Source organism: Quercus suber, unplaced genomic scaffold (genome assembly GCF_002906115.3).
Source record: "Quercus suber isolate HL8 unplaced genomic scaffold, Cork oak 2.0 scaffold_330, whole genome shotgun sequence".
Lineage (NCBI taxonomy): Eukaryota > Viridiplantae > Streptophyta > Magnoliopsida > Fagales > Fagaceae > Quercus > Quercus suber.
Window position 1 is genome coordinate 707,495 of NW_027069783.1, and position 72,089 is coordinate 779,583.

General features: G+C 36.0%; 2 protein-coding genes and 1 long non-coding RNA gene across 4 annotated transcripts; all 3 read left to right on the top strand.

Moving 5' to 3' along the window:
* The first annotated feature begins 7,116 nt into the window (after positions 1-7,116).
* On the top strand, positions 7,117-7,419 carry LOC111986732 (14-3-3-like protein A). The gene has a single exon (XM_065783161.1). The coding sequence runs from the start codon at positions 7,117-7,119 to the stop codon at positions 7,417-7,419; it is 303 nt and encodes a 100-aa protein (XP_065639233.1).
* A 615-nt stretch (positions 7,420-8,034) lies between these two features.
* Positions 8,035-22,784, top strand: LOC111986727 (CAAX prenyl protease 1 homolog). Its single transcript, XM_024018409.2, has 14 exons — positions 8,035-8,175; positions 9,372-9,519; positions 9,954-10,038; positions 10,122-10,217; positions 10,703-10,768; positions 10,950-11,048; positions 11,227-11,340; positions 11,444-11,554; positions 12,987-13,049; positions 18,891-18,983; positions 20,344-20,457; positions 21,144-21,215; positions 21,312-21,377; positions 22,472-22,784. Exons 1-14 carry the CDS (start codon positions 8,145-8,147, stop codon positions 22,586-22,588), a joined length of 1,275 nt encoding a protein of 424 aa, XP_023874177.1. The 5' UTR covers positions 8,035-8,144; the 3' UTR covers positions 22,589-22,784.
* A 12,142-nt stretch (positions 22,785-34,926) lies between these two features.
* LOC136071614 (uncharacterized) lies at positions 34,927-40,832 on the top strand. 2 transcript variants are annotated; one of them, XR_010632925.1, is made up of 5 exons: positions 34,927-35,167; positions 38,248-38,314; positions 39,184-39,305; positions 39,408-39,632; positions 40,617-40,832. It is a non-coding gene; the product is annotated as an uncharacterized LOC136071614 (long non-coding RNA). The 2 variants fall into 2 exon arrangements; XR_010632924.1 differs by lacking the exon at positions 40,617-40,832 and having other exon boundaries at positions 34,928-35,167; positions 39,408-39,802.
* The last annotated feature ends 31,257 nt before the right edge of the window (positions 40,833-72,089 follow it).

Genomic DNA, 72,089 nt, shown 5'->3' on the forward strand with positions numbered 1-72,089 from the left:
GCCCCATGGGCAGCAGCCTCACCTACACACAATTAGTGAACCTCTTCCCCCCATGGGCAATAAGGAAGAACGCGTCATCCAAAGTGAAAAGGCACATACCTAGATTTGATTCCGTTGTCATAAAGACTACGGAAACCAAGTCGAGTGATCATCGGGAAATCACACATGGCATAGAGTTAAAACAATATAAAGCTCACAGGTTACATGTATTTTCAAATACATAGTTTATATTCAGGTAGTTTTAGAAAAACCTTAAAAAACCAAAACTTCCACAAAGTTTGTAAGGTTTCCAAATTCATTCATTGTCAACAAGATTTTCTATTCCCAAATAATACAAGACAAGCACCTTTTAATTTTCCAATATATCATAAAATCCATGAATTCTTTATCAAAGATGTTCATATTTTCCATGTCAACAATTTATGCATTTCCCCATATGCATTACTAAATATGATGCACTTTTCATATATAATCATATATAGTAGGGTCACAACAATCCACTTTATAAGAAAACATAGTTCCACAAATAATTTTCCAAAATATGTGACTCAAAAATAACGTTTATGCAACATGGTTATTTTTCAAAAATCCCATTAAAAAGCTACTTAACTCGCAACCCACAAAAGCCTAATTTTTCAAACTCCAAAGGAAATTAGCTAGAACTTAAACAATACCAAGCAAACCTATCACGATAAGTATAAAGCTTGAAGTTGTGTCTAGCTATAATTTAGGAATTTCCAAATAAGCAATTAATTAGGCAAGCCTAGTATTTAACCTCACCAATAATGTATTTCACTTCCAAAGTTTCTTAACAAATTAATTACAAGGCATAGACTCCCATTATACTCATAAATCATTCAAGGTATTTTCTCTAACATCAAAACCTCAACACTTAATATGTAGTTCTCACAAGATTTATATAATATCATCAAGAGATTCATGACACCAAAATCATAATATTCTCCAAGACAAACAATTTGAATCTTTAACTAGCTCCAAATAATCAATAAAAATTATATTTACCATTTATTTCACATTAAAAAGCCAAAACCCCCAATTTTTCACCATTTAGATAGCCACCGTTAAAAATTATAAATCCACCAAGACAAAACTCATACATATAAACACTTGAATGTCACTTCTAAAGCTCATAAAATCACATGAGTATCATTATCAAAGTTTAGATAAAGAAAGTCTAAAGCAAAAGCATATAAACCCACCAAAAGATTAGGAGTCTTATCTTAAATCAAAAGAGATGAAGGTGCCTTAGAGGTTCCTAGAGAGTTTTCCAGTGATCTTGCTAGAAAAATGATGGTGAATATGGTGGTGAGGAGTGGTACTGGTGGGAGAGTGTGAGGGAGTGAGAGGTGTGTTTGTGTGTTATGTTGAGAGAAAAAGAAAAAGAAAAGAGAAGCAAAGGAATGATAGCTAGCCAAGAGGGTGAGGGATATTTAAGAGATGTGTGGTGGGGGATAGTGGGGTAGGTGGGAGCACTTGGGATCTAATAAAATAAGACCTTACTTCTTCTTCTTCTTCTTCTTCTTCTTCTACTTCTTTTTTATTTATTTATTTTAACTTGGGGTTTACTTTCTCCCTCTCTTATAAAAATTTCGTTCTTGAAATTTTACGTACCTTAATTCTGAAAAGGTTTGGGTATCTTGACAATATATTGTCCTCATGCTACCAAGATGCCTCTTTCACTAAATAATTCTTCCCAAGCACCTTTACCCAAGATATTGTTCTATTACGTAGCACTTGTTCTTTATGATCCAAAATCTCTAATGAAATTTTTTCATATGACAAATCATCTCTAATTTGAAGAGGCTCATAGTTCAATACATGCGTGTGAGAGACCTCGAAAGTAGTGCCTCTCAAAAAAGAGAGATTTTTGGAGTGTTTTTTAGGGCACCTCTCTTTTTGGGTAAGTGATATAGAGAGTCCGTTTGGATAGTACTTATTGTTGCTGAAAGTTGATAAAAACTGATTGTTGCTGAAAACACTGTAGCAAAATAATTTTTAAATGTGTAAATAGTATCGTGGGACCCACTTTTAATATTTTTTAATACATAAACAGTACATGAACAGTGCGTGAACAGTGCACGCACAGTACACGCACAGTGAATTTTGTCCCCCCAGTCAACAAGTGCGGCCAGAAGAAAAAAAAAAAAAAAAAAAAAAAAAAAAAAAAAGTAAAACGCAACTTAACTTTCAGCAGAAAAACCTGCTATCCAAACACAGTCAGAGTCCACCTTTATATATATATATATATATATATATAAAGAATAGAAAAAAATAAATACATGATTGAATTGTTCTTTTCATTGATTGAATAAAATTACATATTTAATAAACTTGAAAATTACAAAGCTTTGGGTCCTAGTTACAATCTACCAAAATAATTACATGGCTTGTTGTCCTAGTTACATTCTACCCAAAATAAAAAGTAAAGACAAGGCTTAGATCTACATAACCAAAGACCTAAATCTGGAGGCTGGGTTATGGAATGGGAAGGTGTTAGGCATCTATTCTGCCTAGACAAAGTCTGGTCTTCTAGACTCTTGTGACCAATGTACCTTTTTATGCATGTTATGAATGATATGTTGAACATGTGAAAAAAAAAAAAAAAGTAAATCGCACAAATTTATTTATGAATGAAGTCTTTTCTTTTGAAAAGAATCAAATCTGTTTTGGTAATGAAAAGAAATTTGATTTTGGTTTGTCAAAATGCCAAATTTGTTTTGTAGTATTTAGAAAAAAGTGGTTTTTGGAGATAAAAATGTTAGAATTAGTGCCCTTAAATCCTATTGTATGATGCTATGTATGATATTAAGTTTGACATTATGTATGACTTAATATTATGTTTAATAAATTTGTTTTATTATTATCTGAAATAATGGTAACATGAATATTCGGACATTATCACATAGTTCATGAGATGCATAGTATGTGATTTATGTGAAAAGTCACAGAAGATATAAATCACAAGTTCTTTGTAAACTCAGAATTATAGTTCGTAGTCGGTGATGAAATTGGGCTTTTCATCTGCGAAGACTATAACATATCGATCATGATGATTTGTCTTGATCATGGAAGTGGTGACTTCTGGTTGATGTGTTAATATGTTTTAAGAGTTAAGACATATTGAACTGGACCGCTGTGAGATTTATTATTCTCCTAAAGACTGTCAAATGAATAATAAATCTCACGACTTACATTTGCATGAACTCTTAATCCTAAGAGAATAATAGACCTGATCATAAGGTGTAGGTTGCTTTGATATATCAGGAGTGAGATTTAAAGTAACGATCAAAATCTCAGTATATTAGGCAGTCACATTTAGTGTTGATGGAACATATATTCTCAAGATGGAATTCATAGTCTCTTAACGGAGATATAAAGTATTCCCTTGAGATAAGTTTAATGAGTTTGTTATTCAGAGAGTTAGGCCTAACCACTTTAGTAAGACTAAAGTATATATTTATGGAATTGGATTTCATAAATATATAATGAATAACATTAAAGGATTAAACCGGGTACTCAAGGATTAAGATGTAGTAATATACAAAGTGGCAGTCTACATTAATGACTTTGTATTACTACGAATATTTTATGAAGGGGTTACATGTATAATAAAGTCATGAGATATAATTATAGATAAGACTTAGAGTGCAACTATATTTATATAATGATATTAAATATAGTTAATGGTAACTTTGGACTTGTCAAGAGTTGACAGAAAAGCCCAAGGCCCATTGGAGCTAGTATCTTATTATTCCCTTTTGGTCCCACTCCAAGCCACACACTTAAGCCCAATTGGTAAGGCTCAAAAGGCCAGCCCAATTAGATAAATTGGTTAGATACAAAGGGAAAAACGTTCATATTTTTCAGAGTGTGAAAAATAACATTGAAATGGTGTGCATGTGAGTTTTTTGTCACTCACTAGTCATCCCTTTGTTACCAATTGAGAGACCACACATTTTGGGCGTTAGTGGAATTGGAGTGAAGATTAAAAGTAGTCCCAAGTGCTTCAATCTTCGGTTTTGAAATTCACCGCTTTAAGGTACGATATCTTGTTCTCAAATTCTGAAATTTACTTAGTAAGTGTTATCAATATCGAATGAAGTAGATCCGTTTAAAACTTATTTTCCGCTGCACTCATCTCTAATTTTCATCAAAAAATTCATATTTGTTTTCACAAAGATCATGGTACATCTTTGTACTACCTAAATATATTGTATATGGGGAATAGTGCGCTTCCTCTAGAATCTCCTTTTTAATCAATGGATCATTTGGCACACAAAATCTACTCCCAAATCTCAAAACACTATCTTTAGAGATAGAAAATTCAGATTTCTTTCCACTATGCACATCGTCCATGATTTTCTTTAAATTAAGTCATTGGCCTGTGACGATTTAATTCTTTATCCAAAGTTGGTTGAACACTCAAACTAGCCATGTATGCTTTAGAATGGTTCATAACAACCTCAATTTCCATCCTTTCAAGATCAAGAATAATTTCCTTTTGAGTGGTTAGCAAAGCAGTTGAAAAACTTGAAGGTTTTTTACTAAGAGCATCAGTCACAACATTAGCCTTACCAAAATACCTCTAAAACCTAAAAAAATGACCAAAAAACCCCAAAACCTAAAAAATAACTAAAATACCCTCAAAACTTGAAAATGACCAAAATACCCCGAAACCTAAACAAATTGTTGAAACACCCCCAAAACCTAAAAATTACCAAATACCTCTGAAACCTAAAAAATTACCAAAATAGCCCCAAAATCTAAAAAATAATCGAAATAACTCCAAAACCAAAAAAAATGACCAAAATACCCCGAAACCTAAAAAAATTATCAAAATACTCCCGAATCCTTGAAAATTACCAAAATACTCTTGAAACCTAAAAATTACCAAAATACCTCTAAAACCTAGAAAATTACTGAAATAGGCCCAAAATCTAAAAATTACTGAAATACCCTTAAAACCTAAAAATGACAAAAATGCCCTTGTAATCTAAAAAATGACCAAAATAAATGATAAATGACATGTATATCACACACATATATATATATATATATATATCTCCATGGGGTGAAAAAATCCCCAATGTAAAGTAGAATGGGTGAAGCAGGATGAGCATTTTTTACCATCCTTAGTTATTAATTTGAATTTTAGGGGTTGTATTGCACATCATCAATTTTAAGGGTTTGTTTGATTGAGGTGATTATTGGGGAGAGAAAAGTGGGGAGAAAATGTTATGGGATAGTGTTTGGTTAAGGGGGAAAATATGAGAGAAAATAGTGGAGTTTCTTTTGTTTTGAAGTAAAATATATTTTGAAATTTTTTTCCCATTTCAGGTGTTTGTTTGCATGAAAATATAGTCAAATTTGTAAAATATTTTCCCTTGACTGTAAAATCCTTTATAAAAAGTTATAAAATGTTTTACATTTGAAAATTTGTTTAAACATTTTCCAAAAAAACATAGTGGCTTTTCCTCTCCTATTTTGTCGCTAGGTCACCAGTTTGGTGGCTACAGACATCGCTTTGTGAGTAGTGACAGTAGTCCAGTGTTGTTGACTCCACTCCATGACTGGTGATGGCGATTTGGTGTTCAGTGACTTCACTTCGCGACTTGTGCTGGTGGTCGTGACTCCACTCTAGCGACCAATGTTGGCAATTCAATGGTCGAAGATGCTACACCGACGACCAATGTCAGTGGTTTGGTGGCTAAAGATGCCGCATTGTAACTAGTGCTGAAGGTTCGGTAACTGAAGACATCATTTTGTTGACTGGTGGTGATCCAATTGTTGAACCTCCCGCACTAATGTCTTTGGTGTTGAGCTATCGGTTTTAGTGGTTTGCTTGAAAAAATTTACTTACCATACCAAATACCTAAAAATATTATTATTGAAAATATTTTACATGTAAAATATTTTCGTTATTTTACTTTAAAACAAAAGGAGTTATGAGAGTTTTCTCTCCAAGCTCACAATTTAGGGTGGTTTTAAAATCTCCCTAATTTGGGAAGAAAATTGAGGGGCTTAAAGAGAAATTACTCATCATCCCCATCTACTAAAAATTGTGTTTATAAATGGCTTTTGTTTTTATTTTTTAAAGATTTTTAAAAATTTTTTTTTTCTTATAAACTATTACTATTTTTTTTAATGTAATGAGTATATGACAGTAAATTTATTGGAACTACATTTTTTTTTTGGCGAAAATGCACTTTTGGTCCCTACATTTTGGACCTATTCTCAATTTGGTCCCTAAATTGATTTAGCTCCTAGGTCAATCCCTGATTTCAGAAAATCGTTTTTATTTTGGTCCCTGCCGTCACCCCAGTAACAGAAAATGTATACGTGGCAAACGGAATGCACTGTTTGCTGACTAGATGCTGATGTGGCTAATAAAATAATAATAAAAAACCACGTCAGCATGCCACGTCATCGTCTAATTTAAAAAAATTAATTTATCAATTTAAAAAAAAATTAAAAACATAAAAATACATAGTTTCAGATTTGAACGGGAATACACAAGAACTCAAGAACATGAACCCAGATCACAAGAACTCAAGAACACAAAATTCCTGGGCATTTAACATCTTTCCCAGAAAATTTCACCAAACACTGAAAAAATTCACATCTAAAAAGCCGATGCCTAAGATTTTTATCACAACATTTTCTTTCCACCTAAAACCAGAAATTTTATTATGAAACAATCACACACAAACCCAGCCAATTCGGCTCACAATAACAACAAACCCAACCAACCTCATAAATTTTCTTTGAACAATCATCAACATTTTCCCCAGAAAATCAAGATTTTCTTTCAAAACAAACACTAAAATAACTCACATTTAATAAACCAATGCTTAAAATACATACAAAATCCCTATCCTCCACCGAAACCTCCAACAAATCAAACCCATAAACCCAGAAAAATCATCAAATCCACATGAAAAAAGACAAACCCAGCAACAAGTGAACAGATCAGAAACCCACCGATCAAGCCACTTCAAGCCACCGATCCTGCAATCCGAAACCCACATGAACAGATCAGACCACCAATCAAAAACAATGGCAGTGACACCCTCGGCTAGCGAAGAGAACGTGTAGATGGCGAAGCTTTTCGAGCAAGCCCAGTGGTACGAGGAGATGGCGGAGTTCATGGAGAAGGTCTCGGCGGCAGTGGAGATCGAGGAGCTCACCGTCGAGGAGCGAAACCTTCTCTCCGTGGCGTACAAGAACAAGATCGGCGCAAGGCGAGCATCGTGGCGCATCATCTCCTCGATGGGGCAGAAGGAGGAGAGCCGTGGCAACGAGGACCACGTGTCCATGACGGAATCCTCAAGCTCCTTGACACCAGACTCATCCCTTCCGCCGCCACCGGCGACTCCAAGGTCTTCTACCTCAAGATGAAGGGCGAGTGAGCTCCGGCCATGGACAGTGGACAGTGAGAGATTCATCCATTGAGCGTGAAGAGAGTGAGAGAATTTGAGATTAGAGTCTTTCAGTGTAGGGATTTTTTTTTAAGTTGATGAAGTTAAAGAAAAATAAAAACAAAATTAAAAAAATTAAAAAGATAAAATGATTTCTAATTTTTTAAGAAATGATTTTTAAATTGATAAATTAATTTTTTTTAAATTAGACGATGACATGGCATGCTGAGGTGGTTTTTTTATTATTATTTTATTAGCCACATCAGCATCTAGTCAGCAAACAGTGCATTCCGTTTGCCACGTATACATTTTCTGTTACTGGGGTGACGGCAGGGACCAAAATAAAAACGATTTTCTGAAATCAGGGATTGACCTAGGAGCTAAATCAATTTAGGGACTAAATTGAGAATAGGTCCAAAATGTAGGGACCAAAAGTGCATTTTCGCTTTTTTTTTTTTTATAATCTCATTTAATTATTATTTAAAAAAAAAAATCTCTTCCGTACTCTTACTTTTTCATCATTTCTCATTTTCTATTCCATCATTTTCCATCCCGAACAAAGTCTAAAATGCCCACAAATGAGTCGGTTCCCAATCCCCTATATGTAGAGAGAGATGCACGCACCAAACACGGTACCGTAAAAGCGAAGCCTTCCTCGCCCTCACCCTCTCTCAGACTCTAAACCCTGAAGCTTAGAAGTCAGTCATGGCGTTTCCGTATATGGAAGCTGTCGTTGGTACTCTATCTCTCCTTCTCCATTTTCATGATCCTTTTTTCCGTTCTCTCTATACGTTTTACAATAATTCGTTCAATTAGGGATTTGATTTTAGGTTTTTAACTTATTAGTTGATTTTCAAGTCTTTCATTTGCTGTAGTTTATTAGTATTTGGTTTCTTTTAAATGTTCTCTGTGAAAATTATATGAACACAAATATGTTTCATTTTTCAGATATAATTTCAGAGGGTTTTTGTTGTTGTTGTTGACATTTATTTTGCAAACCCTTATTGTTTCAAATACTGGGCTTACTTGTATTGGGCAATCTCAGCTTGAGCCTTGGGGTGCTGAGAAAATGTATGTGAAGATGGTAAATTTGAATGTAATGGAGTGGTCAGTGGTTATTATTATTATTAATTTTTTATGCTAAAAATGGTGTGGTTATTATTTTAGATTTGGTAAATGGATAAGTTTTTGTGTGTTTTACCCAATGGGCACGGTCCAATACAACTACTGGGTGCATTGAGAGTGAGTTTTATATGATTTGTTGGCTGAAAAATTGAATAACTAGGATTCGAAGTTAATTTTCCTTTTTAGTCTCCAAGATTTTGTGGCAATTAATGATAATGAATGGTTTAAGAAAAGCAAGTTTAGAAGAAGTTCCAATATGTTAATGTTTTTGTGGCTTCTTTGACTATTAATGACAATTAGATAGATAATTAAAAACCTTGGGCATTTTTTTAGATACAATATAGAAATTATACTCTAGCCTCATCTAAGTGTATACTTGAACTCCGGCTTTTGCCCTTCCACCCCACAAAAACTTTGTACTTATGAAGTGACCATCATGCTAAGAGTGCGCGGTGGTAACCTTGGGCTTTTTGAAGATTGAAGGGTAGCACATTGATTGGACTTTGGAGTTATGAACTTGGATAAAGAGAGTTGGTTAAAGGCCATTTCATGGTGTAAGGTTTATCAGGCTGCAAGCTTGTTAGAGGTCACTGCCTTGAGATATGGGATGAATTGCGACTTTATGAGATTAATTATAGTTTTTACTATCATTTCTTTATCGATATTATTACTTTTTTTTCCCAGTTACATTGTAATTTGGTGGTTGTTTTTCATGTTTCTTTGGAATTGACCTCACCCCATTCCCCAGCATTAAGTGGTTAATTTTTTCTGTTAACTTTGGTCCCTTTTCTCTTAATGTTTTCTCAGGTTTCATGATATTAATGTATATCTTTGAAACTTATTTGGATAAGCGACAACATGCTGCCCTCAAACTGCCAACCCTCCCAAAAACTTTGGAAGGATTGATCAGCCAAGAGAAATTTGAGAAATCTCGAGCCTATAGTCTTGATAAAAGGTTTGTATTAATTCTCTAGATTGTTGTATGGTAGTATTCTATCATCAGGCTTCCATAGTTCCATTTGACATGCTTTTAGCATTAAATAATGATACCGTTCCTCTCTCCCTTATATGGAGTATGGACCATGTGGAAGGATCATAATAGTTGGATTTTTGAGGGGTTAGATTATAGAGCATACAGTTTTAAGTTAATTATTCCTTTCCGAGAGGCTGGATGATTGGAAGCAGGCTGTTCATAGTGCTTCATCTTCTACATCTTATGATTCTCCCGATTGTCTCAATTTCAAATTGTAATTATTTATGTGACTTTCTTGTACACTCCTTTTGTACTTGATTGTCTCATTTTGGTAATATATTTATGTTACTTCACTTAAAAAGACAAGAGACTATGCTGATATAGCTATTCCCCTAATGCAATATTTTTACTTTCAGCTACTTCCATTTTGTTCATGAGTTTGTGACCATACTGATGGACTCTGCAATTTTGTTCTATGGAGTTTTACCTTGGTTTTGGAAGGTGAGTTTTTATATTTTTGTGTTATTCTATGCGTCGGCCTTGCTGTGGTGTAATTATTGTATAACTTTTCATCGTGACTGCAGAAATCGGGGGAATTTGTGGTGCTAGTTGGCCTCAATGCAGAGAATGAGATACTACACACCCTTGCATTTTTGGCTGGTGTTACGATTTGGTCACAGGTGAGCTTCTCCCTACTCTAGAACATAGATGAGTACGTGACATTATTGTGGATTAAAAAACTCCACTTGAGTGTATGTATGTAGTGCATTTGAAAATGTCATGATATGTTTAGCTCTATTAAGCACAATCTGATGCTGAACAGATAAATATTATATTTTTAATTTACTTTTCTTGTGATCATGTTGCTAAATTATCTTAACATTTTTTTCATGGACCTTGATTTGGAAGGTCTATTATCATTTGTCTTTTACTAGAGAGACAGATCAGAAAAGTGGCGTGTAAGGTTTTTGCTGGTTGTGAACATTTCCAGAAATCGCCATCTACATGTCATGCTTCTTTATCATTTCGATATGGTTAATTAATTGTGGTGGCAGATGGATGACAAAGTCATGAGCTTCTATAAGTTGCACCACCATGAAGTTATGTGCTTTTACTATATTTCTGTCACTTGGTACTGATAGTTTGTTTTGGAATGGTTATGCAGATTACTGATTTGCCATTTTCTCTGTACTCAACTTTTGTGATCGAGGCCCGCCATGGTTTCAACAAAGTTTGTATTCTTTTCGTATCTCCTTATCGTTTTGTCTCTTGTTATTTCCTGGTTTCGTGATTCTGTATTTTGGAAATATTTTTCATTTTGCTGGTACTGGTATGAAACTTTTCTTTGTTTCATTTAGCCTTTTATGCCACTTCTTTTCCGCTTCCTAACATTATTATCATATATTTTACAGCAAACAATATGGTTATTCTTTAGGGACTTATTCAAAGGAATTTGCCTTGCTGTTATACTTGGCCCACCTATTGTTTCTGCTATCATTTTCATAGTACAAGTAAGTTCATGTGCCAATAACTAGTATTCAAAAACCACTAGTTATTTGAAAATTTTAGTAGCAGTTGATTAACTTGATTTGACTATTACTTGTTCTAGAATCTAGAGATCTTACAATAACCTCTGGTCTGTACATGCAATTCTGGCCTCGCTAAGGTGATTTTATCTGGTTTATGCAGAAAGGAGGTCCTTACCTAGCGATCTATCTTTGGGGATTTATGTTTGTTCTGTCCATCGTGATGATGACAGTCTACCCTATTCTGATAGCCCCATTATTCAACAAATTCACCCCTGTGAGTAATGCAGATTTTTGTCATTATCCGAACAAATCCAATCATTCCCATGTTATGTTTTGTTTGATGATCTTTGTTTCCTTGGCTATGCTACAACAAATAGCTCCCAGAAGGGGAGCTCAGGGACAAAATTGAAAAGCTTGCTTCCTCCCTCAAGTTTCCATTGAAGAAGTTGTTTGTTGTTGATGGATCCACAAGGTCAAGTCATAGCAATGTGAGATTCAAATCTTGTACATCTTTTGGGCCTTCACCTATATCTTTTGTTGCACTATATCTTTTATGTTTTATCACTTACTGATTAATGTAAATTTATAATATATGGATATTTTTCTTATAAATACTCTTTTCAGTAATATGTACTAGAGTTGCTTTTTCACTGGTCACCATTTATAAAATGCAATGTTTTCATACTTTTCATGTGTTTTAATCAACTACTGCGAAAAGGTTATATGTACATTTGGCAGAATGGGATCATTATTTTGTATGTGTGCTTCTTATTACCATTCATATATATATTTTTTCAATACTTGAATTAACTTGTTAAATTCCTTAGTGACTGGAATGAAAGTTGTGAAAAAAAAAAAAAAGACCAATGTAGTAAGGGTTGAAGGAACTGTGTATTGAGAATCTCTGGAGTTGAGTTGATCACAGTCAAGATCTGGAGACCAGGTGACATAAAGGAATATGCATATGATGGAGTTTCTCTATATTTTTTCTTGGAAATTATTCATGTTAGCTTAGTTGTTCAAGGTTTTTCCAATGTATATTTTTATAATGTGGAATGTTATATGGGGGCCATAAATGTTATTGTGCTTTTGGACTAGCTTTTTTATGTATCCTATTTAGCTTATTTGCTTACACACAAACCTTTAAAAGCTTCATTTTTTTTTTCTATGTACAACTGTACTTTTGCTTAAATAAGCAAAGAAGTAATTCCAAACCGTCTTTTGTCACCATAGGTAAATATATGGTTTAAGTATTTAGAGCTGCCACTTTGTTAAAAACTGTTGAAAGTTTGGACTGTATCTTAATTTGCACCTCCTAAGATTGAAAAACTCTCTTATGTATCTGTTGCATGCAATTGATGTCTCACAGCTGGTGGGGACCACACACCTGTGGACCCCACATAATGTGAGACATCCATGGCATGCAATAGATACATCATACATACGATATCACTTCCATACTATATTAGTTAGGCTGGACTAACACTGGGTGATGCCCTTCATGTATAAGAATCATTATGCAATCTACACCTGCAGGGCTGGAGACACTACTTTGATTGGGAAAATTGAAGTCCTGGGGCTTTTACCCTAAGATATTGCATGGTAGATCTCCTGAAACCCCACAGGACATAGGTTTAGTATAGTATAGTGGGAATATGGCTGAGATATTTACAGCAATCATGTAATATTGATGTTGTAATGGACATATAAAAAAAAACATTGATGTTGTAATGGTACATGGGCAGTTACATTTTTATTTTCTCAAGTTGTGACAACTTTTATAAGGATGGTGAATAAGATTATCTTGTTTACTTTTTGAATACACTTCTAATGCTCTTGTGTATGATTTTTGCCTTTTGTTTCCCCTGCTGAATGGTGATACATGCTGTTGGCTGATTTGTCTTATCAAACATGATGCAGGCCTATATGTATGGATTCTTCAAAAACAAGCGAATTGTTCTTTATGACACATTGATTCAGCAGGTATTTTGGTTGCTCCATGTCCTATGTGCTTCATTTATCCTTTTTGTCTTGAATTGCTAGTCTTTTGCTTTTAGAACTAGGCAATTTACAAATTTCTCTTTTAATATATACAAATTGCTAAAAGAATCCATTGCTTCTTGAACCAATCAGATGATCCACTTCTCTCTCTTCTTTCTTTGTTATTATTTCTTCATAAGTTTCTTCATTTCAAGTGGATGGAACCTTGCTTCTGTTTCTACTCTCTAGACATTAAACATATTTTCCAGTGATTTTATTTGATCACTGGCTGCCATGCTTTTATGATAAATTTACTATTCGAATTTGGTTTGGCTGCTATTTTCTAATCCTATGATCCTTTAGTAACCATACCTTATACTTCTGTCCTGGTGAAAGGAAGCACCATCACTTGCGCACACAAATGTACCATGGCTCTTAGATTTTTTTTTGATAAGTACCATGGCTCTTAGATGCATTCAGTGGTCTGTTCTCTTGCAAAATGTGGTTATTTATCAACATAATTTTTCTTCAGCTCTTTTTAATTATGAAATATCTAATTTAAATTGTGATTTTGCTATATTGTGCTTTCACAAATGGATTAAGTGAGATGCATAAATGTGATTATCTACTTGATTTCACGCGCGCGCGCACACACACCAACATATTCAGCAATGACTTTTGTTGATCTAACACTAAACTATCAACAAAAGCTTCTCTCTTTAAAACATATTATAGTAGGGAAAATTAGGAAACTAACGCCTCAGCTGCCATTCAATTATGATATCTTCATGGTGTGGATTAGGGGGAGAAACAAAGCTGGATTTTGTTTTGTTTTTCAATAGTTCGATTTTTGGCTTTGGTAAAAATGATACAAGTGGTTTCTTTGGAATTTCTGGGGGGGTTGTGATAGGGGGATCCTCTTTCTCCACTTCTTTTTGTTATTATTTACGGAGACTTTAAACAAAATGTTATCGAGGGCTTTGTTTTGGGTAATACTGTTGAGCCTTTCATGATTTCTCATCTTCTTTTTGTGGAATGAACTCAAATTGTATTTGGGTTTTGAGATGTATTCTACTATTCTACTATTTAGCTGTTTTAGCATTAAAGATCAATTTGGGTGAATCTAAGTTAGTGCATAGTGGTGAGGTGGTGGAATTAGCTGGAATTCTTGGATGCAGGAGTGTCATATTTTCCCTTGAAGTATCTGAGTTTACCCTTAGGTTCTCCTTTTAAGTCAAGGGCTATGTGGAATGTAGTAATCGAGAGGGTGCAAAAGAGAGTGGCAAGCTGGATGAAACTTTATTTATCATAAGGTGGAAGTCTTATATTAATTAAGAGTACGTTGTCGAGTCTCCCTCCATACTATTTATCATTGTTTTGGATGCTTGTTATTAAAGACAATAGATTGAAAAAAGCTCTAGAAAGACTTTTTATGGGGTGGTATTGATTTGGAATTTAAGTTTCATGTAATATATTGGCAGACAGATTACTAGTACATATCATAGGTATGGGGTTTGGAAGTTGCTGTTATTTAACCAGGCCTGCTTGGGAAGTAGTTATGGCATTTTGTGAAGGAGAGGGTGACAGATAAAAAGTCTGAGACTTAGGGGAGGGTGGTTTTTTTTTTATGTTGAGTACTTACGGTGTGAGCTTATGGGAACATATTAGAGGTGGATAACATTTTTCTAATTAGATTCAAAGTAGGAGAGGGAACTAGAACTTGATTCTAGCACAATCTTTGTTTTGGTGACACTTTGCTCAAGATACGTGTTTTGATTTCAACAAATAGAGATGCAGTAATGGTAGAATTTATGAATACTCTAATGATTATCTTCTTGAAACCCATTATTTAAGAGCGGTAAAAGACTGAGATAGAATCTTTGGGGGCAGAGAACTTCAATGCAATTCGTTTTCCTTCTGAACGTTTGGGGGCAGAGAACTTCACTCAGGATATGTATAATTTTTCTGATTTCATCTCTTTTAATGGGTTATTGGATATCCCTTTGGAGGGTGGTAGTTTCTCTTGGTCAAACTCTCTGTCTGGTTCTAGGATAGATCGCTTCCTCTTTTCTTCAAATTGGGAGGAGATCAAAAAAGGTTGGGTAGAGTTCTATCAGACCACTTTCCCATTTCTTTGGAGGGCGGGGATATTCGTAAGGGTCGTAGGCCTTTTCGTTTTGAAAACATGTGGTTGCAGGTGCATGACTTTGTGGAGGTGAAAAATTGGTGGGACTCATATCATTTTCTTGGAACTCCAAGTTACAGGTTTGCCATGAAATTGAAAGCTTTAAAGGGGGACTTAAAAAAGTGGAATGAAACCGAGTTTGGCAATGTCACCGTTAAGAGAATTAATCTATGGAATGATCTGAATGCCCTGGATGCTAAAGAGGAGAGGGTGTCTCTTTCTGATGATGAGAAGCGCGATAAAGAGAGAATTCGCTTGGAGATTGAGAGGATGGCATTGTTGGAGGAGATTAGTTGGAGACAAAAATTGAGGGTGCTATGGTTAAGGGAGGGGGACAGCAATACGAAATTCTTTCACCAGATAGCTAATTCTAATAGAAGGAGTAATAGTATTGGCAGTTTAATCTTTGGTGGAGTGTTGACATCAGATCAGGAAGTTATTGAAGAGGGTATTGTTCGGTTCTTTAAAAGTCTTTACTCGGAAGATAAGCACATTTGTCCTCATCCAGATGTGCTGAATTTTTCGAAGATTTTTGAGGATAAGGCTGGCTGGTTGGAAAGACCTTTTGAGGAAGCTGAGATTTTTGGAGTGGTCATGGATTTTGATGGTGATAAAGCTCCTAAACTTGATGGATTCCCTATGGTGTTTTTTCAGGCTTGTTGGGCCATTATCAAAATTGATCTGTTGGAGGTTTTTCAGTATTTTTTTTATAATGCTCAGTTTGAGAAAAGCTTGAATGCTACTTTCATCTCTTTAATTCCTAAAAATGCTGATGCAGTGGAGGTAAGGGATTTTCGGCCTATTAGTTTAATTGGAGGGGTGTACAAATTTATTGCTAAAGTTTTAGCTAACAGGTTGAAAATGGTGCTTGGTGATATTGTTCACGAATCTCAAAATGCTTTTGTCAAAGGAAGACAAATTTTAGATTCTATTCTTATTGCCAATGAATGCTTGGATAGTAGGCTAAAGTCAGGAGTTCCTGGGGTGTTGTGTAAGCTGGATGTAGAGAAGGGCTATGATCATGTGAATTGGGACTTTCTCATTTATATGTTGGATCGTTGTGGCTTTCATGAAAAATGGAGAAGATGGGTTTTCTTCTACATCTCTACTGTTAAATTCTCCATTCTCATTAATGGATCACCATGTGGTTTTTTTGATAGCTCTAGAGGTATAAGGCAAGGTGATCCATTGTCCCCGTTATTGTTTGTCATTGTTACGAATGCTTTTAGTAAAATGTTGGATAAGGCAGTGAGGGATAGGCTCATGTTTGGTTTTAGGGTGGGTCCTACAGGGAACTCTTTGCAGGTGTCCCATCTTCTCTTAGCCGATGATACCCTGGCCTTATGTGATGCTGATCTTGGTCAGATTCTGTTTCTCCGGCTGGTGCTGTTTTGGTTTGAAGTAGTTTCTGGGCTGAATATTAATATGGGCAAGTCTGAATTGGTCCCCGTGGGTGTGGTTCCTAATATAGTAGATATGGTGGATGTGCTAGGGTGCAAGCAAGGCTCCTTTCCAATGCAATATCTAGGTCTTCCTTTGGGTGCTAATGTCAGAGATAGATCTGTTTGGAATCCAATTATTGAGAAGGTGGAGAGGAGGTTCGCAGGTTGGAAACGTCTGTATCTCTCAAAAAGAGGTAAAGTTACTCTTATTAAGAGTATGTTGTCCAATCTTCCAACTTATTTTCTCTCTCTGTTTCCTATCCCAGTGGAGGTTGCAAACCGTATTGAGCAACTTCAACGAAATTTTCTCTGGAGTGGTATGGGGGATGTTAAAAACACTCACCTAGTGAAATGGGCCATGGTTTGCACTCCTCTTCATGCTGGAGGTTTAGCTATTAGAAGTCTGAGAACTTTTAATAAAGCCTTATTTGGTAAGTGGCTATGGAGATTTGGGAATGAGCGTCAGGCCTTGTGGAGGAGAGTGATAGGGGCAAAATATGGTTGTGAAGGGGGAGGTTGGTGCTCTCTTCCCATTATTGGCCCTCATGGTGTAAGCTTATGGAAGTCTATTAGTTGTGGTTGGCTATCTTTTGTTCGTCACATCCAATTTGAGGTTGGGACCGGTTTTACTGTTAGATTTTAGCAGGATATTTGGTGTGGGGAGCTTCTTTGTGTGTGCTCTACCCAAGATTTTTTTCGTTAAGTCAAAATAAGGAGGCCTCTGTGGCTGAGTTGATGAAGTTCCCAAATGGTGTTCTTTTTTGGGATCAAACTTTTAGAAGATACAATGAAGATTGGGATTTGGAATCCTTCTACAGTTTAATGTCTAGGATTTATGGAGCTTCTTTGAAAGGAGTTGGGGATGATAAGATGTGTTGGGAACCTGCTAGGGGTAAAGGTTTTACTGTTCGTTCCTATTACTAGGTGTTGACTAATAGTTTCGATCAGTCTTTCCCTTGGAAGACTGTTTGGAAGTCAAAAGTCCCCTCTAGAGTTGCTTTTTTTTGTGTGGACTGCAACTTTAGGGAATATTTTGACTATTGATAATCTTAGGAAAGGGCAGATTTTGATTTTGGATTGGTGTTGTATGTGTAAGAGAAATGGGGAATCTATTGACCACCTTTTCATCCATTGCTCTATTGCTTTTGATTTATGGTCTATGGTGTTTACTCTGTTTGGCATTCATTGGGTTATGCCGAAAACAGTGGTGGATCTGTTGGCTTGTTGGCAAGGAAAGTTGGGGAGGCATTGGAATTCGGCTATTTGGATGGCTGTGCCCCATTGTTTGATGTGGTGCATTTGGAGGGAGAGGAATAACCGACATTTTGAGGATTTAGAGAGATCAGTCGCAGATCTTAAACTCTTCTTCCTTAAAACTCTTCTGGATTGGGTTACAGTGTTTGGCTTTCGTTCTTTTTCTTCAGTCCGTGGTTTCATGGACTTTTGTACTTTATGCACTTGATCTATTTTTTTCCTTGATGTATACTTCCTGTATACGTAGGTGACACCCCTCTTCTTTTTTAATATATTCTTATTACTTATCAAAAAAAAAATATTTATATTTTCCTAAATCTACGAGAGGATGACGATAAGTTGATATGGTTGGTCTCTTTCAAAAAGTCATAGTTTTGAGGTTAAAAGCTATTAATAAGTTTTGAGATTGGGGGTGATAACTCTTTAATAAGTTTTGAGATTAGGGTTTAGTACCTCCTATATAATTAAATATGGTACTCCTATCATAGGGTAATTATTTTGATGAATATGGATTTTCATTGAAATTGTCTCCATGGTTTGGTGCCAACTCCAGCCAACCCCAAGTGTTGATTTCTAGTGGTTTTCCTTCACTTGGTGCTGATTCAAAGCAAGTCTAGGTGATGAGTCTTAGGTTCTATCCTTTATTGTCATTTTCATTTTTTTGTGTTGAATTGTTCTGGTACACATTATTCAACAGATTTAGCATTGACTTATATTGATCTTACGCGCTATACCATCAGCAAAACCTCCTCCTTGAAACAAATATTATAGAAAGGGAAAATAGGAAACTACACCCCAGCTGTCAATTAGTCAATCAATTATGATATCTGCATGGCATGTCTATTGTCTGCACTCTGTGCTTTATGCTTGCAGTGTCTTCCCTGTTCTAGTAACTATATTTAATGTTGTCTGGTTATATGTGAAAAGGTTACATCCACCTTTTTTTTTTTTTTTTGGTTTCAGTGCAAAAATGATGAGGAAATTGTAGCTGTTATTGCTCATGAGTTGGGGCATTGGAAACTTAACCATACGATGTACTCATTTATTGCTGTGCAGGTATGCTCTTATTTTTAGTTTTGTGAACTAAAATTTCAAAACCTGTTTTTATTGCTAGTTCCTAGCTCTCTGTAATCCAATACACATTATGGCATAGGGTAGTGCTGAGGTATTGAAGAGTCTGTAAGCTAGCATTACTTAAAAGAAAAAGGAACTTTGATTGTCAATCATTCAATTTTCACACAGGGGCCATAGTTCTTTTTGTTTGCCTGGTCTTGTTGTTTCTGGCTTTCTGTTTTGCACCCTTTTTTGGGGATCATTGTAACAGTTTTTACAAAACATAATCCGTTGTTTTTTCATGAGTGTTTATGAGGCTTGAATAATTTTTAGACTTATTTCTTCTTGATAATATGTTTATTTTATTCCTCACAATATTTAATTGTTATTTTTTGCTTATGCCTATTTCCTTTTGAAGTATTTTTTTTCCTTAACAGTCTTCCCTTGATATGATATTAGACCTTTGTTTGAGCCCATTTCTAGGAATCCATTTCTGAGATCTGAAATTGAGCCCTTGAAGCCATGATTTTAAAATAATACTGAGAATATGAGGTTTCCATGGGAAATTGGTGCCTTTTATTTTTATTTTTTTCCTAGTTGATACATAGGCTCCTTGCATTGCTTCAATTGTTAGGCATCATCTAGTTGTGGGACTGAAGAATTTGGAGTTATTGTCACTCTTTTTTGTTTACTTTTAACTTCTTTCCAAGTTTAGGTGTTGGTTGTGCCATATACTATATCCGCATACATTTTGGGTTAGGTATGGTGTAATTTTATTTTAGATTAATATATTGAGTCCCACTGTTAGATCACATGTTTTCTCCCTAACACTTCATCTTCTACCTCTCTGCATAAATAACTTTAAATTCTTATATGGGTGGTCCAAAATTTAGTCATTATCACACTTCTTATTCACTTTTAACCCATTTACAAATTTAGGCGCTAGTTCCCATACATAGCGCGCACACACATATATAGCCTAGTGGTAATGGCATCCTTTGTGGTGCCCCATGTCTGTGGTTCAAACCCCAACTACCCTCTCGCCCACTATTTACCTGTAAAAAATATATTTGACCAGCATGATATGGGAAAACATGTAAATGATGGATTTGATGATGCTTAGCCAATAAGGAGGTTCTGGGTAGTGTAACATTAACCAAAGGTTACACCAGGTGCAAATTGAAGATACCATTGCCCCATCCACAGACACTGAGATGCACACAAGCATTCACACAAAAACATGCATGTATTCTGAAATAATACTTTTCACTTTCTAAATAACTAATTACATTAAACTTTGTTACCTTGAGGAAGTCCTTTATCTCACATTGTCTGCTTTCTTTGTTGTTCTACTTTAATCCAGATTCTTACATTTCTGCAATTTGGAGGATATACCCTTGTAAGAAACTCAAGTGATTTGTTTCGAAGTTTTGGGTTTGATACACAGCCTGTGCTCATTGGTCTCATCATATTCCAGGTATTGATTTATGAAAACAATAGGTTGATTTGAAGACTGGCATGTGCCATTTGTGTAGTTTAATAATGAGTATGGGCTGTTGGCAGTTGCAACTTCTCTTCTATGCTGATAGCATGTTAAGTTATGGCACTTTCAGATCTACTACTTTGATCTTTATATATGAAATGTTTGCAATACATGTTTGTTATTGCTGCACCTCTATCCTTGATCAATGCATCATCATGACGTTTAAAGGATAGCAAGTAAATTTATGACTCTTTTTTTTTTTAACATTCCAATGAACTTTCTTATTGATATCCTTTTCTTACACTCTGGCATGTCTTTTGGCAGTGGACTCTTTTACCTTTAGAGTTGCATTTTTCTTTTTAAATAAATAAAATAATTGCAGGATGTTTTCAAATAGACTCGAGTACAAACCATGCTTGTTCTTGTGATTTACATGGTGAAAACAAAAGGGGTTTAGCATATAAATATTCATATTTAGTTATTCCAATTAGCTGGCTTGGAGTGATAACAGACCCAATGAGCTTATGTTATTTAAATTTTCTAGTTTCTAAATATACACCACCTTCTGCCCTTGCTTGAAGCTCATAATGAAATTGTAATGTCAAATATATATATATAGGTTTTGTTAGGAGAAAAATAAGCAGTATTAATCTATATTCAACTGGCTTTGTCGATTGCAGCACACGGTAATACCTCTCCAGCACCTAGTAAGCTTTGCCCTAAATCTTGTGAGCCGATCTTTTGAGTTTCAGGTGATCCATCTTTACTGTGCAGGCTACTTGGTAATTTTTTGCCTCTTCCTTCTCTCATTTGGAAATTAATCCTATTTATTGTATTTTGTTGTCTAGGCTGATGGCTTTGCTAAGAAGCTTGGTTATTCCTCTTCACTTCGAGCTGGTCTTGTGAAACTGCAGGTGCCATGTCTTCCCTCCCTTTTATCTGTCCTATATTTTTCCTGTTGCTCTGAAACAGCGGGGTTCTACCCCTATGATCATGAGATTACATTTTTGACAGTTAATTTGCAACTTTAATTCTAAATGATTTTTTTTTTTTGTACTATTAATTTTTTAATTGGTAAGTTATAGACACCTGGTGATTTTTGAACCTACCACCTCACCCTCCACCTTACTTTTACTAGAGGAGGTGCCCGCATTTGGGCAAGTGTGTTTGGTAGAGAGGAAAGTGATATGACGGTAGCAGGATGGAGAGAATCAGAATGATATATTGATATTTTCTCTTATTAGGTAGAGTAGACTAGTGGAAGGAAAAGAAAAAAAAAGGGTGATGGTTATTTTTTATTTGGTCCCACCATTTTTAATTTTTTCAAAATAAGAGGAAAAAAGTAGATAAAATGTGTGTATAGGTGGTTTGACAGTCTTATTTAAATTTCTTGAAAATAATTCAATACAAGGATATGATAGGGGAATTAAATACAAGATATGGTTTTTTATTCTCTTCACCTCTCTTTTCCTTCTACTAAAAACACTTAAAATAGAAAATATTATTCTCTAGTTTCCTTCATTCCATTCTCCTTATATTTTCTTTCCTCTTACGTTTTTTTTATCATTCGTGTCAAGACAAAACCATCATTGACTCCTAAAATTTAGACAAGATTGTTGTTGATTTCTTCAATTTTAGTTCTTGTCATGTCATCTATTTTTTCGTCTGGGTTTCTGAATTTCTGCTTAGTGACCACCACCCAGAAAATTTAGACAATAAGAATTGCATTTGTAAAATAAGAATTGCACTTCCTATTAGACAATGTATAGAATCTCTGCCATCAGATGTATATAAACCTCCGCGGTATTATTTTATATTTGGACTCCAAACAGTGGGGGTATTAAATATTCAGTTGACTGTCTGTGTCCATGCCAAGAATTGTCTATGAATTGAATTAGTCTTGTGTTACACTATTTTACCCTGTTGGGAAAAACCATTTGCATTATTTTTCCCCTTAAAAAAAAAAAAAGCTTTACTGATCACTGAATAGAGATATATTATGTTTCAGGAAGAAAATTTGTCAGCTATGAACACTGATCCTTGGTACTCGGCTTATCACTATTCACATCCTCCCCTTGTCGAAAGATTGGCTGCACTTGATGAACAAGATAAGAAAGAAGACTGATGTTGGAAACCTTTGAATCATAAGCACAGTACTTTGAGCTTTAAGAATTGTTACAGATTGCGTACTTATATTACAGGGACCTGGTGTTTAGTGATTGATGTTCTACTGGATGCTCCCTACCCTAAAGAAATTAGCTACCCCTTCCCCCCAAATCTTGAGGAACAACTATTTTTAGGATTCAAACCCCCACCCCCCCCCCCCCCCCCCCCCAACAAAAAAAAAACAAAAAAAAAGAGTTTCTGAGTTTTCATATATAGAAATTTGTTTGTTTGTTTGTTTGTTTGTTTTTTTTTAAAAGCTAAATGCTAATTTCTGTGTTCCTATTTCGAAATTTTAAGTATTTTATTCCTTTAAGAAGCTTTAAGTTAAATTAGGAAACGAAAGATGTAATCACACCCAACTCTTACCATATGAAAGTACCTTAAGTAAGGGTTTCAAAAAAGAAGTTAAAAAAAAAAATTACGTTAAATAGGTTGTTGTGAAATGGAAATATGGAATAATCTTTTGATGTCTGATTTATGGTCAACTAAAGCTTAGACCTCTAAAAAGGCTAGTAATATCTTAGGTTCCATTTTGGCATCTTAGGTTCATCTTGAGAAGTTTCTCAAAAAAATAAAAAAAATAAAAAAATAAAGTACATCTCGAGAATGGAGCTAATTTATATTTTTTGCCTTACTGGTATACATATGATGCCCGTTTCAAGTTTCAACTGGATCTCTGATATATATTTAGAAATATTTGTTGTCTTGCATTTGATCCACAAAAAAAAGGGGGGGGGGGGGGGTGGGAACAAAAAAATCTTGAATTTGTGTGTGGAATTCAAATGAATGCTAAAAAGAGAAGTGCATTGTTATGCTTGGCAAAATGGAGGGACAGGAAAGAGAAAGTAAAGGAAGGAGGAAGAACAAAGGAAACAAGAAAGGAAGTGATGTGATTTGGAGTGTTTGGTTCTCAAGGGAGGAAAGGAAAAAAATTTGAGATCCAATCCCTCACTCTCTTCTCTCTTATTTTTTGTTTTGTTTTTTTCCCTAATTTGGGAGGAAAGGAAATGGTCCGTGACTCATTTTCCTTACCTTCCTCTATTTCTTTCAACTAGACAAGGTATGTCTTTGTAATTTTTTGTTTCCCCTCAAATCAAACGCAGAAGATCTAAATTATTCGTAACCTACTTAGTACCTGTTATCGTGACCTTTCCCACCAAACTCAGTTTCTTCCATGTACCAAATGAAACCTAAAACAGTGATGCATTATTGCAAGAATCTCAAAAAAAAAAAAAAGGTGTAAAAAGGGGTATCCTCTGCTGATTTTAGCCAACTATTCTTAATCCACAAGCAAGCTAGTCTTGTCTAGTGACGTAATTCAAAGTGAATGGGAATGCTTAAAGCGCAATCCCATTTATAAAGTTCAATTCCAAATATCATTACCAATATACAATTGACAAGCAAGAGAGCAGAAACTTAGGTTTATCACGTCTCTCATAATTCACCCTGGTTGCCCCAATCTTTACGAAAGACCAACTGTCACATTAACATAATAAAACAACAAAATCTTTATAAAATTCCATAATCTATAATGGTCTCTGCCATTTCCTAGAAGGCTTTCCACTATTGGTGTTTTTTTTCTTAACCAAAAACTTTATGTTATCTTTTAACTTTTCTGGAATCTAAAATGCATTATTATTATTATATTATTATTATTATTATAAAAGTTAGCCATTTACAATTTAGCAACTTGCATTGCAACATGCACTAGCGAGTGACAGAGTTGCAAGCATTTTTAGAAAGTCAATTTTAGCAAATCGTCTTTCCCGTGATTACCCCCAAAGTGTTAAATGGGGTCCAAGTCCAACTTCAAGTAATCACGGGGTTCAATTCAATTCAATTCAACCAATCACCATGCTTTTGTTTTGGAACCTCCCTAGAAATTTCATTCTACGTATGAATTAGTTACTGTAACCCTTTGATATCAAGAATGTCTTGTGGTGTCCTACATAAATCTACACGTGTCTTATCTTCAAATGGTCATCTTTTGGTCCTACATTACCACCATAAACGTTAAAACTGGGTCCAAAGTCCAAACAATTTCGATCCGTCCGAACTCTGAGCTCAATATGTTTAGGACTACACACTTACACATAACTTAAAATGCATGATAAGTGATGGATTCGTATGCAAGTGATACAATTTGACAGAAATATTAATAGATGCCTTAAGGACATTATTTTAAAATTAAAAATCATTATTGAGCTGTGCTGTCTATGCAATTAATGCAGCACTTTAGTTTTGTGGGTCAAAGTGATTTGGTAGCCTTTTCTATAATCCCATAAACGTGTAATCCGTGTAATCCAATTATCCAATATCACAATTAATCATTTTTTAATAATAAAACACAATTAAAGAATTAATCATCAACATATATAAAACAAAACAAAAGTTCACATTACAAAAGGTCGAGCCACTGGGTCTTGCGGCCCAGTGGCATCATTTACCTGGTAAAAAAAAAAAAAAATTACAAAAAGTCGAGGGACACATCACTTAGGGTACACTTATCCTCAACTTAATTATATTATATATAAATTTCACTTTTTAAGCAATTTGAAGTTTTGGCCCCCAAATATTTTTTTAAGCATCTTTTTATAATATATGGACTACAACTTATATTATCTTATCCCAATTCCTAACTTTCTTGCGGATAAATAAAACATCAAAGTGACTTGGTTCTATCGTGATAATTAAAAAGTCAAAGAAATCCAATTTTTTCTTTTACATTGCGTTTAGGAGACTACGACAATATAGTTCTTTATTGTTTTTTATGCACTTCACATCTTTCACACCACAATACTACTCTTTCATAACAAGCTATGGTCAGAATAGATAACTTTCTTCCTAAATGCTCCATTAATTTTGTCCCAAAAACTTTTAATCTCCTTATCATTAAAATTTTAATTGATTTCAATTTGTTTAAGGTAAATAAAATTTCTTAATTCTTATTTATATTTGATTTCATTCAAAATGATGGAATGATTTCAATTTATTAATCTAAATTCATGATTGGTTAAATCTAATTTATTAAATCTAACAAATACTACTACGAATTAGGATGGTTTACGATTAATTTATAATAGAATTTAAGCATGTCCAAATTATATATTCTTTAAAAAAAGATGCTAGCAATTTAGAAAGTAAGAATATCTTTAGATTCTACGCGAAATTTTCAATTTCTAAAAAAAATGTTTAAAGAATCCCAAAGTACAAGGTTATTTATTTATTTATTTATTTTTATTTTAGATAATTGGTTGTTTATATTGAAAATATAGGTAAAATGTATTTAATATTTTTTAATAAATTTTGCATATATTTATTAAGTTTGATAAACCCCTTTTTTATACATCTATTATGCATTAAATATTCTGTTAAAGATAAAATATTCGATTTACATCTTAAACTTTGTTGATAGTTTTTTAATACTACTATATATGTATAATAATATATATATAGTATGTATAAAGAAAGAAATTATTATATTTTAATTAACTCCCAAAAAATAAATTATTGGATTTGCCACTAGGAAAAAACTCTAATCATTAATTGACAATAAAATAAGTTGTGCCAAAATTTGTCCCAAAAAAACCTTTTAAGATTATTAGAGTCACGCCCTACTTATCATTTTCCGTTGTACTTTTTTTCCCCTATTTATTTTCTTTTCCACTATTTTCTTAATAATAGCAAAGGGTATGGTTATATATATGAAAGGGTGTAGTTGCATGTTGCTAGATGTTTAACTCTAATTCTACTGCTCCTCCATATGTATTATGTAATAATGCAATATTATCAAAACAGGAAAAGAAAATTAACAATGTAACATTTCTTATCTATGAATTTCAATAAAATATATCAAAAAAATTATGCTCGTAATTTTTTTTATAAGATTATGCTCATAATTTTGATGTTACAAAATTAAATATGAAATGGGCTTATAATATATAATGTTATCTCCAAATATTTATATCGCCCTATCCATATCTAATTGATTTTTTTTTTTTTTTGATTGATATGGTCATACTTTTGACTATCTTGAAATTTTTGTATTATTACTGCCGCTTTCCAAATGTTATATGCTAAAGTTATTTTTCCTAAGAGCTTCCACCGTATCCTACGGCCACGTAATACTTTGATTCTCATGTGAGCCACTGGAACAGCTGAGGTAGGAACTTTAGATTTAACCTCCAGCAGCTTGGAACTTAGGCCATGTTTAGATTGCCTAATTCTCATCATCCATCACTCATTTTTAGTAAAATCCACTTTATTTGTGCTTGTTTGGCTTTATTTTAGTTTCTCACTTCCCATTACTCATAACTCAAAAAAGTGAGTGAGCTAGAGAAATGGAAAATGGAAACACAATCTCGTTGTTTCCGGATCATGAAATATGGGTGATGGTGGCAAACTTGTAATTAACTAAAGCCAAGTGAGTCCCAATCGAAGGTCAAGTCTCATCCCATGCAGAGCAAGTGCAGAGAACTTATTGGGTCCGTTTGGATAGCACTTATTGTTGCTGAAAGTTGATAAAAACTGATTGTTGCTGAAAATACTGTAGCAAAATAATTTTTAAATGTGTGAATAGTATTGTGGGACCCACTTTTAATATTTTTTAATGGTAAACAGTACATGAACAGTACGTAAACAGTGCACATACTGTTTATGCACAGTGATTTTTGTCTCCAATAGTCAACAAGTCCGGCTGAAAAAAAAAAAAAAAAAAAAAAAAAAAAAAACACAAAACGCAACTCTACAATGAGTGAGAAGAAGTGGTATCTAAACCCTCTCATTGTCACCGACGGTCACATGCACTATTCCAATTTCAGCTTTAATTGATTCACCTGATTCACTCTCATTTCCTCTCTTCAACTTTTGCTCGTACACCTGCTCTGCAATTGATTTTTGTGGGACCAATGAGTGACATAAGATGAGTGTTTGAATTGAAAAATCCACTGGGATATTCCACCCAAATGACCCACCAAGCAGAGTTATGAGTTTATTTGAGTTAGAGTTATAAGAATTAAGTTAGGAGTTTGAGTGATGGAGATTAGATTTAACCTATAGCAGCTTGGAACTTAAGAGGCTGTTTGGATGGGTATTTTCATGACTCAATTCTCAGTTTTCATAACTCAATTCTCAAAAATGGTGGGACCCATAGCAAAATACTCGTTTGCCTGCACCAATACTCTATTTCCATAACTCTGTTTCCAATACTCAATTCTCTACTTTTTGAGTTATGGGTCCGTTTGGATAGCACTTATTGTTGCTGAAAGTTACTAAAAACTGATTGTTGATGAAAACACTGTAGCAAAATAATTTTTAAATGTGTGAATAGTATTGTGGGACCCACTTTTAATATTAAATATTGCGTGAACAGTGCGTGAACAGTGCACGCACAGTGAATTTTGTCCCCCAAAGTCAAAAAAAACCGGCCAAAAAAAAAAAAAAAAAAAAAAAGAAGAAGAAACGTGAAATGGAAAACGTGCCGCAACTTACCGCGGAATCCAAACACAGGCTATGAGTTATGGAAACTGAAAACAACTTTTGGCTGTTTTCAGTTTTCAGTTTTCAATGGCAAACTTGTAAATAACATCACATAGCTGGGCCCACAGTCAGATTTTTGCTCCCTCTTTATCTTTTTTTTTTTTTTTTCTTTTTGTCTTTCACGTGTCTGGGTTTCACTGGGTTCTTCCTTCTTTCTTTTTTTTTTTTTTTTTTTCCACCTGGGTTCAACGCCCTGGGTTTCTTCCTTTTTTTTTTTTTTTTTTTTTTTTTTTTCTTTTTTTTTTTTTTTTCACACATGGGTTCACCGTCCCTACTCTTGCTTCTTTCTTTCTTTTTTTTTTTTTTTTTTTCCACCTGGGTTCAACGCCCTGGGTTTCTTCTTTTTTTTTTTTTTTTTTTTTTTTCACACATGGGTTCACCGTCCCTACTCTTGCTTCTTTCTTTTTTTTTTTTTTTTTTCCACCTGGGTTCAACGCCCTGGGTTTCTTCCTTTTTTTTTTTTTTTTTTTTTTTTTTTCACTGGGAACGGTGAATTTCCCAGTGAAAAAAAAAAAAAAAAAGCTGCAGTGGGTGACAGAGCTGGGGCCCACAAAATAGTGTGAAAAATGTTGAGTGATTGCATTTCAGTGATGTGCCAAACGGGTATTGAGTGATGGGTAATGGGTGATGAGTGATGAGTATTGAGTGATGAGTGATGAGTGATGAAATTGAGTGACGAAAATTGAGTGACCAAAAAAAAGCTGGCCAAACAGCCTCTAAGCTTTCAAGCTTTGGGTTATTTTGTTGATTTCATTTCGGCTACAGCTTATTATCTTTGCATGTGGAGGAGTGATTACTGNATCTTATGTTCCTTCATTTACATCTTTGAATATAATTTTGATATTTCTCTGTAGCCTTTACATCAAATATGTATTCTTTTAGTGTTAACATTATAAAAATCAGTTATGTTTATCTCCAAATTTCAGTTTCATTGTCGCGTTCTAATTCCGCCAGGACAAGCTTGGGTTTCCAGGCTTTGACCCCAGTGCTACCAGCCCAAATCAATTGAGATGGTTTTGGATGGTGGACCCACATACCAGCTAGATTACATCACATCATTGTCAACTTCAGAATCGGTGGTTCTGTAAAATGGACCCAATACCAGCTAATTTTGATTGTAGCTACTATGGTTCGCAGCTTCTTATTCACATGGCTTTTCTTGTCCCGGTTCGACCTGCAAGCTGGGCAGCAAAGGTCTAGACTGGGACTGGGGTCAAGGTTTTGCTTTTGTTTTTAGCTGATTCAAAAGATGGAACCAGTACAACTGTTAGTTCTCAAGGCTTTCACAACCACAAACAAACAGAGCAGGGAAGTGACACAAAAAGACGCTACCATAAAAACAGTTACGCAAAGCCCATTCGCTTTTTATACATGAACTCCCATGTTAAATGATCTATACAGACGGTCAAGCATATTGACAAAAAATATAAACCGAGTTTTTAACATTTTATTAGAAGGGTTGTGTTAAGGTGCAGCGCACGGTACCGTTAAGCACAATTTTTTTTTTTACTTTTTCCTGACAATTTTTGTCTTTTTTTTTTTTTTTTTCAATTTATGTCAATTTTTCAGTTTTGTAATACTAGTTGAGATTTTTTTTTTGACTTTTTCTGACAAATTTTTTTTTGTCTTTTCTGCACTTAACCAGAACCAAGCGTTGCTGGTTAACATTCTCCTTATTAGAATATGGTTCTGAGCTCCCAATTCGACCCTGGGTTATTCCTGTTCAGTGCGTACATACAAATTTGAGTCTCTTTCAACAACCAGTCCCAACTTCCAACTATTTTGTCTTCAAAATTGCCCAGAAAAAAGTTTCTGCAACGTCAGGATTGCATCATCTGACCTGGCCTTTACAAATTGAACAGTGCTATCCTAATCTTTAGTTTAGCCCTGCAGGCATGCATACTCACTTGACAACGTCTCAACAAAAAAAAAAAAAAAAAAAAAGGGTTCGGCAAATTAATCATATTCACCATCTATGATACTTTCTCAAAAGTCAAAACATCATGATTATTAATCTAACTAAACTCATACTCAATCCACGGAAAGGTACAAGTGCATTTTTCATGAAATTTGTGTGTAAAATAAAAATAGAATGCTTTACAACACTCTCTAAATAAAACCCAGCTTTTATTGATTTTTTTTTTTTTTTTTTTTTTTTGAGAATGAGCTTTTATTGATTGATTACAATGAACTGAGATAATAAATACAAACTCTGTAAACCAAAATATACAATCACCAAGAGGAAAAAAAGGAAATCAATTAGACACTAAAACAGGTGCTAATGAACTAAACTAATACGGTGCCGTTTCCATGAAGTAATTATTAAATGAATGGTGAATCGGTGCCGTATCTAGGAGGTTGGTGAGTTCTTCATTCTTTTTCAACAATATGTATTGAGAGAGAGAGGATTTTGTATATAAATTAATTACTTCTTAATTCTTTTTGATATGCTCGTTGTACCATTCAACTAAACTCTGGCCAAGAAGAATAGTTATTTTACGATGATTCTCAAATTTTTTGAGACATAGTGATTCAGCCTCTATGGCTTTTAAACGTATTAGCCCTTGTTGAGGCCCAACCTTCTTGCAAAATTTAAAAGCTTTATGAACACATTCTCCAAAGATATATTTGGTCATTTGAATCTTTGACTTCTTTCCTTCATGCCTCAGCGTGCTTCAACCCCTTTTTCAAGGCAAGTAGAAAAGCTTTTCACTCACTGGCATGAGATTGAAAGGCTTAGAAAGCATGATTGGAAGTAAAGATGGCAGTGGTTGGAGTATGTTTGGTAATGTTGTTCTAATAACGTTATTTAAATATTGTAAAAATATGTGTGGTTGAAAAAATTCAACAAAGATACATTTGGTCATTTGAATATTTGACTTCTTTCCGTCGTGCCTCAGCTTATGTGTTTCAACCCTTTTTCCAAGGCAAGTAGAAAAGCTTTTCACTCACGGCATCAAGTTTGAAAGGCTTAGAAAGCATGATTGGAAGTAAAGATGCAGTAGTTGGGTTATATTTGGTAATGTTGTTCTGATAACGTTATTTAAGTATTGTAAAAATACATGTGAGTAAAAAAGTATTGTAGAAATGCGTATTGTATTGTTTAAATAACGAAAATTGTTGTTTAAACAACGTTACCAAATAGGCCTTGAATCATTAACTTGCACTTCAATGAGCATAAGAATAGCTAAATCTAACGTCATTACCATAAATTTCCTCATAAAACAAATTGCCATCAATCTTCTACATCTTCTACCACTTTAGAGAAGTTAAGATCAATAATTAGGACTGTAAGATTAATGCCTTAGGTACAACTGACACATAAGAAACATTTGAAATAAAAAATTTAATATGTAAATGAATTTAAACTTCAAATAATTCTTTCTCAAAAAAAAAAGACTTCAAATAATTCTATTCAAATAAGCATTGTTTGGGAATGTTGAATTTTGGAAATTTGAGGAGTTTTACGTTGGTTGGCTTCTATTTTAAATAATGCCTTTTGGTTATGGTCACTAGGATTTATAATATTTTTTATGTTAACATTTTTATTTTCACAATAGTTGTTGAGTGCAAAGGTAAGAATGCTATTACATTCAAATGAACATGTGAGAAGGCAATATATACAATTATAGTTAAATTTAAAATAAACCTGATCTTTATATAAAAATTATTTAAAGACTAATCTAACAATTTATCTCATCTTTATCTATTTACCAAAACTAATAACAAAAATACAATTTTAAAATGAGAAAAAGACACGGAAAACAAAAAGGAGAAAGCACGTAACAGTTTCAAGCTAAATTGTTGGTTTTTTTTGGAAAGAGCTAGAAATTCATCAGCTTGAGCATCTCCAACAAACTCTTTAAAGCCATTTCCCTCTCTATCTTAGAAAGCAAACCCACAAAAATGAGCTTAGAGCATCCGCATCAGATGTGGCAAAAATTATGTCATTTTGTCACACTAAAACCCTACTTTATTATTTTACCACATTATTTTACAACATTCCATTTATCAGATGTTTTATACTACAATTCTATACATTAAAATAATATTTCCTACACATTAAAATAATATAAACAACCCAATAAAATAATATATCTAACCCAATAAATAACAACCACAACACTGCTACCGCCGCCACCGCCGTCGTAGCAGCCACAATCCATCGGAACAAATCAGAACAACAACAACAACAAACCAGAAACCTATCGGAACTCCCTGATCAACCCATCAGAACTCCCATCGGAAATCAACAAACAAACTTATAGCCCACCAAAACCTTGACCCACAATCGGAAATCAACAACCTCGACCCACAATGCCGCCGACCCAAAACCTTGACCCACAACCCATAGCCCACCAAAACCAAATCGGAAGCCCCACCACCACCTCAACCACAAACCCCAACAAACCCACTGCCTCCACACCCTCACCCACACCCACTTCCAAACCCAAAACCTTCATAATCCAAGTCAACCCAGATTCCAAACCCACCATCTTCATTGTCGTCATCGTCATTGCCTAGCCCATCCGAACCCACCCACCTCCGTCGGAACTGAACCCATCAAAACACAGCCAAAAAAAAAAGAAAAAAAAAAAAGAAAAACCATTGCTAGAGAGAAATCGGCGTCAGCGTCGGCGTGGAAGTGATCGTCGGCATCGGCGTTGGCGTTGGCGTGGGCATGGAAGAGCAGTGATGAGGATTGGGGTGAGAGAGAGAGGAGAGGATTGAGGTGAGAATGACGGAGAGAGAAGAGAGAGAGAGGAATAAAAAAAGAAATTTTTTTTTGCCACACGCGTTTCGTACCGTGGCAAATTTGTCACGGTACTGTTTCAATGTTGCAAAAAATATGGGATATGGCACATCTGATAAATGGGGTGAAATGGTGCTTGGTGTGCCAAATGTGCCAAATATTTAACATTTGGCACATATGGGACAGCTGATAAAGATGCTCTAACTGTCTCTCTAAAATGTAATAAAGGAAGATTAAACTAGGCATATAGTTGGTGGGAATTTGAAAAATATAGTAATACGAAATGAATGAAGGAAGATTAAAAATGAATAAAGAAAGATTAAAGAAAAAAATGAATAAATAATACTTAAATAGGATAAAGAAAGGATAAGAGATTGTTGGAAATTGTATCTGTAAACATGCAAAAGTAATTGCTTACTCTCCAAATTGTACAAAAATTTGAAGAGACTGTTGAAAATACTCTAGGTGAGACATTCTAGAAGAGATACCTCTTTAGTTGAAAACCAAGCTATATTACGAGCTCTCTATATATCAAAAGTAGCCAATGCAGCAAAGAAATAGAATCTCTCATCTGGAATAGGTCCATTTAACAAAATCTATTGGCTAGGTGATAAATTTTCACCAGACGTGATAAATTTTTTTTTTTTGGAAGAACATGAAGAACTCAGACGTGTTCTTCATTTTTCTTTCCCAACTAAGCTTGCCTAGAAAATTAAAAATTAAAAATTTTCTTTTCTTTTCTTGCATTTTCTTAGCAACCAAACCCATTAAATCACTCAGATTTACAAAATAAAAAGACAAGCCCATAAAAATTTACAAAACACAAGCATTCAACAAGATTTTCTTATGCTTTGAAACCAAACACAAAAAACACAAAACTCAAACCCAGATTTTCGACCTCCATGCACACCACAAACCCAGAAATCAACATCGGAATACAACATTACTACAAACCCAAAAATCAACATACACCACAAACCCACAAACCCAGATCAACAAAACTCACAACCCACAAACCCATCGTCGAAATACATATCTCCACCATGATCTACACCACTGAGCTGAGAGATAGAGAGATGAAAGAGCCATTTGGGTCTGAGTTTGAGCGGAGATGAGATTATGAGATTAGAGAGTTTGGGGTCATCTCGGCTTCACAACCATTGATTTGGGCTCCAATACCGAATTGGTGACTGGGGTTTCGTACAGCGGAGCCATATTGAATCGGCGACTATGGTGAGTTACCGAATTGGTGGACCTTCGCGATGGGTTTTCTTTCTTTGACAGCAGCGGCGCCCTTACTGAGTCTTGAACGAGTTCGACGGCAGTGACCTCATCACTGAGATTTGAGAGAGTTTGGGTCAGATTGGAGTTTGGCAGTCGGTGGAGATGAGATTTTGAGAAAGTTTGGGTCTGAGAGAGATTTCGTTGAGGGTGAAGAGAGAAAGAGAAAATTAGAGATAGAGAGAGTTTAGAGATGAGATTAAAAGAAAAAGAATTAAGGTTAAAGAAAATTTGATTTGATATGAGATTTGGGAAGCTTATTTTTGTGTTTGTGTTTGTTTTTTAATAAGATTTAAAAAAAAAAAAAAAAAACTGTTTTTCAATTAGATTTAAGTTTTGTTTTTTATTTTTTATTTTTGGTTTAAATTTTTTGACGTGGATTTTTATAAAAAATTAAATTGCTGACGTGGCATATAAAAATGCCAAATAATATTTTTTTATAATATTTTAATTGCCACGTCAGCTAATAGAGTGTTCCGTCTGTCACTTAGAACTTTGCTGTTAGGGCACTGACGGTAGGGACAAAAACGAGATGACTTTTTTGATTTTAGGGACTAAAAGCAGTGAAAATAAAATGTAGGGACTAAAATGGGAATCGTCTGAAAATGTAGGGACTAAAAGTGGCTTTTCGCCTAAATTTTAACTATAAAATAAGATAATTTTGGAAACTGGCTCTTCAACAGAGGGCAAGTTAGTACACAATATTTTAAATATTAATTTAACAAAATTTGGTCAATTGGATGTCAAGGGGGTAAGCGTTTTTTTCCTTTCAAGTTTGGGATGGAATGTCATTTCCCTATACCCCGAAGGAGGGGAGTGTAATTACCCCATATTTTTTGTGTATCTACAATTATCCGATTATTTAGAAATTTTTGTTAAATTGAAGAGACAAGTATGCTTTTCCTGGATTCCCTGGTGGCGTGGGATTCTCACATTCTCATGAGAAGTTTGGAGGCAACAATACAGGTTTCAATTCTATCCTTCACCTTTCATCCCTATATAGCTAGACAAAAGTTTCATGTTTGCTTTTTGAAATTTATCTTTCCTTGATTTCTTATAAAATAAAGTTTAGCTACAAAATTAGTTGTAGCCTAAGGGCTAAGATTATAACCTAACTCAATATCTTTTTTTTATTGAAGGTGACTTTAGACAAATCTACCATTGAATTACATTTCCATCATATATTCTCCAAAATTGTAAAATTTTTAGGAAATTAAAGATCAATACCTATATCATCAATAAATTGTTTATATTGCAAGTTTTTGTAATTTAAAATTATGCATAAAATATAATCTTATAAATCATATAGTAAATAATATCCGATTGACATAAAATTTGACATGTGTTTTAAGAGTGTAAAGAATTTGCAGTCTAACAGTTAGATTTTCAAAACATATAATAATATTAATGATATTAAGTAAGTTTGTAGGATTAAACTGCAAAAATTTTGTAACTAAATTTTGTCTATTCTTGTGGGGTTTGTGACATTTTATCCAATGGTGCTTATATTAAAGTGGCTTCAAAGGTTCCCAAGATAGAAATATATGGATTTTATATGGCTGGAGAGAGCCACGCCGGTTAATTTTCAACCATACCATTTGTTGACTTGATAAGGTGATTGGCAATGTTTTATTTGATGTTTTAGCATATACCCTAGGTCACTATATCCCTCATTTGGCTCAAATATATTGAATGAAAACAGGCGTATCAAAGAAGCGATTATTAATCTGAAAGGTATCTTGGTAAGAAATTTTTTTTTGGGGTAAGAAATTAATGTACAGAAACAGTACAATGAATTCTTTGGACTTTGGACTTAATTGGATTAATGGTCTATTTTATATTTTCAGCTGGGAAACCCAACTATTATGGATATGGCTAATGACATAATTCGTCAAATTGAGTACTGGTGGAGCCACGGATTAATGTTGAAATTAGGAATATTAATAGAGTCACACAACTCCTGCTAGTTAACGCCATTTGTTGATTACCTTTTTTTTTTTAAATAATTTTTTTATTGTTGTTGTTGTTGAGTATTGGTGGTGCTAAAAAGCCATATTGCTATTTTTAGCACCACCAATACTAAAAAGCATGTTAGAATGGTGGAGGAAAAGCCAAAAAATTTGGCTGTTGAGCTATAGTGCACAGCCAAAGATGCTGTGCACTTTAGCTAAAAAGGTTTTAAAAAAATTATTAAAAGTTATATTATTTTATTGTGGTGGTGGTGGTGGTGGTGGTGGTGGTGGTGGTGGTTATTTATTATAGTAGATATAGTATTTTATTGTGTTGTTTATATTATTTATTATGTTGAAAACTAAAATAAAACCACTGATGTTGGGTGTTTTGTAAAATAAGATGGTAAAATAGATAAAATAGTTTTTTGTGGTACCAAATTGCTAAATTTATGATTCCACCATGTGGATGCTCTAACTTACATGCCTCTCACATATGCTGGATTGCCAGGGACTTTCAACTTTCCATCCATAAGACTACCACCGAACTTGGTGGCCAATTGCACCTTCTCTCTCACCCCTCTCTTCAAAGCTTACAGTCCCATTATATAAAGGGAAATGTTAATCATCAAGTGAAACTATGTCTTTAGAAAAAGAGTGAGTTTTCTCTCTATGCAATATGGAACTCTGTGAAAACAACTAAACCCTATCAAATGAGGAGAGGTAGGAACTGATCCGAAGTAATAAAAAGATCAAAGAAACACATCATGTTGGCTCTAACTAGCATTCTAATGGATCTATGGGTGCTAATGGGGAGGGAATCGACCATCCGGTACCATCCTTCAAAGATAAGCTAGTGGGAGATATACCGAGTGCTTTCTCTCAAGCTTTAGACCTGTTGGAAAGAATGGGAGAGGACCTGGAGATAGAAATTGAAGGAAGAGGGATCCAATAGCTTAGAGAAGGCCTTGCAGCAGTAAAAATCCCTAAGGCCATAAAACAACGAATCCGAGCCTAATGGTTAAAGGCTCTGGTTGTGAAGGTGTATGGGAGGACTGTTGGTTTCAACTCTCTCAATGCAAAAATCCTTGCCTTATGGAAACCAATGGGAAGGATAGACTGCATTGACCTCGGTGGGAAGGATAGACTGAACAAAGCCTAGCATACCTTCTTCTTAATTTTTGAGTGTTATTATTTATTTATTGATTTTTAACAAAACACTAGCTCGGATATTTTGATTTCATATACCTATTTGTACACATGGATATCTTCCAGGAATGCAATTCTGCATCTATTTTGAGATATTATACATATGATGACTGTTTTTTGTGTTTGTTGTTTATTATAAAATTATTCCAGCAACTGAGCTGGATGTCTAAAAAGCCCTTGCTAATATTGCTGACTAGTAGTATTTGTATCATATAAAAAGTTTGAACTATAAATTGTGACCTCCTGTAATTAATGTGTGTGATTCGTTTTCTCTTCTTTTTCTTTTTCTCTTTTCTAAAAAAAATTTAAGAGCAGTGCTTTTATGAAGTACTTTCCTTGTACTAGACTAATTTCAATACACATACAATGAAGTAAAATAAAATTAAAGGGCAAATGCTTTTTTCATATTTCATTTTGGTCTTGTTATTTATCTTTTTGTTTGCTTAGACCTGTAAGTTTCTCGTGAAACATGGTGATTGGGCTTCTGGAAGATGAGTGAAACAATTAATTGGATCTCTTGCACTTGAATCTCAAACAAAGTTTGCACCAAGATTTGCTTTTCATTGGCCTTTCACAAACTTGTTACAATTTCCTTCCCTAAATTGATTTGCAGTAATTTCTTTTGAACTGCTGTGGAATTTTATTCTTACAATAGTCTCCGTCACATTTTATTTTGGTATGCAATGGGTGAATCTGTGTAGGTATGATAATGTTGTGAATTTTATCATACATTGCAAATATTTTGATCATGCCCTTGAAGAATGGGAATCCGTTTCTGAACTAAAATTTTAAGCTAAACGTCTTGTATTCTGAAAATGATGTCATGCAGCTAAGAATTTAGGGACTTAAAAATCTCAGATTCTTGTGTTAATTTGCTTTGGTTGGCAGGACTGCAGATCACACTAAATGGGTTGGTGCATTTCACAAGAAGCAGGATTTTATTGATGTTGTAGAGGTATGCGTAACGGTTTTAAGGCTGTCAGTTATATAAATTGCTAGTCTTGCCATTAAAGTGAAAATTCTTTTTCTTTTTTATGCTTGTGTGAAACTAGTCTGCCATGTTACTGAAACAATTTTAAGCTGCTTCCAATCTCTATTAGCACATGCATAAATGTAATACTTCATAGGTTTTGTTGTGAGTTACCTTACCTTGTCTTACCAATGGTATCTTGGGTGCCGAATCTATGTGGGAAAGACTTTTATTGCTTAAAATAATGAGACAAGGGGAAAACTTTCTTTTCAGCTATAGATATTGGATACTTGAAAATTAAAAGTTGGAGGTGTTTTAGGTGCTAGATTAAGATGAGAGAACTTCATTAACTAAATTGATGAGGCATTAATATTTGTTATGGCATTGGCATATGGCCAACTGCATAACTCTCTCAATAGAAAAAAATGTTTAATGTAACAAGAGGTACAATGCTGTATGGTTGTGGAAAGTCTGGTATATCTTTGCGCAACATTGCAGATTTAGTGGTAGCATTTCTTTCTTCACATCTTTATTTAAAAGTTAAAACTTTGAGGCATAAGCTAAGAAAGTAGAACACTCCCAAAATAATGGACAGACAAAATGTGATGGTAACTAACTATACTAGGACAAGAAATCTGGGTCACCTTTAGGAAACATTGCAACTCTATTGTTCTTTATGGCACATTTTTTTTCCTTTAAACTATTTGTCATACTGATTTCATATGTAATACACTCCTTGCTTGTATAAACAATAAAATTTAAATAACTTTCCTCTTGTAAATGACTGGTGCTTCAACATGTTTGTATAATTCAAGGAAGCATAATGTTTTTTTCCTGTCTTAACATTCTTGTAGGCAATATATAGAGGGGCCATGAAAGGCAAGCTGATAGTGAGTTGCCCTCTGCCACCAGAGCGAATACCGAAGTATCAATTGCTATACAAGGATGTATAAAAGGTGAATTAGCCTTACACTCGGTAATCAGACAATCATAAGCTCGTTGCGTGTTGTCCTCTAAGGATGGTTTAGTTAATTTTGTCAACTCATAATTGTCTTTTTTTAACTTTTTGCTCTATAAGAAACGAAAGGATAACAGCAGCACCAAAAACAATTAACAAACCCCCTGAGAGCAGAAATCACATTTGGCAGATTGCCAAAAGAGAATAAATTGGAGTTACACTAAGATCCCATTTAGCTAAGGCATTGGCAGCTTTGTTGAAGTTGCGGTGAATCCAATGGCAACAGAATACAGAAGAGCATCTAGGTGACCTGCATAAATTAACCATATGGCGTACAGCTTCGAGGTGAAATCAGAAATACTTGAAGCTTTTATGCTATCCTATATGGTGTAAACAGTTGCCTAAAGAATACAAAGTTTATATGCCCCTCTTTTCATAGCAATGTAATTTGTAGAGAGGTTCTTTTGTAGAATGAATTGTATTTTTACATGCCGTTATAATTCTTTTGGGGCCATTTCCTAATCCCTCTGATTTGAACTTCAAAAAACCATGCTTTCAAGTAAGCAACCCAAAAAAAAAAAAAAATTCTATCAGCCTCAACCCTAGGTTACGTTGATTTTGGGAGGAAGGTGTGTTTGGTTGGAGTGATTTTGAGGAAGAGAAAATAGTGGGACCTGGCTTTTTTCTCCTCAGATCCACCACTTTTCAGCTCTCAAAAAAAAAAAAAAAAAAAAAAAATTTCTCCTCAGATCCACCACTTTTCAGCTCTCAAAAAAAAAAAAAAAAAAAAAAAATTGGAGATAAAATAGGGAGAAGAAGTGATTTGATGAAAATGACTTATCTATCCTGTCCCTTCTCCCAAAGTAAATTCACATTAACATTCTTTCTTTTTTCATTTTCATTTTCTTTTAATGGGTTCATTGCTCCTCACGTTGAACCTCTTTTTCTTTTCTGTTTTAAATCTTTTTCTGGGCTCTTTGCTGCAAAGTTTACACTTTTTTTTTTCCTATTCTTTTTCTAGGTTCTTTCATTCTTTGCTCCTTACTTTGAACCATTTTTTTTTCTTTTTATTTTTCCTTTATAAAATACTTGCATAAAAAAGTTATGTAATAAGGACATGAGAATAAATTTATACAAATTCTATTTTCTATCCCTCCACTTTTTCACCCTCCAACCAAACACAAATTAGGAAATTAAAATTTTTTCTATTCCTTCCCCATTTTCTATTTTCTTACTTTCCCATCATCAGTTATATGATTAAGTTATTGAATTATTATAGGTTCAAGCAACTCTTTTTTATTTTTTTTTTTTATTTTTTTTGAGAATCAGGTTCAAGCAACTTGAGTAGATAGCCTCAATCTTATTTGGATTTGCAACCCTTGATGATCATGTGGAGCAAATAACAATTTGAATATTGCCAACAGGAGAAAGAAGATCACATGTTAGAAGCGTTATTAAGAGCCTTTGCAAAATTTGCATCCAAAAGCAGCTACCAAATACAAGGAGTTTAATCAATATTATATGACTCCATGTGATTTTAGTAATTTAATTAGATTGCTAAATAATTTTTTGTGCTTGGATTTGTAATGGTTCACCCATATATAAGCAATTAAGTTTTCATAATTAGAATTGTTAATATCTATTTTGGAAATTTAGCAACTATAAATCATAGTTTTGTATGTTCATTTCACTAATACAATTAACATGAAACTATGCCACAATCATGTGGCACTGCAATGAGTTATATATATATATATAGAATAAAAAGCTCGGACTCTTTGTTTTATTCTAATTTTGACACGCAAGTTAATTAAGAATTTTGGTATTACACCTATAATTCTTAGAAGCGTCATTGCTTATAAAATTTATAATATATATATATATATATAAATTGACAAATAAAAGAAACCTGGATATAAAGTAAAGCAGGAATTAAAAAAAAAAAAAACATGTAACTTACGTAAAAGAAACTGAATTTAAAGACCAACAGAATCTAGGCATGTTCACCAATACTATTGTCGAGAAAAAATGAAATTAATTCAGGCATACTCATCCTAGTATGTAAAAGAAAAACAAAAATAATCTCAAACATGTACATAAGCATGTAAAAGAAAACAAAAATTGTCATGTTATTTGTCAACCATGTAATTGTAAAGAAAAACATAACATTTAGACAAATTGATCATCTAAGCAATTGCAAGGAAAATGAAGAAAAGTTAACTAGACATGTTCATCGTAGTATAATAAAGGAAAATATGAAAAATGCCTACATCTAAGCATCATAAAGAAAATCAAAAAATTACCTAGACATGTCTGTTTAAGCATTTAAAGGAAAACTAGTAGTGCTCATCTAAGCATGTGAATCAAAACAAAGAAATACCTAGACAAGTTCATCTAAGCATTTAAAAAAAAAAAAAAAAAAAAAACCTTAGATGTGTGCATCTAAAGCATATCACCAAAAATCAGAATATTTATATGTCACATGTCATAGGATTGAAAAATGTTATCGCATTCATTTCATGTGAAAACATATTGTTATAAAAGAAACTAATTCAACATATGAAACATGTTATGTCAAAAAAAAAAAAATCACCAGTTAATTAGAGAAATTTTTTTTATCATGTAATTAAAGATATAAACATATGTAAAAAAAGTCAAGTTATTTAGCATGTGCTAGCAAAACAAAGACATGAAAATGTAATAATAATTAAAAAAAAAAAAAATCAAAAGAGAACATCTTTTTCATCTTTGCATTCTTCGATTAAACTGGAATTTCAAGTGAACATGGGGCCAAAATGGGCAAATGTCATTTTGGCGCAAACAATCCAGCATTTTGTCCTCTTTCCCAAACTAATTAGGGAAATGCTCTTGTTTTGAAACTTGATTTTCTCAAAATCAAGTTAAGCCCTATAGTGGTGTTTTTAAGGAGCCTATAATGACATTTTAAAGACCTATAATGGTGTTTTGGAACTCGAGCTCCATGAACTTGAGTTACAAGTAAAAAAAAAAAAAAAAAAAAAGCCTACAACTCAAGTTCATGGAACTCGAGTTCCAAAACGCAACTATAGGTCCTTAAAACGTCATTATAGGCTCTTTAAAAACACAATTATAGGGCTCTAGATTTTTTTTTTTTAAACTTGATTTTTAGAAAATTGAGTTACAAAAGAGAGGTATTTCTCTAATTAGTTTGGGAAAGGGAGCAAAACACTATTTTTTTTTGCATGAAAAAGACATTTGCCCATTTTGGCCGTGAACATGGTGAATAAAATAACAATGTGAAAATTTGAAGATCGTTGATTATCATGTCAAACATTCATCTCTCATGTTAACAAAAGATTCATATAAACATTCAAAGAACGTAGATGAACACAATTGATGTTCAAAGAACATAAAGGAGAAAATCAAAAAAATTTGACAAGCAAAATTAGTACGAAAACAATTAATAATCAAAGCACATGAAAGCAATAAATTTACACCGCGATGGATCACTAACAGACAATAAAGGAAACAATAAAGTATTAAGCCACCTCCAAAGTAGGAACAATGGAAGCTTAAGGCCTTCCCAGTTGTTTTCTCCATAGTTTATTAGAAGTATTGGAAGAACAAAGTCAGTATAAAAAATAATTGAAAAACACAATAAATTACATAACTTACAAGCATAAAAATGGGAGAGATCACTAAAGATTTAATGAGCAAGCAAGTAAATACTAAGCCACAACCAAAGTAGGAACAATGGATGCTTGATGACTTTTTTCTATTGCTTTCCTGGTTCTCTGGAGGGAATGAAATGCTAAAAAGTGAAAATGGAAGGGGATGTCCTCTATTTATAGTGGGGGTGATAGCTTAGCCTTAAAGCTAAGTTATTAGCTTACTTCTGAAGCTAGGGATGGGCTGGCACTAATTTAGGGTGATCTCAAATTTGAAAAGAGCTGATGTTACAGAAGTCTGAAAGAAGCACACACGATACTCTCTTGATGGAACAGAAACTAAACTGTAAGTTTCTAGTAATAAATCTTGAATCTACAAGGAGTTCCTTGAATCCACAAGGTGACAAAAGTCTAATTTTTTATTAATCTCAATAATACTCTGAAAAACGTTTATAGACTTAGGGGCCTATTTAAGGGCTCTGTAAAACTTGACAGGCAAGAAAATATATTTTAGGATAAAATACTATTTTGGTCCTTAAACTTTACAAAAAATTTGTTTTTGGCCCCTAAACTTTAAAAAGTTATTTTTTCATCCCTAAACTTTGTATAGAGTTTTTTCAATAGTTTAGAGACAAAAATAGGGATGAAAAAAGAACTTTTTTAACCGTTTAAAGATGAAAAACAAAATTTTGGTAAAGTTTAAGGACATGTATAAAACATTTCAATAGTTTAAGGATGAAAGATGAACTTTTTAATAGTTTAGGGACAAAAAAAGAAATACTCAAAGTTTAGGGATGAAAAACAAACTTTTGATAAAATTTAGGGACCAAATATTATTTTACCCTATCTTCTAAAATAACTCCTAATTAATAATGTGCATACCCAAATTATAGTTATCAAGCTCAGCCTTTAATTGGACTTACAATCTATTTGTATTTTGCGCTTTGGGTTTCCTACTATGGGTGGTCCTGTGCTTAGAGACCCAAGTACACTTTCCTAATTCTACACACCTTTCTTTTTATCTCACAAAGTCGCTCCCCTTTCTCTCTTGGTTTGGTCGCTCTTTTCTCTCAATTTTCTCTCTAGAATTGCCAACCCCCACTTCTTAATCCATTCTCCTATTTATAGCTCGAGGAGAGTGGAGGTGTTATGATTACATCCTTACTCATGTGAATGGGGGTCTAATTCCATTGTTCCTAAGTGGATGCTCCGTCAGAAAGATGGTAATGGCATTGGAACTGATTCCTACTTCCAAAATCCTGCTCTGTAGTGGTATTCCTGAAGGCACTTCCGGGTAGCCGAGTACAAGGTATCTCCGAGCAATGATACCCCCGACTAGGTTAAAGACGATCGGGAGGGGCTTGCTTTGGGTATCCAAGAAACTGCAATTTCGTTTCAGCTCTTGGGCCCAGATTTGGCCTTGAGGTGTCTGGATTGAGGCTATAAGTCTAATGGGGATAGGGTTATATAATGTATTGTGAGGTTTGGGCCCAAGGCCTATAGGGCCTGGGGCCCAGCCCCGTACAATGGCCCAAGGCCCATGGGGCCTGGGGCCGAGCCCCGTACAATAGCCCCCCTTTGGTTCGTGCCTGGTTACCTGGGATGAACTAAGGACAAGGTTGGTTGATGCTAGTGACCACTCGGGGATCCTAACCGTCAGTTATTAGATAGACAAGATAGCCATCAATGCTTTCTCAAAAGGGGCGCTCTGCCAGGTTGTCACATCCACCATTTTCGTAACTTGACAGTTCGTGATCCGGGCTTGTGAAGGGTTACGAAAAGAAGCCAGAAAGACTTTCCTGCCTTTTTGTTCATTTAATGTTTCAGCCTTATAAATAGTTCCTCCAGATTTTTCATTTCACTTTTTACATCCTTTCTCCTTCAACTTCCTTTCTGCTGAGCATTCTTCTCCTGTGCATAAACACTCCACTCCAGATCATCATTTTCTAGAGCCTAAAGTAAGTTTTCTTTACTCTTTCCTCCTTTCAATTTTTCTTCACTCTAGAGTTTAGGAATGGGATACTCTCATCTTCTTGTGCCTGGGGCTGTCTTGGCCAACTTTAAAGAAGCTGATGGCGTCCCTAGGGATATTGATATTGCCTACTGTCACAAGGGTGATATTGCTCTCGAGAGGGGATCTAGCCCAAACATAGTATTTTTTCCCTTGATGGCCATTTTAAAGGGTGGGGTTAGATTTCCCTTTGACCCTCTTATACTCGGCACCCTTAGGTTTTACGGCTTATGCCCCGACCAGCTTCCCCCCAGTTTTTTCCGAATTGTAAGTTGCGTAAGTAGGTTGAACCAACTATACGGGTTGCAACTAAACCACCACGACATAAACTTCATGTATAGTTTATGTGGTAACGTTAGGTCCGACTATTATTTAAAAGCCAGGGATGTACGGGTACGGCTCATATCGTGCATTCTCGACTCCAACATAAATTCAGCAGGAGAATTTGTTTGGATGAGCGGCAATTGGCTTGCCGATGAGCTCCCCTACCCACTTTCGCAGCGAGACGTTGGTTGATACCAAGCACTTTTATTTTTTTTAGATCTGACACTTCTCCTTTGCTTATTTTACTCATACATATAGTAATCGGCTTTCATGTTGCTTTGGTACAGAAAGCAGAAGATTCAAACCCAATCTCAGAGTTGTGCATGTGAGAGACCTCAATTTTATGCTCAGATAGGAGATATTTGTACACTCAAACGGGAAACTCCGGGCGTCTCACCTGATCCTTGGCATCGATCTGGTGTACATTACCTGGCAGAACTTCAGCCAGGCCTTATTGGTAGATAGCCCCCTACTGTCATACATAGACGTACGACACACTAACTTGCTCCTCCCCCCCTCTGGCAGTAGGTAAAGCTAGAGATATCGGCCTGCGGTATACCACTACAGAGGATCTTGCACCGGTGAGGGATGCCTCAGCTAAACTTGTGTCACAAAGCTATAGAGCCCACGTCCCCGTTGGAGCACCTAAAGCTCCGATTCAAGTAGCCGAGCCAGCAACGGCCAAATCAGTCCATTCCTCGGAAGCGGAGGCTGATCAAATCGAAGAGATGGTGACCAGGCAAACCATGACCATCGACCGATTCTTGCCCGACACTTGTCTAGCGGTTCAGCCTTAATAGCCCCAAGGCAAGGGCCAGACTCCTCCTCCTCCTGTTGGCCTTGCCAAAAAGAATCAGTGCATCGCCGATCAACCTCCCAAGGTTCTAAGTGATGCTCTCATGAAGACCCTTCCCCGGGTATCTGGCGGGATCACGATTCGGGAGTTGGCTGATGATTTCGGGTTGACAGCCCAAGTTGGGACCAACGTCACATCCTTCTCCCGACTCGAAGTGGGTTGGCAGCCTACCTTTAAGCTTGATGACAAGCCCCTGCCGGCATATGCTAGCATAAGGACATGGGCCAAAGGAGAAGGGGGGTGGGTTGCCCAGAGCTTGGTGAAGGGCCTCCTGCTGCTTGAGGATGTTCAATTTTTCTCAGATAGGACCGAGGAATTACTGGCTAGGTGGTTGCAGTGGCATACTATAGCGGTAACTTTCTATCCCTCTCTTTCCATTTGTTTTAATGCATGCATATTCCCTTCGCCTTCATACTTATCGTTGCTGTGTTGTCAGGTCGTGTAACTGACCCACATCCTTGAAGAGAGGCTGAAGGAGCTTGTAGAGGATGCTGAATAGGAGAAGGCACTAAAGGAAGTTATGGTTGCTATGATGAAGGAGAAAGGCAAAGCTGTTGAGGCCGCCAAGAAGAGGGCACAATCTACTAAGAAAGCCCAGTTGGTGGCAGAGAAGAAGCTTACCGAGGTGGAGGTCAAGCTAGGGAGTGCAAAGCTTAAATTGGCAGAGGCAGAAAGTCTAAATTTGGCCCAAGCTGATGAGGTTGCTGACTTGAAGATGGCCTTTGAAGCTTGCAAGGAGAAGTTGTACAATGAGGGCTTCGCAGATGCTGAAAACTCCGTAGAGCCTATTGTCCACCAAGCCTGACTTCATGGGTTTGAGGAGGGGTGGCTGGTAATCCTTCAAGCAATGGGAATGGCCAAAGATTCCCCCCTGAGGAACCTAGAGAAGATTCCCCCTGAGAACCCAGAGCAGATTCCATACCCAGCTCCTCCTACCCCCGTTCAGAGTCAAGCTAGTGCTGCTGATGAAGAGGACACCCCCAGCATGAGGGAACTGGTGCGTGCGATTGACACCTATGTAGAGACTGTTAATCTCGAGATCACCAGTAACCTTAATGCTGCCGAAGATGCACAAGTCCAGCAACCTCCCGCCGACTAGCCAACCAGGGATGTCCTAGAACAGCAAGCCGAGGATGTAGCCCATCTCTCGCCCACCGATCCATCAGTTTGATACTTAAATTTTTAACCTGCCTTTGTCTTTACTTGTGTTTTATCCTTTTTTTATTTGTCTGGTTTGCCTATAGTCACTGGGTTGTGGTGACAAAACAATGGTTTAACCTTTATTCCCATTCACTTTATTTAATTATTGATTAAACATTTACTTTAGCTGTGTTTATAAATGATCATCACATTGTCGCTAAGTTATTTTTACCGTGCTTTGTGTTTTTTTTTTGTCTATTTCTAATGAACGTGTAGCCTAATCAAGGCTTATCTCTGTCCGGTGATAAGGACCACTTTCATTTGCCTTTGAATGGATAGGTTTATTGTGCCTAAGGAGAGAATTGGCACCAAGCCTGCACTTCCGCAATAAGAATTAAATTTGACGCCGTGCTTGTATATTTAATGTAAAATGAATGCCTAGTGATCGAGATCTAATCAGGGATACAAGTTTAATCCTTGGAATAATTTGAGGAAAGGTTTCCACTTGCTCGATGATTAGGATCGAATCGAGAGCAGGCTTTAGTCCTTAGAATAATTTGAGGTAAGGTTTCCATCAGCTCGGTGATAAATATCGAACCGAGAGTAGGTTTCAATCCTTAGAATAATTTGAGGTAAGGTTTTCACTTGGTTGGTGATTAGGATCAATACTGAGAGCAGGTTTCAATCCTTAGAATAATTTGAGGTAAGGTTTCCAACTGCTCGGTGATTAGGATCAAACCGGGAGCAGGTTTTAGTCCTTAGAATAATTTGACTTTGTAAAGTTGTGATTTACAACTATATTTTATGTTGGCTTTATTCTATTACAAAAAATGTTGTATTTGCTTTAATTTTGTTCCTTGTAATTTGTGGGATTTTATTGTATTGGGTTTAGTATCAAGTTGGTGAAGACTCAAGCTTAAATGAAGACTTAGTGCATTTTGTGACTAGCTCGCGAGAAGGGTTCCTGCGAAAAAGGTATGTGAGGAGCACATGACTGGAAGCTGAAGAGTCGTGCCAGGTTGTCGTTTTCGCGAGTGTCTCATAGGTAAGGCCTTCCCGTGAGATAGTCGCGAAACATTCTGCCTAGAGGATTTTAAAGAGTGACTTTCTTACCATTCACCCATAATTTATATACCCTCATTACCCACAAATGTAGATGAGACCATTCATAGAGAAGAACCCTAGATAGGTTTTCTATAACACACACCTATCTTTTAGAGAGAGAGCTACTCATTCTTAGTGAGAAATTATTGTAGCCTCTTCTCCATCCCTCTCCCATTAACATACCTTGAGAGGAGATTTGTACCCAAACACAACTCACACCTATTCAGAGTGTAGAGAGTGTTTTGGAGTTACTAGGGAGCATTGGAAGAAGCCAAGGATGGCAGATGCAATATGGAGCTGGTTGTGGGATCCAGAGAGCTAGACAAGACACGATTCTGAGAAGCCTTGTTGGAGTAGGAGCTTGGAGGGCTTAGGTACAAAGGGTAGATTAGGCTTGGAGGGTCTCTTGCTCACCCACGTATCCCAACTGATTGTTTAGTGGATCAATTTCCGCTTGGAGGGCAGCGAAGAGGTTTTTCGTCGAGTTCTTCGATTTCCTGTTCGATAACACGTCTCAATGTTATCTGTGTTTGCATTTCTCTTACATACTCTTGTTCATTTCATTTTTACTGCTGTGTTGCTTTAAATATGGATTAGAGTAGTTCTCTTGCTTATACACTTGTGTTTGCATTATTCCACACTTAGTATTAAGTTAGTGTAAAATCAACCAAGCCGTAACTTTAATTTGGGGGTCTAAACAGCTCTTGTATTTTCAACACATTTTTCGAGCTTTCAAACTTAGCCTTCTTCGCGGTCGTTGGCCAGGGTTAATAAATCGATATGATAGTACCATAAGCATAAATACACTTGCATGGATAAACATCACAGTCATATTAATTAATATTATGCACATATAACATTACACTTAATCCATACCGCCATGTATTGATAATCAGTGGTAAAATTTCTTCAAATTGTGGGCATTCCATGGCTGGGGAAATGGCCTTTCGTCCAAATCTTCCAAATAGTACGCCGTTGTGCCCACAATGGCGGTAACTCTATAAGGTCCCTCCCAGGTCGGTGCTAACTTCCCTACGTTGGTATCTTGCGTATTCCTTACTACCTTCCGAAGTACCAAATATTTTGCTCTAAACTCCCTTCTCCTTTTGTCCCTATTGTATCTCCAGGAAAGTTTTTGCTGATATTCTGCCAACCGTATAGTCACCAATTCTCGGCGTTCCTCTAACAAGTTTAACTATTTCAGCATTAATTCTGAATTCTCGGCAGGGGTGAATCCTGAAACTCGGGCACTGCATAAGTTTATCTCTGCCGTTATGACCGCTTCCGCTCTGTATGTCAAAGAAAACAGAGTTTCTCCCATGGACCTCCTTGGAGTTGTCTAGTATGCCCACAGAACATTAGGCAACTCCTCTGCCCACCTGCCCTTAGCACCCTCCAATCTCTTCTTCAACCCGATCACAATGGCTTTGTTAGTGGCCTTAGCTTAGTCGTTGCTCTTTGGATATGCTGGGGTAGAATACCGGTTTGTACTGCCGAGGCTGCTACAAAACTCACGGAATGCTTTGCTGTCAAATTGTAACTTATTATCTGACACTAGAGACTCTGGTACCCCGAACCTTGTTACTATGTTTCTTCATACAAACTTTTTAACATCCACATCTCGGATGTTCGCCAATGCCTCTGCCTTTGCCCATTTGATGAAATAGTCAACGACTACCAGAACAAACCTTTGGTTTCCTGTGGCCCAAGAGAATGGACCAACAATGTCTAGCCCTCATTGTGCAATGGGCCAAGGGCTACTGATAGGATTTAGGTTCCCTGCTAGTTGATGGATTATCGGGGCGTGTTTCTGGCATTACTCACACTTCCGTGCATACTCGCTAGCATCCTGTTGCATCCGCGACTACCAAAATCTCTGAGTCATCGCTTGATGAGCTAGTGAACGTCCCCCTACGTGACTACCACACACCCTCTCATGAAGCTCGGTCAGGAGCTCCTCAATTTTGCTGGGGTGCAAGCATTGTAAGTATGGCCCTTCAAAAGACTTTCGGTACAGCTTACGATCAGCTAACAGCCAATACCAAGCAGCTACCCGGTGTACCTTTTCTGCTTCCTTCCCATCAATTGGCACTCGATCCTCAGCTAAAAAGTCATTGATTGGATCTATGCAACATGGTTCGACAATGGTTATCAGTGAAACGTCTACCCTTACATTGATACTTGGTTCTGATACCAACTGTACTTTGATTAATCGAGCTACCTCCTCGGTCAATAATGACGCTAATATGGCCAAAGAGTCAGCGTGTTGGTTCTGTTCCCTGGCTACCTGAATCACTTTCACACTTAGAAAGTGGTCCATAGTCTGCTTCACAATTTGTAAGTACTTCATCATCCGGGCATCTTTGGTTTCAAAGCTTCCCTGCACCTGATTAACCACCAATCGAGAATCTGAGTAGACTTCTACTTCCCTACCACCTAAGTCCGAAGCGACCCTTAACCCGGCAAGCAGGGCCTCATACTCGGCTTCATTGTTAGATGCCTTAAAGCCTAGCCTAAAAGAATGTTCCTGTTTTATCCCTTTAGGGGTGATGATTACTATTCCAGCCCCGACTTCTAATGCATTAGATGCACCGTCCACAAATACCTTCCACGGAAGGACCTCTACATGGCATACTACCCCTATCTCTCCCCTCGGGGAAAACTTTGCAACAAAATCGGTGAGACCCTAACTCTTCACCGCGCTTCTAGGCCTGTACCTAATGTTAAAAGAGCCTTGCGAGTCCCCTACTTAGCTATTCTTCCCATGAAATCAAATCTCTTCAATAATGATTGTAAAGGATACTCGGTCAATACATAGACAGTATGAGCCTAAAAGTAGTGAGGTAGCTTCCTCGTAGCGTGAACTACTAATACCAACTTCTCTAAAGGCAAATACTTCGTCTCAGCATCGACCAAGGTTTTGTTGATATAGTATATTGGCTGTTGCACACCTTAATCTCTCAGTAGCACAGCACTCACAACATGTTCGAATACCGAGAGATACATGTATAAGTCCTCTCTAGGCTCTAGGGCTGTTAGCATGAGGGCCTACACCAAATATTCCTTCAAGTCCTGAAAAGCCTTCTCACATTCCTCATTCTATTGGAATTCCTTCCATTTTTTCAAACGCTGGTAAAATGGACGGCACCAATTGACAAACTTGGAAATAAACCGGTTAAGGGCAGCTAACATGCCGGTCAATACTTGAACTTCCTTCGGATTGCTCGGCGGTTTGAGGCATTTTATGGCTTCAATCTGATCAGAGTTGACTTCTATTCTTCAGTTAGTGATTAAATACCCTAGGAACTTGTCGGCCCCAGTCCGAAATCACACTTATCAACATTGAGACACAACTTGTGCCGTCGAAGTACTTCGAAAACTTCTTTGAGATCATCAATATGCTGCATCTCTTGTTTGCTTTTTACCACCATATCATCAATGTACACCTCAACTGTACGCCCAATCTTATCTTTGAACATTCTCGTCATCATCTATTGATATATGGCTCCAGCATTCTTTAGTCCAAACGACATCACGATATAATGGAAGTTAGCATTAGGGGAAATGAATACCGTTTTCTCCTGATCCTTGGTAGCTTGGGCAATTTGATGATAACCCTGAAAAGCGTCTAGAAAACTCATCCTTAGGTGCCCATAAGTGGCATCTACCAGCTAATCAATCTTCGGCATAAGAAATGGATCCTTCGGGCATGCTTAGTTCAGGTCAGTAAATTCAACACAAACCCTCCATTTGCCATTCTTCTTCTTTACCACCACGGTATTTGCAAGCCACTTCGAAAAGAATGTCTCTTTTATAGCCCCTGCTTCCTTTAATCTTTTGACCTCTTGCCTGACAGTTTCGACATGCTCTTTAGCTGATCTTCTCGACTTCTGCTTTTTAGAAGGATATAATGGGTCCACGTTGAGCTTGTGAACTATGAACTCGAGGTCCACCCCGGGCACCTCATACGGGCTCCAAGCGAACGTGTCTACATTCTGCAAAAGAAACAGTAGCATCTCCATCCTCTCTTTGTCCTCTATACTTGCTTCTATCAGTAAACTCCTGTCATCATCTGGTAGTATCCTTATTTTTACTAAGCCCTCTGCACAGCTAGGCCCGGCTTCCTCTTGGGGTTCCTGTAATTGCTATATGGGAGCCTCCTCGGTTGACTCCTTTTGTTTGATTTTACGGTTAACTGCAGCTACTAAGCATTACATGGCCACTTGCTGATTAGCCCTCACTATAAAAATACCTTGCTCGGTGCAGAATTTGACCTTCACATGCAGAGTGGACGGTACTGCCCCCATTGCGTGAATCCACGGCCTTCCAAGGATTGCCATGTACGGAGAAAACGACGCGACCAACACCCCCTTCCTCTTGGACACCAGAGTGCCCTATGAAGCTGCGTGGATGACTTCTATCACTCCCAATAAGGGTGGGAAAGGATTCCCTTAAGGCTGAGCACCTTGCCCGACTTCCTGTTTCCTAGGGTCCACCATGAACTCTTTCAGATATACCGCCTTCATGAAATGCTCTAAATAATCTTTTATCACTCTGCATTGTTCGGTGGTATGCCCTTTGTTGAGGGTCATTTTTGTAAAACACAAATAGAAGGAAGGAGGCCCAATTTAGCAATGGAGGTAGCAAATAGAAGTGGCAAGCATAGAATAAAACCACTAGGACCAAGCGGTAGGAATAATGGGTCACAGGTCTATAAAATAAATAAATGGGCATTGAAGGAGCAAGTGGGGTCGAAAGGCCCAGAAAGAGAGAATAACAAACCCATAGGCAGTGTATGATGCGAAAAAGTAAGAATGGGCCGCGGTAGGCTCAAAGTAATGTAAGCAAAGAGAGTAGAGGATTGTTGGCAAAAATAAGAAGAAATCAATCCCTGACAATGGTGCTAAAAACTTGATTGGTGCAAAACTGCAAGTGCACAATATCGTAGTTTTATAGTAAAGTGAAGAGAAGAGTATCGTCCTTAGGGATTGATAACTTACTTTTGACAAATACCAAAATTATGCTAATCTTGATTTTATCTAGAGAAGTCACTAAGGTTTTTGTAATTGGAATTTAAAATAAAATCAATTTAAAGAAAATATGCAGAGAAAAAAAAATGTTGTTCGAAGATCAAATTAATGGGAAGAAAACTTCTAGGAAATCGATTTCACCTAATTCCTCACTATGCTTTACTCATCTAGCTAATTGAATTTAATTCTTTCAGTTTGTTAGCAATCTCAAAAAAAAAAAAAAAAAAACCATCCAAAAGCCTCTTTTGATAGTCAATTGGAAACATTCTTGTTTATCAATTTACACAAGAGTATGCAATTTAATAAAGTAAGAAAGCATTAAGACCAATGATTTTAATATTACACAGGTTCATACAAGTCTTTCGATCTCTATATTTACCTATGCCGAAATATTCAAAACCTATCCTATAATTCCCTCTTTTGACAGCAAATCACAAGATCAAAATCATCTAATTAATGGCCGGTTAATTAGAAGCAATAAGCTCAGGATAAATTAGACAAACATGAAGAAAATTAATTCAAATTAACATGGAAAAGCAAGCATAGTTTGGAATTAGATTACATCGTTTTCCTAGAATAAAGAAATTTAGTTCATGCTAAAAATTAAACTCAACAGAAACAAATTCACCATAATGTTTTTGAGAAGAATTGAAGAAAACAATGAACGCAAAAATCTGCTTCGGCCTCCCCTTTCTTTTTGCGTCAGCTTCAGCCTCTTTTTTGCTTCAGCCCTCTCTTTTTTTCTGTTTCAGCCTTTTTCTCTTCTATTTCGGCGCTCTTTTCCTTCTGCTTCAACGCCTCACTTTTTCTTTTTCAGCTTAGCACCTCCTTTTTCTTTTTCAGCTTAGGGCCTTTTCTTTTCTTACGTGTTGCCCTTTTTTTCAGCCCAAAAGCATTCCTCTCTTCAACCCCAAAAGCATTCCTCTCTTCGGCCCAAAAACCTTGCTTTCTTCAGCCCAAAAACCTTGCTTTCTGTTCAGCCCAATATTCTTTCTAACTGCTTCACGTCTCTTTTATTTGGTTAAATCTTCATTTCCTTCAAATCTGCAATAAAATTTAAATAACAATAATGAAGTCTAAAATCAACAAAAATAAATAAAATTAGACTAAATTTTAAAGTTGAGAAGTGATAGATTATGCCAAATTATGCAAGTCATCAAACACCCCCAAACTTAGAACTTTGTTTGTCCTCAAAACAAAAAGAAAAGAAAATAAAAGACAACTATAGACATTATCAGCTAGACCCCATAGAGAAATATCATCACTCACCAAGCCATGATCTAAATTTAGATTTCATCACTAGTAACTAACTCTTTTAACATCAAAGATAACAGGAAAATCAATCAAAAATTTAGCAATTTGTCAAGCTAGAGTTAAGCATTTACTTAAACCTAAAGCTAAGTCTTTGAGTGTGTGTGAAATAGTGAATTTAACTCCAAACCACCAGCAAATTCAGATCAAAGTAGAACAACTGAAATCAGAAAAATTCTCTCAAAACTTCACCCCATAAGTCCAATTTTCAGAAATCCTCTCCACTAATGTAATCAAACACCAAAATCAGATATCAAAAGGTCTTTAATCAAGGTTGTAATGACAGGCCACAGGGTGAGGGCTAAGAAAGAAATGGATATGGAAAATCAAAGCAAACTGGGAAAATACTTGGTAGAAAGAATAATAAAAGAGATATCCACAGGATCCACACCATGGCTCTTTCTTGACAATATGCTCATACTGATGACAATATTGTTGCTATACTCAATAAGTGGAGGTTTTTTTTTTTTTTTTTTTTTTTTTTTTTTTTTTTTTTTTCCTCTTTAACACTTTTTTGATTCTTGCCTTTCACTTTCTTTTTTTTTTTTTTTCACACTTTGATCAAATAGAGCAAACATAATCTGCATAATTTAATTTGAACTAACTTCCTCTTTAAGTGAAAATTTCCACCAAAGTATTTTCTCAAAATGTAAGGTAAATTCATGGTTTTTCAGGCTTAGAATGGGAATGGTTTATGTAGTTAAAAGAACAAAAAAGAATTGAACGGTGATCGTGTAAATCTGTTCGACATTGGGGCTCGTTCAATATCCCTAGAGAATGCTGATTGGGTAGCTCGACGTAATGCATAGCTCGTGGTGTCCATAGCAGCATTCCGAGGTCTTTGCTCCTCTAGGGAAACTGAGTTGCGGTCTGCATATTCCCATGAACGATCCTGGTGTCGATGGGAACTGGATCGATGGGACCCTACTCCATAGCGACCTCCCACACTTGTCGACCCTTCTTCACGTTCCTCGTGGTCTCTCCTCTGACGTCTACCCCTTGCTTTCAACTCCAAATCTCTTACCAACCTATGCAAACACTCTAGTTCCACGTCCCTACGTTCATGTTCCTCGTCCTCATGTCAAAACGATTGTGCCCTGAAGCACCGGATATTATCCGATATGTTTGAAACGACCTTTCTCCAAGGCCAAACCAACCTTCCTCCTGCTCATACTCCCTATCTTCGCGTCCCTTTTGCCTTCTTTCCCACCAAGTGGATCCCCAAGAAGACCCCTCAAAGCCACCTTTAACATAACTCCCTGATTAACCTCCGGACATTTTCCTGTGCATGTCCCAGCAGAACCATAGCTCCATAGAAGATTCTCACAAATGACACCAATTATGTGTACCCAAATTATGGTTATCAAGCTCAACCTTTAATTGGGCTCACAATCTATTTGTATTGTGGGCTTTAGGTTTCCTACTATAAGTGGTCCTATGCTCAGAGACCCAGGTACAGTCTCTTGATTCTATATACCCTTCTCTTTATCTCACAAAGTCGCTCCCCTTTCTCCCTTGATTTGGTTGCTCTTTTCTCTCAGTTTTCTCTCCAGAATTGTCAACCCTCACTTCTCAATCCATTCTCCTATTTATAGCTCGAGGAGAGTGGAGGTGTTATGATTACGTCCTTACTCGTGTGAATGGGGGTCCAATTCCATTGTTCCTATGTGGATGCTCCGTCGCAAAGATGGTAATGGCATTGGAATTGATTCCCACTTCCAAAAGCCTGCTTGGCAGCGGTATTCTCGAAGGCACTACCGGGCAGCCGAGTATAGGGTATCTCCGAGCAATGATACCCCCGACTAGGTTAAAGACGATTGGGAGGGGCTTGCTTTGGGTATCCAAGACATTGTAGTTTAGTTTTAGCTCTTGGGCCCAAATTTGGCCCTGAGGTGTCTGGATTGAGGCTATAAGTCCAGTGGGGATAGGGTCATATATTGTATCGTGAGGCTTAGGCCCAAGGCCCATAGGGGCATGGGCCTTGGGGCCCAGCCCCGTACAATGGCCCAAGGCCCATGGGGCCTGGGGCCCCTCCCCGTACAAGCCTCATACAAATAATTAACCATAACATGAACCAAATTTGACCTAAAAAGCATAAAAGCACCTAAAAACAAGGAAATAAATGCCCTAAACCTAAAATAACAAAAAATGCATAAAAAAAATACCAAAATTAATAAATCATAAAAATTAAATAGTAGATTTTGTCCTACATTAGACCCTTCCACTTAAAACAAACTCGTCATCGAGTTGATAGTCGAAATCTGAAATCTTCCACTCCAAATAAACAATTACTTTGAACGCTTTAATAACATGATCCAGTTCTGAAATTTAAATCCTTCATAAATTGAAGCATAAAAATTCTTCTCATCCACCTTCAATTGATTTGCAGCATCAATTAACAAAGGGTTGATAATAAGATTAAAATTTTCTACTCTAAGAAAATCAACATATTGTGTAGTCATCTTCAACACATCACTGAAACTTGGGGATTATGAGTTGCAGACTCATCCTCGTATTTGACCTAAATTGAATCTTCCACAATATTCTCAATAATTACCATCTCTTGATTTGTCATTCTCCACAATCAACTCAACTTTCTTTTCTTTGACCTCTTTATCAAATTTTTGACAAGTGGTATCTTTAATCTTCAATTCAATAACTTGTTGCAAGTTTTGAACGTTTTTTAACCACTTCAAAGTTTTCTTTAGAAATAGGCTGCTTTTTGTCAACCCTCAAACCCTTTCCTCTACTTAACACATGGACTTGGCTGTGATAGTTTTGATTTTGTGGTTAACCTTTTATGTTTTGAACATATTGCTTTTCATATGAGTATACAGATTTATAATCAACACTTGTATAATCTAGTATATCATAATAGTCATTAGGAAAATAGAAATCAATTAAAACTCTTTTCATTGTATGCCAAGAGCAAATTGGATGCTTACCTCGTTGCTTTCTATCGATTTGAATGTCTTCCCACCATTCCTCTACTTCATCGTCCAATTTATTAAATGCATGCCGCACTTTTTCTTCATCACAAATCTTCCAAAAATTAAAATACTATTCCAAATCAAGAAATCAATCAATAAAATCCAACTAACACATATCTCCATCAAAGAATGGAATATTCTTGTAGTTAGGAATACGCCTTTGAATATATTGATCATTGTTGTTGTGAGATGATTTCCCAATAAGAATAGTAGCAATCTTTTGCTAGATTTCGCCTATAATTTGCTGACTCTTTTCACAAAATTGGTGGAACTCAACTCTAGTGTGAATTGTGTCTTCAACATCATTGTTTTAGTTGTGGTAGGTACCGTCATGCTGGTTAACCATCAGACCAAGGTAAGTCAAGGCTCTAATGCTAGCTGATATCATAGAAACCTAAAGAAAGCACACACCATTCCTCTGCTTTATTGTCCAATTTATTAGATGCAAGCCACACTTTTTCTTCATCACAAATCTTCCAAAAATTAAAGTACTTTTCCAAATCAAGAAATCAGTCATAAAATCCAACTTACACATATCTCCATCAAAGAATTGAATTTTCTTGTGGTTAGGAGTGAACGGTTTTTAGACGCCTTAACCTAATCAGATTAGCCTAATTAATTAGCTAAGTGATTAACTTAGTCAAATTATGCAAATTTAGGTTACACAATCATATCAAGAATATAAAGCAGCAAAAAAATAAATGACACAATGATATGATGACCCAGGAAACCACACGGTAAAAACCTGGGTAGGATTTGACCTAGCTATCCTCAATGTAAACTTGAATCCACTATATGAAAGAATCGAAGTTCATACAAAAGGACTTACAAGCTCCCTCGCTTGACTTCCTAATGCTGCCCACCAATAGAACTTACTGACATGACCACGTGCAAGCTCCGAATCCACAGACTCTTTCTTTCTTGGATTCTCCACAAGATACAAGCACCCTCGCTTGTTTTTCTTTAAGCTTCAATGGCAGCAACTGAGTTGATCATCAAGGTATTGATAATATCTCTACCTTGAAACCCTAAGTTTATGTGAAGGAAAGCTCTTCAAGGATCTCACAAGAGATTCACACAAACAGCAAAAATATGAGCAACAATACAACAAGAGCAACTCTAAAAAACGTGGCTAGGGTTTTGCCTTATATACCTAGGGCAAAAACATAAAACCCAAAACGTTTAATGAGATAGGGCTGAGTTGGAAATTCTGCAGAAAAGACATTCTAGCCGACTTTCAATCGATCGAGTCTAACTTTCGATCGATCGAGCCAGGCCGAAATGCACCAATGCATCTGCAACCTCTCGATTCCAACTTTACATGAATTACACAACTTTGAGCAAGCCTAAACAAGACTAAACATATTGTTTTGATTATAGTTTGCCAACATTACACATTAGAGTTCTAAATTCATAAATTCCTAACTTTTTAGAACCTAACAAGGAGTACGTCTTTGAATATATTGATCATTGTTGTTGTGAGATGATTTCCCAACAAGAAGAGTAGCTATCTTTTACTGGATTTCGCCTACAATCTGCTGGCTCTTTTCATGAAATTTTTGGAACTCAACCCTAGTGTGAACTGTGTCTTCAACATCATTGTTGTAGTTGTGGTGGTTACCGTCACGCCAGTTAGCCATCAAACCAGGGTAAGTCAATGCTTTGATATCGACTGATGTTGCGAAAACCTGAAGAAAGCACACATGATGCTCTCTTGATGGAGCAGAAACTAAACTTTTAATTTCTAATAGTAAACCTCGAATCCACGAGGGGTTCCTTGAATCCACTAGATAAAACAATAGACAAAAGTCTAAATTTTTAATAATCTCAATAATACTCTAAAAAACGTTTACAAATTTGGGGCCTATTTGAAGGTTTCGTAAAACTTGACAGACAAGAAAATATATTCTAAAATAACTCCTAATTAATACCTAACCATAATAGGAACTAAATTTGACCTAAAAAGCATTAAAAATACCTAAAAATGAGGAAATAAATGCCCTAAACATAAAAAAACGAAAATGACATAAAAATACCATATTTAATAAATTATAAAATTAAATAGTAGATTTTTTTTCCTACATTAAGAGCTTATAGAAGATGTTGATCTTGTGTATTTTTTGCACTTGTTCGGTATTTTAGCCATTATTTTCTGCTCAAAATTCTGATTTTGATTAACTTGAAATTGGTGTCATTTGAAAGGAATTCGATTGTCTGCATATTTAATTAAAAAAAAAAAAAAAAAAAACAACATTTACTAGGCGAAAAATTCAATTCAAGGTGCTGTTCAAAATTGTGATGATTTTTATTTTTTTTTGGGAAATTCATTAATGCCAATTGGCATTATTTCTTTTGTTGTTAACGCCCATTGACATTAATGTATTTATATATATATATATATAAATTAGACTTTTTCAACAATTGTTAAAAATTGTTTTGATAATAACTTTTGATTGGGTGGTCTGCGTGATACTCATGACATTTCATTATGATTGTTTGGACATCAAGATTTGTTTTGGATCACAAATTTGAAAATTCAATGGTCAAAATAATAATTATGCCCTTAGAGTGTAAAATTACCATTTCTTCTTGATATTGGTTAAATGTAAGTTATAAAATGGGGTGTCTACAAGCACAACTAAAAAGCAAAAGTGACAACATGGTATTACAAATATCAAAGTTTATTAGAAGCAATTAAGTCACAACCATTTGAATACAATTACATCAAGTATATCAATAGGCCTTTTTACTTGTGGTCAAAATTTACGCCTTGTTGACTACGTTATGTAGTCCTCCCTTTAGGATCAACAGTCCTTTTTAGGGTAACTCCCACTTAGGAACCTATGATTTTTCTAGCACTCTCATTGGAACCTCTGATCAACATATATTAAAGAACAGGATGCTTCCAAATACTCGCAAGTAAAAATTAGTGTTAATGCTTCCAAATCCTTGCAAGAATATTCAAATAGTAAGTTCTCAACATCACAATGTCTCAACAAAACAATTCGGCAAAGTAGTCATATTCACTAACTATGATACTTTCTCAAAACATCATGATTAGTAATCTATGTGAACTCGATCCATGGAAAGGTATTGATTGCCTATAAATGATTTTTTTTTTTTCATGAAATATGTGTATTCTTTGATAGAGATAAATTGTATACAAAATCCAACAAAAGATTGTATTTTGTATCTAAATTTCATTTCAAGAGTAGTCAATTTGCGATGCTTCTCAAATTCTTTAAGGCATAATAATTCAGCCTCTATATTGTGTGAATGACTGAATAGTCTGTATATTGTGTGTCAAATAATGTGCAAAAGAGAGCCTTATATAGGTTAGGTATGTGTGCAATACAAGTAATATGAGTGCAGTACAAGTAATATACTGGGCTAAGCCCAATGGGCTAATCTATGCTAATCTATACACTAACATCCTCCCCCTCAAACTCGAGGTGGCAAGGAGGAAGCCAACTGGAGTTTGGATATAAGATCTCGAAGACGACCAGGCGGGTGAGACTTGGTGAAGATATCAGCAGGCTGGTCAGCAGAGGAGATGAAGAACAACTTAAGATTGCCTTTCTTGAGATGCTGGCGAGTGATATGGTAGTCAATCTCAATGTGCTTGGTGCATTCGTGGAAGACATCATTATGAGTAATGTAGATAGAACTACGATTGTCACAATAAAGAGGAGTAGTAGTAGGCTGTAGAGCATCCATGTCAGCCAAGAGCCAGCGAAGCCAGACAAGCTCGCAGGTGGTGTCGGCAAGGGCACGATACTCAGCCTCAGTACTGGAACGGGAAACAACATCCTACTTCTTGCTATGCCACGAGACAAGAAAAGTACCCAACAGGAAACAGAAACCTATGATAGAGCATCGATCAGTCGAATCACTTGCCCAGTCTGCATGTGAATAAGCATGAAGCTCGAGAGAAGATCAAGAGAAGTAGTGTAGACCATGATAAAGTGTGCCCTTAACATATCGGAGAATCCAAAGAACAGCAGCATAGTGGACAGAACGAGGGGCATCCATGAACTTACTAACCATACCCACGGCATGTGAAATATCCGGTTGAGTAACAGTAAGATAGATCAGACTACCAACCAACTGACGATAACGAGTAGCATCGGATAGAGGTTCACCATCCAAGGGTGTGAGCTTTGCATTTTATTCCAAGGGAGTGGAAACAGTCTTATTGTCAGTGAAACCGGTTTTGGAGAGAAGTTCAGAAGTATATTTAGTTTGGAAAAGATAGTATCCATCAGAGGATGAGGTAACCTTAAGCCCAAGAAAATGGCTGAGAGTGCCCAAATCTTTCATCTCAAAATGCTGACTAAGGAAGTGCTAAAGAGAGTGGATACTTGCAGAATCATTTCCAGTAATAATCATATCATCAACATAGAGAAGAATAAGAGAGATACCAGCAGAAAATCTTTGGACGAAGAAAGCAGTGTCATGAGGACTCGAAGTGAAACCCTGCTGAGCAAAAATTGAGCTAAACTTTTCAAACCAAGCTCGAGGAGCCTGCTTAAGGCCATAAAGAGCACGGCAAAGGCGACAGACTTAACTGCCTGAGTGTGGATAGCTAGGGGGTGGTTGCATGTACACTTCTTCTTGGAGGTCTCCATTGAGGAAAGCATTCTTCACATCCATTTGATAGAGAGGCCAATGGCGAACAACAGCCACAACAATGAGACATCTGACAGATGTAAGGCAAGCAACAGGAGCAAATGTTTCCTCATAGTGAATGCCATACTCCTAGGTAAAGCCCTTGGCAATTAGACGAGCCTTGTATCGTTCAACAGATCCATCAGCCTTGGTCTTGATCTTGTAAACCCACTTACAACCTACTACAGACTGACTAGGAGGCAAATCAACCATATCCTAAGTGTGATTCTTATAAAAGGCATCTAGTTCGTCGTTCATAGCTTGTTGCCAAAGAGGGTCAGTATGGGTCTCACAATAGGTTTGAGGTTCATAAAGGGTGGCAAAGGCAAAAGAGTAGTGATAATTAGAGAGATAAGGGGGACGAATGCTTACTCGAGTGGAACGACGAAGTTCAGGACCATCAGGAGACTCAGGAGAGGGTGGTGCCACGAGATCCAAGACAGGCAGGTCATATGCTGGGGACAGAACTAGAGATGAGTCGTCTGGAGAGGCAGTCGATGTCGAAGAATCCTCCACAAGTTCAGGATAGAGAGGGAGGAAAAGATCAGTAAAAATGGGAGACTTAGAAGAAGAGGACGCAAGAAACTGCTGAAGACTCGTGAAAGAACGATGTTCCCAAAACTTAACATGATGAGAGACACGAAGACGGTGAGAAATGAGATCATAACAGCGAAACCCCTTTTGAGACACACCATAACCAAGAAAACAACAGAAACGAGCACGAGCCTAGAGCTTTGTTCATTCATGAGAAGGAAGAGAGACAAAACAAGCACAACCAAAAACCTGAAGAGAGGAGTAGTCAGGGGTTTGACCATAGAGAAGCTTAAATGGTGAATTGTTATGTGTAGTTGGTGAAGGAATACGATTAATGGTGTATACAGCAGTGAGTGTGGCCTCACCCCAAAAGCGTTCAGGAAGAGAGACAGAAATGAGAAGGGTGCGGACAACATCAAGAATGTGACGATGTTTTCATTCTGCACGACCATTTTGTTGAGAGGTGTAAGGACAAGACCGTTGAGTAAGGGTATCATGATTGTCTAAAAAGGATAGGAAAAATTTATCATTATATTCTTGAGCATTATCTAATCGAAAAACTTTAACGGTGCGATTGAACTGTGTTTCAATCATTTTATGAAATGTTTGGTAAACAGACACAAGTTTAGACCTATGGTGAAGTAGATAAATCCAAGTATATCGAGAAAAATCATCCATAAATATGACCAAATATCTAGATACTCCCTCAGTGGGAATAGGTGCAGGACCCCAAATGAGTCACTATTATTAAAGGGCAATTTTGTTTGTTTGCCAAAATGACAGGAAGTACAATCAAATTTTTGAAACTGAACTGAACCTAAATGACCTTGAGAAACTAACAACTGAAGATGAGATAAGGATGGATGACCAAGATGAGCATGCCATAGATCAGGTGAGGAGGTGGCAGTGGTAGCAGCTGTAGAAACAACTTGTGAAGGAATCTTCAAGTCATGAATCTCAAACATGCGACCAACCTTACAGCCTGTCCCAAGCACTTGACCCATTCGGGGATCTTGCACATCCATACCATGATTAGTAAATAGAAGATCTACGCCTAATTCACAAAGTTGACCAACAGAAAGCAAATTGAGGGATAACTTTGGGATATGAAAAGTGTCACTAAGGGATAAACAAGGAGAAGAGATTGTTCCTTTATGACTAACAGGCATAGGAGTTCCATCAGCTATGTAAATGGTGATTGGATGCTCTAAGAGTGCCTTATCAGAAAATTGAGATTCATCAGGAGTCATATGGTTACAACATGCAGTATCAAAAAACCAAGTTTGTTTACCTAAGGTGACAGAAAGGGCAGTGGAAGTGCGGGATAAAACCTGTTAAACAACTGCCTCAATATCAGCTGTAGTAAGTGAGGAAGCCAAAGATGGACCTGTAGGAACCGATGGATCTGAAGGACATATAGTAGTCGCCCGAGGAAGAGAAGCTTTATTCTGCTCTTGCATAAATTTCTGCAGTTTGCGACAAACTGAGATGTCATGGCCTTTGGCACAGCAAAACTCGCAGTGAGTACCTTTGGAAGACTGAGAGGTGGGACGCTGAGAGTTTATTTGTGGAGGAGCAGTGAATGCAGCAATGGGAGGCTGTGAAGATGGTGTAGCCAATACATGATCAGATGATGACATGTGATGAGTAGGCCGACGGTTTTCCTAAAAAATGAGCTCCTTGACTACAGCATCAAGAGAAGGAGTAGGAGACCGGTTAAGCAGAGAAGCCCTATTAGGCTCAAAATTCTCACGTAAACCCATCATGAAGTGCATAAATTTACGGCGATCTTGATATTTGACAAAGAGCTCAATGTCCTTAGAACACACTAGTGGAGGATCTGCAGCAAAGAGTTGTTCCCACATAGTAAAAGTCTGAGAATAAAAATTAGAAATAGACTGACCTGTCTCTTGGCGCATTTGATAAAGTTTTAATTCAATGTGGAACTCTAGGCTTGAATCATTAGTGCAATTATAGCGATCGGATAGAAATTTCCAAGCAGCCTCAACAGTCTCAAGACGAGGAAGAAGATTATGAATGGAGGGAATAGAGGTATTGATAAACCAAGACAAGATCTTACTCTGAATACTCTCCCATTCCTCTTGGCGTTCTTCATAATCATCTGCTGTAACAGCAGTCTTTGAGGCATCTGCAGTAGTTGTGGTTTTGGACTGAGGGTTTGGTACTGGCTTAGGAATTGAACCAGTCACATATCTCCACAGTTTTCGACCCTTGAGAAAGACAGTCATATTCTGAGACCATGCATGATAGCTAGTAGGACCATCCAACATAATAGTGATAGGACGTATGATATCTCGATCATTTTGTTGAGCCATAATGAAGAAAATGACTAAAAAGTGGTATTTAGAGACCTCAAATGAAGAAACAAAACCGTAAAAAAATGAGCAAGATAGGCCCTATTCAAAATTTTTGACTTTGGTTAAAAAGTCAACGAAAAAGTCAACGGTCAACACTGCTGGTCAACGGTCTTGTCTGCTAACGTCACTGGATGACTTGTGATGCTGACGTGGCAATGACGTGCTAGGCCTGGTGTGGTACTTAAAGGAGTTAAGTGCATGTAGTGCGTGGCGCGACTGAAGGCGCGTGAAGGAAGTTTGTTAGGTGCGTGAGAATTGTGGCGGCGTGCGGGAGCGCGTGTAGCGCGTCTTCGACAGCCAAAAACTTAGTGCGACGCGTGAAGGCACGTGAGAGCTCCTTTGGGACAGTTTTTGGCTGGGTTTTGATTGGGGAAGTCTGATCTATCACGTCATATATGTGGTTCGACGATTTGATTGATGAATAGACTAGATCCGAGAGGTAGTGGTTGGGTGTGACGGCGGTGACTCACTTCTGACGGTGGCTACCAGTGAAGGCGAGGGCAGCGGAAGAACGCTGGAGAATACCGCTAGGTCAGAGCAATGGCTCTGATACCATGTTAACAATATAAAATTAGAGAGAGAATGACTGAATAGTCTGTATATTGTGTGTCAAATAATGTACAAAAGAGAGCTTTATATAGGCTAGGTATGTGTGTAGTACAAGTAATATACTGCGCTAAGCCCAATGGGCTAATCTATGCTAATCTATATACTAACAGAGGCCTTACCTTCTTGCAAAATTTAAAAAAGTCATGAATACATTCTCCAAAAATTTGTTTGGGCATTTTCCTCTTTGTCTTGTTTGGTTCATGTCCTTTCTTACATGCTTCAATCCTTTTTTGAAGGCAAGTAGAAAAGCTTTCACCCATGTTATCAAGTTTGAAAGGTTCAGAAAGTATGATTAGAAGTGAAGAGGGATGGAAAGTGGTAGATATTGGATCACTAGCTTGCACTTCAATAAGTATAAGGATAGCTAAATCTAACATTACCACCTTTAATTTTCTAGGAATATTCTTAGTCATTGGTCTTCTACCACTTTAGATATGTTTTTGTTTTGAAATTAAGTTCAATTTAATAATTAGGACTAAAACCTTTATACCTTATATACAACTGAAAAATTAGAAACATTTGAAATAAATAATTTAATTTGTAAATTCATTTTTTTAAATATCTCTTAATTAAATAAGTATTGTCTGAGAACATTTATTTTTAAAAATTTGAGGACTTTTACATTGGTTGGCTTCTACTTTAAATAATGCCTTTTGGTTAGGATCACTAGGTTTCATAATATTTTTTTATGTTAACAATTTTCTTTTTCACAAAAACTGCACACATAAGATTGCAATTACATTCAAATGAATGCATGAGAGGGTATGATCCAAGAGGCACAACATATTTAATTAAAACACTAAATTTAAAGGTTTTAAAAAGATATTGGTTTAAAAATACGTGGTTATGCTTAACAAGTTATATTAGTGTATATATGTTGACACCCAAAAATGGGAAGAAATGGACCCTAGCCTAAACCACACAACCATAGCTGTCAAAACGTGAATCGTATTGTGAATCGATTTTTAATTTTTCCGTATTGTGTATCATATTGTATCGTGTATCGTAAGATACACAAGCACTTAATAAAATCTATAAAAAAAAAAATTATAAATATACATATATAAATGGGGACAAAGTTTAGCTACAAAATTAGTTGTAGCTTTAGGCTACAAACTTACTTAATATCTTTTTATTGGATTTGAATTTTGGCAAATCCACCATTGAATTACATCATTTTCTTATATCCTCTATGCTTGTAAAATTTCAAGAAAATTAAAGATCAATAGCTATGTCATCAATAAATTTTTTTTTAAATTGCAAGTTTTTGTAATTTAAAATTATGCACAAAATATAAGTTTATAGATTATATAGTAAATGATATTCGATTAACACAAAATTTAACATGTGTATTAAGGGTGTAAAGAATGTGCAATTCAACGGTTAGATTTTCAAAATATGTTTTAATATTTATTTTATTGAGTGAGTTTGTAGCCTTAAGCTACAAACCAATTTTGTAACTAAACTTTGTCCTATAAATGGTATATTCATTATAAATTTTGAATATATTCAACTAATGACTAATTTATTCATCACTTATATAATAATATTTAATAAGCTAACTTAATAAATTAAACTAGCATGTGTTTTTTTTTTAATATATAAGTAATAAGAATCATATTAATCATGAAGAAAAATTGAAAATAGCAAAAACAAGTTGTTCATGATAGTGAACACAAGAAACAGCAGCCAAAAATGACAAAAATATGAAAGCAACTTAAGGGGCAATACTAAGGGAAGTAAGAAGCTCTAGAGTAGAAGCATAGTTTGAAGAACCCCAGAACCTAGCCCATTCAAAAAGAGTAATCTGGCAGAGAACTTGTAACTACACAAGCGATTTCTCTTTAGCCTCAAAAGAGCGCTGATTTCTTTCCATCCAAACAACCCACATCAAATAACCAGGAACCATATTCCATATGTCCAAAGAAAATTTCCCCAACCAATTACTCCAACAAAGTACCAAACTCTCCACTGAACCTAGCATGACCCATTGGATCCCAAAAACTTGTAACATTTGCACCCATAAAGAATGAGCTATAGGACAATGTAGGAGAAGATGGTCTATAGATTCCTCATTATAGCAGCACATACAGCACCTATTTGCCAAAGGGACACCCCGGAGCATCAAATTATTCAAGGTAAGTATCCAACAATGAGCTGCAGTCTACATGAAGAAAGCCACCCTTTTAGGAACCTTGACTTTCCAAATCCCCTTCCAAGGGAAGCTAGAGGGAGAGGTACCTTTGATCTTATTATAAAAGGACTAAATATCAAACTTACCATTCCCTTTAAGACACCAATGGGGACTATCACACACCCAATGCCTCTCAGAATCTGAGACTGAATGAAATCCAGGAAAGAGAAGGCAACTTCTAATTCCCTCTCATGAAAATTCCTATAAAATCTTAAGTTCCAAAATCTATTATTCTGACCCTCCTGATGACACAATAAATCAAAAATGCAAGCTTCCTTTTCATTTGATCATGCATATAACTGAGGATACAACATTTTAAGAGAGGTATCCCCAACCCACCTATTATGCCAAAAAAGAATGCGAGATCCATAACCTACCACGAAAGCCAAGTGTTTGGAGAACCTTTCCCAACCATCATTAATACCACGCCAAAGACCACACCCGTGGGCACTTCTGCAAACTTTAGTATTCCACCCCCTTGACCCTCCCCATATTTGGTGGCAATAACCCTCTGCCAGAGATGAGTTCCTTCTTGGCCAAACCTCTATAACCATTTAACTAATAGGGCTTGATTAAAGTGAACTAACTTCCTAACCCCCCAAACCACCCATCTCTAAAGGTGAACACACCTTCTCCCAAGCCACCAAAGAATGTTTGATACACCCCTCCGAAAGACCCCCATAAAAAATTCCTCTAAATACGCTCCAATCTATCAGCCACAACTATAGGGATGGTAAATAAGGATAGGTAGTATGTAAGAAGGCTCGAAAGGGTACTCTTCAAAAGAGTAAGTCTACCACCCTTAGTGATAATATATTACAAATGACCGGAAAATAATAATTTATTTTCATCATATTGCCTAATCAACCTCATCTAAGTCAATTCTATCATCATGTTTATAATTTTGCAAATTTCTTTCTTCATTATCATTTGTCATTAACATTTACTATCTCTTATTGTTATTTTTATTTTATAAATTTTTTTGGCATTCTAGTTTCTTGCACTTATAACAATAATGATAAAAATAAAAATTTATGTTGTCAATTAATATTTTATTCATAGTATATAAAATAAATTTGTAAATATTAAAGTGAAGGGTAAGCGTATACTGTGTAGTCCAATTATAGGAGAGAGAGGGGAAAAAAAAACCTTGTGAATATGTTATTTTAGTAGGCTAAATTAAGTAAACTAATAATTTTATGTTAAAAAACAAGTCTAACAACTTGTTAGATTAAAAAAAAAAAAAGTACAAATTTTAACAAAAAAATCTCATTTTAACTTAGATTTTTTACCGAGGCATTCGTTGGTGGCTTGGTTCATCCATTCGTCCCCCCAGTAAGTAGTAAGACTTAGATTTTTTACCAAGGCACTTGTGAGTGGCTTGCTTCGTTCGTCATTCCCACTGTAGGTAGGAAGACTCAAGTATTTGTCATTCCCGCTTGGGGATAACTTGCATTTGATCATCCCGTGGGCAACTTTGTTCATTGTCCTTCCCTTTTAGGGATGACTTTATGTTGGACCGTCCACCTGTAGGTGAATTTGGTTGTTGTCCTTCCCTCTTGAGGATGACTTTACATTGGAACATCCATCCGCAGGCGAGTTTGGTTATTGTCCTTCCCTTTTGGGGATGATTTTACTTTGGACTGTCCACCCGTGGGCGACTTTAGTCGTTCATTTACCCGTATGTGACTTTGGTTGTTGTCCTTTCCTTTTGGAGATGACTTTAATTTGGACCATTCACCCATAGGCGACTTCGATTTTCCGTCCATCCGTAGGCAAGTTTGGTCATTATCCTTCCCTCTTGGGGATGACTTTCCTTTGGACCGTCTACCCATGGGCGACTTTAGTCATCGATCCACCCTTAGGTAATTTTGGTCATTGTCCTTCCCTCTTGGGAATGACTTTACATGGACCGTCCACCCTGTGGACTAATGGAGTCATCACCTAGATTAGGTCTAGGAACCATATTAGGCCATTTGGGCCAATCACTTACACACATGAATCCACGTACTAGATTATGGGTCTGGAGTTTGGGTACGGCTTAGGAATGTATTAGGCACCCAAGACTGCCCGACTTGTGGGCCAACCTCCATTATGTGTTGCTAGGCCATATTTAATTAAAGAATTTATTAAGAGAGCCCTAATCCTTAACCTAAACATACATTATGTACTTTAAATAAAAAAACACATAAACCATGTTAAAAACATATCACAATATAAAAGGAAATAAATTAAACATAATCAAACAAAATAAATTAAACCTGACATGTTGACAATTAAATAAAACACTCAAGGAAATAATATTAAATAGACTAAACATGGAAAAAAAATACTAAAACAAACATGGAAAATAATTAAACTTAAATAATTAACAAAAAACAGAGTCAAACAGAATCAAAGATTATGTGAAAAATGATTAAAAAAATAAAAACAAGATTTTATCCTAATATGGATTCGAGGTGCGTGTGCATACTCAACTATCGTATGCATGGTTGAACCATGCGCACACATACTCGATGTTGCACACACATCTTTTAACATAGATTCAAAAAATTATATTTTCAAATAAAGATATAATATGTGAGATCAAACAAGGATGTTAGAAACCATAAAAACTAAACTAACATAAAACAAAAACACAAAGCACCAAACAAATAAACATGAAACAAAACAAATAAGTAAACTAAACTACATAAAATAAACATACATGTTATGCTTAACATGAAACCAAAATAACAAACCAAGGACAACAAGAATAGATTATAAACAACATAAAATCATATTAGAACATATCAAACATAATTAAAACATCAAACACATCAAATATAACAAATGAAAAAACTATATCAAGAAAATTATTTGAATCATATTAAGCAAGGTGGTAAATCATGGAAAAGAGACTCACTTTGCTTTAGAATAATAGATTTAATGTTATTTAACCTGCCCTTTAGTGCCTACAATCACAAAGGTTAGATGGAGAAGACAAAAATAATCAAAGAACACAATATTTGATAGTAATCACAACTAAAGAACAAAAAGTTTTGAAAAGGTTTTTAGAAAATAATTTTGAAAAAAAAAATTCTACCTTAGAATCAACTAAAGAGAGTTATTTTGATGATAAAAAAAAGTCCTAAGGGGCTGCCCTCCCATTTTGAAAAGAGAAAAAAAGGTTTTAGAGAAGATGGAGGCCAAAAAATCACTTTCTCTAACTAGGGTTTTGATGGGAGGCATAAGATGAGTATTTATAAGTTAAAATTAGGGTTTTAGGAGCTTTTTAATAATCTATGGACGTTTTCAAGGGTCTATGGGCCGGCCCACATCAAAGCATGATGTTTTGGGCCCTTAAAATAAAGTTTTAGAACCCAAAAAATCGGACTGCCTAGTTGGCCCAACTTCAGATGGTCATAACTTACTCAATATTAGCCCAAATTAGGAAAAATATGTGTTCAAATTGAAGCGCAAGATGTCTACTTTCCAATGAAACAAACTTCACTTAAAAATTATTTGTGGATAAAAAGTTACGGTAAAAAAGTGAGCAAAAGTCAATTTTCAATATCGATTTCAAAGTGATTTGAGCACTTTTGAGTTGTGATTACTTCCAAACTATTGTGAACTCTTTAATTACCCTTGGTTGACATATGTCAAGTTCATCATTGGGGCTAGGGACCAAAATTTATTAACGGGTACAAAATGTGGTGTCTACACACCCACAGGCAACTTTGGTTTTCTATCCATCCATTGGCAACTTTGGTCACTATCCTTCCCTCTTAGGGATGACTTTACTTTGGATTGTCACCTGTAGGCAACTTTGGTTGTCCATTCACCCCATAGGTAACTTTGGTCGTTGTCCTTCCCTCTTGGGGATGACTTTACTTTGGACCGTCCATCCGTAGGTGACTTTGGTAATCTGTCTATCCATAGGCGAGTTTAGTCATTGTCCTTTCCTTTTGGGGATAATTTTACTTTGGACCATCCACTTGCAGGCGACATTGTTTGATTGTCCACC

Bases quoted from the DNA above. Each gene is read 5' to 3' on its own strand.
- LOC111986727 (XM_024018409.2), top strand. From the start codon at position 8,145: ATGGCGTTTCCGTATATGGAAGCTGTCGTTG. The intron at 10,769-10,949 runs GTTTGTATTCTT...TATATTTTACAG, and splicing joins CCCGCCATGGTTTCAACAAA to CAAACAATATGGTTATTCTT. The intron at 21,216-21,311 runs GTGATCCATCTT...TTTGTTGTCTAG, and splicing joins GCCGATCTTTTGAGTTTCAG to GCTGATGGCTTTGCTAAGAA.
- LOC111986732 (XM_065783161.1), top strand. From the start codon at position 7,117: ATGGCGAAGCTTTTCGAGCAAGCCCAGTGGTACGAGGAGATGGCGGAG.